This window comes from Gymnogyps californianus, chromosome 3 (genome assembly GCF_018139145.2).
Source record: "Gymnogyps californianus isolate 813 chromosome 3, ASM1813914v2, whole genome shotgun sequence".
Classification (NCBI taxonomy): domain Eukaryota; kingdom Metazoa; phylum Chordata; class Aves; order Accipitriformes; family Cathartidae; genus Gymnogyps; species Gymnogyps californianus.
In genome coordinates, this window is record NC_059473.1 from 48,435,025 (window position 1) to 48,507,113 (window position 72,089).

A 72,089-nucleotide genomic window follows, 5' to 3' on the forward strand; every position below is an offset into this window, starting at 1 on the left:
CACAGCAGGGTACAAAACTCCCAGGAAGGAGAACATCAGCTTCTCTGGGGACAGATTATCAGGGGCAGTTATAACCTTGTCCAGCATGTCAATGAACTTCTTGTTGGCCGCTTTTTTTTTCCTATGGCTGTGTAAATCTGTGCAAGCAGTGATATAAAGGGGCAGTTAGGTTATTTGTTTCTCAGCAATTAAGTAAAAAACGTGTCTTGCATGTTTATAAAGATAACACTAATAAACTGTGGATAGTTTTGAGGACTTGCAACAAATTCATATGATTTTGACCCCTGTACAAGGAGTGCTGGCAATGACACAACTCCTATCCTTGTACTGTTTGCATGCGGCCGTGCAAACAGTCGTCAGCAAATGCTGAGCAAGACATCTATCTCACTTAAATGGAGCGGGATGCAGTGACTCCCTGACCAGCTGTGTCAGCAGGAGAACCAAAGAGTGGATTTATCACCTCAGATATGATTCTGTACTAACGATTTTGGCCACAGTCTGTTGTCTCTGCACAGGATCACACTATCAGGTGGATGCACCAGCTTGGGTTAGCACTAGTTACAGTGTCTTTCCACAGACCTCCATTACTCAGTGTAAATGAGGCTGGAATCAAGCAATGGCGTATTGTGGATATGATAAGAAGAAGACTAAAAGCTCTGGAAACATCTGGATAGCAGGGCTGTCCAACAGCCATAAATTCCAGAAGCTTGAGTTCGCCTCCAGGTAGGCTAGAAAGAAACTACCTGCATTTTACCAGAAGTTTGTTGAAGCCAACACATTATTAGAAAATGTTTCCATTGGAAAAGTTGTTGGTTTTCAAATAAAATTTGTTTCATCAAACAATCTGTGATTGTTTCCAGCAGTTATCCAGCTCCTCTGTCAATGTATCGGGCAGGCACCTGCTTGTTCAAGCCCCTCTCCTTCCCATGCCTGTCTGCAGCCCAGCGTATTCAAGATCCTTGAAGCTCGTTTTCTCACTCCTAGCTAGCTCCTGATGCACAGACACACTAATACTCTTTACAATGCTTGGCCTCTCCTTGGTCCTCTCCTTTTAAGGTGCCACCACCTTAAAAGGCACCCACTGTTCAGTGTGCAAGCAACATCCCTAGCATGCCTAGTCATCCTTCCACAACTACTATTTACTGCCAAGATCCCACCTTCCTCTGTAGGAAACCTGTTTTTCCAGCTCTTTCCAGCTATACTCACATCTGCTCCTACCTTGGCTCAATTTTGAGAACTCCACAGTCTTTGCAGGTGCCTTTTCTGGAAGCACTTCTATCTATCCCTGAGGCACTGCCTACTCTTGGCTTTCTAAAGTAGGCAACTTCCCAAACTTTTTCTCTCCTCCTCATCCCACCAAGCTGGCCTTACATATAGGTACAGCTTTGTCCCTGATTTCCACCACTCACCACCACCATATCCACCCTTTCCTACCTCCCCTCCTGCACCCCAGAAAAGCCCTTCACATAGTACAACTGCTACTCCCCTGCGCTTCACTGAGAGTCTCCTACCTCAGAGCAGTAGCATAAAGAGCTGTGGCCAACCCCTCAGAGTAGAGGATGCTAAGTGATTGCAGAGCATGAAGAAGAAGGTGCTAGGATCAATTTGGGGAGAGTGTTTTGACCTAGAGCAGAAAATTTCTATTACTCTTCATTTGAGCTGTTTTCCTCTCCCAGCCATGCAGTGGTGGGAGACCATTTGGGGAGTCTGGTGATCCCTTCAGACTGACATACGTGTAAGGCTGTGAAGATGGCAGCAGCTGTGGGAGAGCTATAGAGTTGTCAGGGTAAATAATAAGTGGCAAACTCACCGGCTTGATGTACTTGAGCCATGAGGAGACCCCGTGTGACTTCTGCTTACCCACAACTCCATGATCATAGAGCCAGGGGCTGGAGCAGGGCTGGAGTGCTGACTCTCGTGTCCCACAAAAGCAGGGGAACACCACACTGCTCTGAAAGCTGTCAGGGGAGGTTTTGTCAGGAAATTCTAGGTCATCATCACTTTTCATAAGGATTCACTTGCTCCGCCAAAGCATTCACACCTAATTTTTGTTAGGGAAAGTTTCTCAGCTCCAGAATGAAATTTTAATGGGGAGAGATGGAAAGGGACTAGCCCACCTCAAACAGGCTAATAACTAGGGCATCCAAGGTACAGAGCCTGGAATAAGGAGATAGGGGAGATCAGAAACAAAGGAGTTAAAAATGCCTGTCCTGTAACCTGGGTGTGGGGGAGCACTGCATGGTAATGTATTGATTACTTTGGAAAGCTCTGAAGGCTTTGTTTCATCTCAAGGCAGAGTGGGAAAAGTCCAAACTTGAAGGACACAACAGCTAAAAATAATCACACTGGAAAAAGCTACAAAGGTGTAGGTGGGGGTGTAATGTTTGTAAAACACTGTAATCAAAATATTTTAGCAGATAGCATTTGCAGACAATTCACTTTAAAGCTGCTATGTGGGGCATCCATATAGATTGCATTTCTTTCATTTTCTCCCACACACGATCCTTGTTGGATTTTGAGCAATAAAACTGATACACACCTATTAGGATCTTCTTCCTCTTGCCATGCTCACCCTAAAACCTTCTGGAGTCTGATCCCTAACCTGAACGAAAATCCGGGAGGTTGTCTGGCCTCTTTGCGCCATCTGCTGTCTTCCACAGACCTTAGCATTCAACTCACACATTTTTTTGATTGCACAGAGCACTGATTAGATGTTTTCATAGATATATCGATTAGAATTGTATGGTCTTGTTCCTGAGAGGTAATAGTCGCTCAGAACCCCAACTCACTTTTTTTTTTTGCCTTTTTTTTTTCCCCCTACTATTATCACAGTCATATTGACCTCCAACAGGTCACAGCCTATTCAGGATTTCTCCAAATTATTTCCAACCTTTTAATAAGTCGCCTCCCTTTGGTTTTAAAATGTTCCAATGCTCAATTACCCCGGCTTCAAAAAAGTATGCCTTGTTTCTAATTACTTTTATGCCCAAATAATGTACTGTTTTTCCTCTGAGATGGAAAGGGGTCTTCAAGAAGCCAACATAATGAAAAGATAACATTCTTTCTTTGTCTTTCCACAAAGACAGCCTACAGCTTAGTCCGTGCATTCCCAGGCTACTTCCTGGATGTGAAATGATATATAATTAAACAAACACCTTCCTCAGAGCTGAAGAAAGGACCAGTGTCTAAAAATGTCACCTCCAGCTGCTGGATACCAAATGCTTTGTGAGAGAAAGGCTCTGTGCCTGAAGGCTGGAGATGTTCAGCTGAAAGCCCCATCTGAGCACAATCAATATACAGCAAAAGGAACCTTGAGGCTACCAAAAACATTACATTTCCAGATCTGCCAGCTTAATAATTGTCTAAGATATGGGATATTGGGTTAAGCTGACATGGCCATAACAGTAACTAATTTACTTTTAAAACTAAAGCCCACTTATACTTTGATTAAGATAAGCGAACGCTTTTCCAGTCTGAATTAATATACTTGATACTTCAACAAAAAAAAATTAGCTTATGTTCAGCTCGTTGTTTCTGGCGGGAGCAAAAAAAAAAAAGGAAAGCTGTTACTGGGGTTTCATGTAACAAAAAATCAGCCATTAGAACAGCCATAGGGGAGAGAGCAAAAGTGCAGCTAGCTGAAATGCATTTCTGACAGTAACTAATACTGGATGCTACAGGAAATAATATATGTAATGACGCAGTGAGAGAGCAATCCTTTCCCCTGTTTATACACTCTTTCTTCAGCAATCAGCAGCTGTGAGTTCCTGAGGTGATGGATGCACTCCAACTACATTTAACAGCCACCAGTGGACCAATCCTTCATGATTTTTCCTGATCTTTTGTCTAGCTATGTGAACTTCAGTCTCCACAGCATCCTGTAGCAATGAGTTCCTCAACTGAATTTAGTGTTGTGCAGGAAGGATTTTTTTTGTACTGCTTCTCCACCATCACAAGCATGATAATATTTCATTCACCCTATAAAGACTTCTAGGCAAAAAGGTAGCTAGAAACTCAACTTCCTAAAGTAAAAACCCATAAAGAAAATAATCCTTTGAAAATAATATATATGCCTTTTGGAAATCTCTTTTTAAAAGGCAAAAACTCATTCTTTTTTCCTTGATAAATTATCTTTATCATGAATTTGCAAGTCTAAAGGATCACAGGATGAACATGCTACCAGCACGTCATGACTAAAGAGACGCAAAATGCAACAAAGCCACCTTCTCCCTGGGTTCACCACATGCTGCTCAGCCTTCTTAAGGACAGAACCAATAGTTATTCACATGTCTTAAGTGCTAGTAGGTGTGGTTTTGCTTTATGGATTCATATCAGAGATGAAAAATTTACCTTAAAACTGTGTGTGCTCTAATGCTTTTCAGGCATTGATACATGTATATACATATCATACAGTTAGATTTTTCCCTTTAACTTGGCAATTCTGAAACTATTCTAAATGCAGTATCATTCAATGCCCATTGCTGCAAATAAAACTCAATCAATTTAAGGTAAACAGAGAAACTGCTATTTCCCTAAACATTTAGCTCGAATAATTCCAAAGCTTCTCTTGCTATTGTTATCCCTTATTTGGGATTACATATTTTAAATGTCAGCCTCCTACACTTGAACACAACACATAAAGTACTTTTCTTGCAACATTAATTAATGGTGCAAAATTGCCTTTACTGGTGCCTAAAAGGGACTTCATACAGCATATATAAATGTATTTCCATGTTGGTAAGATTGGCCAGATCTCTGATCTACAATTTGCACAGTTCAAAACAATGATGCCACAACACAGCACTGGTTGAAATTATTTGATGGAGCATATTTTATTAGAATATGCTGTTTCTGGCAAAACAATTTTGTAGGATCTTGTCATTTCTTATAAAAGCAGTTATATATGAAATATGTACATCAGATCAAACCCAAAATAGAATATTTGGGATTGACTCCTTTCTGGAATATTGTCCTGACTTCCTCCTTTCATATTATTTAAACTCACTGATATTTCATTAACCTAACATATTACGTGAAATATTTTACATTTTTACAGGCAGCTAAACTTTGCCACTTTCTACCTTTAGACTACTCAACTTCCCAGCTTTTTCAGGTATATATATTCAGGTAATATATACCGAAGTATGGCTACAAATAGTGTTACAGTTTAGTTTAATACAGTCTATTTGCTTTTTCACCCCTGATAGAATTTACCTTGCCCTTGTCACTTGATAAATGGTTGGCAACTACAGCTTTTTGTCCACTTAGCTCTCCCCAGATGTGGTGCAGTCTAGTACTGTGCCATTAGATGTCACTCTGGACCATGCAAAAGAAGATCAAAGCATGAACCAGCATCTTCCCATCAGCAAACAACCATCTCAGTTTCAAAACGGGAGATACGTCTTCCAAGACTGCACCTTACCCATGTGCCCTCTCCAGTATGTACACCTTGGCCTCCACCTCCACGTTCCTCTGCGGCTACTGGCTGTGCTGACACAACAGCACACACCGGAAAGCAGGTCAGGCGCCATACAGCAAAACTCGGTCCTGCCTTCCTTTCATTTCACGAAGGAACAATTTCTAAGGTCCATAGTTTTCAATCACATGGAGATACCATGAAAAAACACAGCTGTGGGGTGCCTCTGGGAGGGCCGAAGGGCAATGCTGAGCATGGTCTCTGAGCTTAGAGCAAATAGTCCAGCAAATGAGATGTTTGGTGGATTGGATCTGAAGCCAACTGACTAACCGCTCTATTCCTGCATTGCTTCTTATGGGTTCTGCTTCCTTTAGTCTTTTTGGTTGGTTGGTTTGTTTGTAGTTTTCACCTGACTGAGTTGTTCCCAGTGAAGCATTTCATCAGTTTGTTGTGACTCCCCCAGGGGAAGGGGGGAGTGATGGTAGCTTTGATCTCAGGGGAAGACATAGCAGTGGCAAGGTGAGGTGCTCCCACGTCTGTCAGGTGGATTCTGCTGATGCTGAAATCCTGGGGGAAAAAAACCCACATATTGACTTCTCGTGGCAGCAGGATCAGAGTCTAACTGCACTTATGGTGTTTATTATATTTCCAACCTTCCAGTCTAGGGCATCATGGCATTTTATGCATAAACTGCAGGGAGCAGAGCTGCCATGTCAAAACAGGACAAATTTTAAAAGTCCCCAGATTTCCTGCTGACATGACTGTATTGCATACAACAGCAGTGGAGTTTTGGGCGCATCCTGGAATTTCAGCCAAAGGGAAAAGTCCTGTTTGGGATAAGACTTTTGCCCATTGCCACATAGTTCCACTAATTCTAAGCAGCTCAAGAACAGCTGAAGGTGGGGCATCTTTGAAGTACCTTGTAATCTAATCACATTTATGTCTTTTTAGGCAGAGCACCTCATATGTCGCAGCAAGACAGGGTTGGATTAATTTAAAAGGAAATGAAAGAAAGGATTATAAAACCCCAGAGGTTATTAAAGGTTCTGCTTTCTGATAGCAGAGGCATTATACCCTCTCAGAAACCACACTGCATATACACACACAGGTGGAGAGCCAAAAGAACAGCGGTTGTGGGTATAAGCCCTGACAGCCATGTAAGTAAAATTCACTTTGAATCAAGTGAGAAGCATAGCACTGTCAGGCTGAGAGCTCACATACCAAAAATGACAGCCTTCATTGGAGAACTTAGCCCAGGAACCAGTTACATAGGGAAGCAACTCTTATCCCTCCTCCAGAGATGGGTACCCAGAGCACATGTTCCTGGGGGTCACATCACATGGCTGTGCTGTTTTAGGGGGCTCCCAGTGTGCCTAAGACAGACAAAGTGACAAGTCTGAACACAAACACCAAGGATGCAGGACTGCTGCAAAAAACACTGAAGTGTTCCAAGTCCAGCCTGGTGTGTAAATATTGACTTGATATCAGCATCAGGTGGGGAGTGTTCTTTGGGGTAGGAGTAAAGCATTTCACACTGAGGCATTTCAAACTGAGGTGGCCCATTTTCCAGCAGGAAACCAATACCTTTCAACTTCTGACTGTCACCATCAGTTCACCATTACAAGGTGCAAGCTGCTGCTCTGCATGCTGGAAAAAGGATGGCTGAAGTTGCACCGCAACTGTTCTCCAGAAAACCTGTTGTATGATTCAGCCGGTGTCCTTGAAGGCTCTAAGGTTTGTCTGAGACAGTTGTCTTCTCAGCCTCCAAGACAGCAAAGCGTGTCTTTTTATCCCACCTTCATTCTCTTCAGCAATGTTAGAAAGGGAAGTGAGCATCTCCTCCTCCATTACACCCTCTTGAGTCTCATCTTCTTTCCTCATTTTCCCACATTCATCCAGGGGACAACGAGAACCTCATCCCAAATCTCTGTGTTAGGATAGTAAAGTAATGCCTGCCATCTCCTCTGCATTTCACCTTATGTGGTGGAGAGAAGAGACAACGCCATTCATTTCAACACTGCTTCCAGAGATCTATAAAGACAAAGACTTCCTGTTGCTACCTTAATTTGATGTCCTGGGAGGAGTGGATTACTGTCTCCTAGCCAGGATGGATCTGCAATGGAATATGCTGATTAGCAAATAGAAAATGTACACAAAGCAAATCTAGCCTTCCAAATTTTCTCTAGGAAGAGCTTTACAGGATTTACACAAGAATTTGTTTGCAGGGAAGGAGATTTGAGCATCTAATTGAAAACATCCTGTTCTGTGAAGATGAAATATTTCTTTGGCTGCCCACACATGCAGAGATGCTTTGTTTTTTGCAAGTGTTTCTGTGTTTGTCCTTAATCTGTACTGCAGCTGGTACATCAGTGTTATTTTACAGGTATTAAAAACATTCAGCAGGGTAGCTGCTAGCTAAGGTTTCAGACTCTTGATAACAGATGGCAGATGTTCTTCATGGTAGCAACGAGGATAGCAGCTGCCTCTGTTTTGGAAGAGAGAATGGAGAAAACTTGATCCACACTGATGTTTGGAGAGGGCTGGTCTTAGGGCTTCTGGCATACCTAGCAAGGTTTAAAAAAGCACTAATGTCTCACTTAAGGTCAGAAGAATAGGGCAAAAAAGATCTACCTTGCTGCTAATGTGGGTCTGAGCACTAACTTCTCCACCTTTGCAAGGCAAATTCTGGGTAAGGATTCTGCCATGTACCTACTCTGTTCAGACAGAGCTTTTGAAGAACTATATCTATACAAAACAGAGGAAATTTATCAGTGCTGCAGGGAAGAGGAATCTGGGAAGCAGGAATGGAAAAGACCTGATAGATAATTTCAGCTCAGTAAAAGGGAAGAAAAGAGTCTGTGCTAGTTGATCCTACTTCACTCAAGCTGCTGCAGAAGGCATACATGTGAGAGAGCTATGGTGTCTCTCAGGCAGGCTTGCACAATGCTCTCAGGGGACGCCTAAGCTATGGCATGGGGCCATGAGCTAGCACCACAATTAAAAACACCATGGCTGTGCCAGAGTAGTGCTGAGGCACAAAAGAGCTCAGGGACACCGACACAATAACACTCACACAGTCCTGCTAGGACCTGAAGGAGTATCTCTGGACACATACTGCACTGATGTAGCAGCTCGCTCCAGATCTCCAAAATGGCACAGTGCTCCCATGGTCAGTGAGAATAGAAATAGCAGCAGTCTCTCCTGAGAGTGAAGAATGTCAGATCTGAGAGGTGAAGAGCAAACACGTGCAGATAGGAGAAGGACAAGCCACCAAATCCAAACACGACCTGAATAATTTTTGGAGGTTCGGTTAATCCCTTAAAGGACTTCTGATTTCCTCTATTTCTCTCCATGTCATTCAGGATTCCTGATGATGCTATTGATTTTTTTTTCTATAATCACTCTTAAATACATAGCTGTGAAAACACTTTCAAATAGACATTGTATCTTCAAACCCCTTCTCCAACCTCCAGGTTAAATTAATGTAGTGGGGCAGGCAGTCAGGCAAAGCTTTGACTGAGATCTAGAAATGCCTGCCCCTCGCTGACCTAAAAGTCATGCTTACCTTGTGGCAGTGCTATACTTTTCTGGTTCTTACACCAATACATTTGGCAGTAACTGTGCACCAGTGCATCATGGTCTACAGTGTTGTATAAACATAATAATTACAAAAGCCCCCACATGAGGGGTAAATGCTCCTCTGAAATTCCTTTGCCAACTCTTGGCATTGGTATTTCAGAGAACACATGCGCCCACAACACCAAAGCACAATTATCTCAGTCAGTGGGACAAGGGCGCTAGCAATTCCTGCAGTTGTGCTGCACCCACTCCCAATGGCAGCATGTCTGTTGTCCAGAAAACCTCTTATCAATCACAGGAAACGTAGGTCAAGCTCAGACCAAGCTTAATTGCCCGGACATTTTTCAAGCTGGATTCAGGTATGTTCAAAGTGGACCTGGCTCAATAGCTTTAATAGACAGATAATTTATATGTAGGGAGTACTGAGTCATTACCATGCGAAATTTTCTAGCAGTGCCATAACTGAAATACACTCTAGTGTTACTTGTGCTTCTCTAGGAATTAGAGAGTGGCATCCTTTGGGAGAATTTCTCTGCTGTCTCAATCTTGATGCAGATTTAACACAGCACCCTCTTAACATAGGCGTCTGTCAATTCTGTAAGCTCCTCTACTCCTGTTCATTCAAGCAAGCCCTCCGCAACACATCTGAAGCTGAGTATAAGAACATTCAGCAGGAGGTGAGACTCAGGATGCTTATTTTCTGGCCTGGCACAGGTGGGAAGAGTACCTGCTATCACTGCAGCCAAAAGGACAGCAAGACAAGTAAGGGATGCCTTGTATGCTCACATTCGTACATCAGAAAGACATGTGGAAAGAGAATGAGGCCATGTGGGTCTCCCATGGTGAGGGATGAGATGTTACGTACGGTGGTACGTACAGAACATAGTACTATGTATTTCACACAATACCAAATCATCTCATGTCCAATTAACTGTGTTATATGTCTTTTTGCAATCAAATTATGATTAAGGATTATTTGGGCATGGGTTGCTGATATTCATTTATAATACTTTAAGTGATTTTAAGAACCCAGTATTTTATAAAAAACTCTAGTTATAATTTCCTGTCCCCTGCCTTTCCTAGGTGTTCACATGGCAACATACTTTGCAATCAAACTAGTCTAATAAAAAATCCAGTTAAGAATGTAACTAAGGAATCTTCATAGGCACCTGACAATAAACACAAATTTGCTGAAGAGGAATAAGTTGTAGAGAGGATGACAGGGCAAAGTCGGGGCATAGATAATGTATATGTGTGTGTGTTCTTGTGTGTTTGTTCACAGCCTATTCACACAAAAAAAATTGTGAACAGAAATGTTAAACAAAGCACAAACTCCACAGCCTCAGTAGCAGAGGAATTAGAGATCAGCTATGCATCTCCCATTCATCTTCCCCATCCTGGAATGTGCAATATGTGCTTTAGCCCATCCCATTGCTGAGCACACAGTCAGTGTCTCAGCATGCTTGTAAGTTTTCTATTTGTTTTTCCACTGCTCGCTAATGGCTTATAACTGCCCCTGATCACCACCCTGCTGCAAAGACATAATGAACTGAGCAGACCCTACATGCAAATGGCAAAGCATGCAAAACACTAACTATTGGTACTGATACGCAACTGGAGTTTTGCAAACCTGCTGGTGTTGCATAACATGCTGAAAATACAGTCTCACAGAATAAGCACCACCTTTCTGCCAGCACAGCTCTTCTTCTGCAATATGCCTAAGAGCAAAGAACTATTGTCTGTAAAGTAATTCAATTTTATTCAGTAGCTAGTTCAGTTAACCTTTACAGGAAAGAAAGAAGTGAAAAAGAAACAAATATCACTATTTTAGTTTGCCACTGCTCTTTTTAGACATGAAAAAATGAAGCAAAGGCTTTGTTGATGAGAAAGTTTGCAATAATATTGCTTCACTGATGCATTTAGCAATACTGCAGTGGTGTGATGTACACCAGCAAATTTTGCCAATTTATAATGCTGAAGCAATCTCTGCTATGGTTTTGTCACTGACCTAGCTATGGGGCCCAGACAGGCCCCAGCTTTGGGAAATGGCGACACAACTGAAGCTCTGCGATTAATTCTTTCAGGGTGGACTCAGCATGAAAGCACACTCCCCAAGGCATGTTTTATGTATGTCTGCTCCTTCTTACAGAGGCAAAGCAATGGTTAAAACACAAGATTCAGTACATGGGTTTTCATGCACTTCCATCCTAGCGAAAGGAAAGGATTTAACATTATTGGAATGAAACAAGCAATTTGATAAGCCGCCTTCTCCCATCTCAGGTGTTGCTGACATTGACGTGCTTCTGTGGGGAAACATACATCTGCACTTTCTAAAAGAAGTCATTTAAGTGAAAACATTTCCCAGTCGCCACAGCACTCAGTGTGATTCATATACACCATCATATAAATCTTATTAGCTCACAAAACTCACAAAAGTATTCCCACTAACCATTCAGGTCAGTGGAGCAAACTGCATCTGCCCCATTTTATCTTTCCTAGAAAAGAGAGTGCATTTTAAAGCATGCCCAATAAAATCACAGTCCTCACAAGTCAGCAGGTTGTCAGCTTGTTTTTTCTGCTTTTTAGCGAAAGAATCCAAAAGGAGCAGGCCTATGACCATCCAGCAAGCTAAGGGTGCATTATCTGGATGCGTTCAATGCCTGTTAGTCAATAAAAGTACATTACCATGCCATCCTCCGCATTGCAGTCTAACCCCCACTACCTGCACAGATCTCCAATGCAAATAAATATGAACACCAGCTAAATCAGCATGCTGTAAAACTGTAAGAGGAATTCCTCTTTCTTTCCATGTTCCTCCTGGATATCCTTAAGCTAACTATTTTAACAAAAGATGTTTTGTTCTGAATGCCCTGACCCAGAATTTGCAGAAGTATTTGGCAAGATTAAAATTAGTGGGTCTTTAGGCTTCAGTTTAGCAAGATATTAATGCGTGTGCCTAACTTTAAGCATAGAAGTAGTGCTTTTGACTTCAGTGGGACCACTCACCTATTTAGAGTTAGGTGAGTGTTTACATATCTTGCTGAATAGGTGCCTTGGGGCTTTCTAACCATATGTCCTGAAAACTTTTGCCATCCTTAACTAAGCTTGTTGATACATCACCATGAAAGGACCCTTTTTTCTCCCTCTTTTTTTCTGGCATTGTGTTTTATTCTCATTGGAAAAACTATTTGAAGTTGTTTTGCACTAATTAAACTTTAAGCTACATCTGTCCAGAAAAAAGGTAGTGCCCTTCCCTTATAAGACCTCAGAGTTAATCAGCAGAATCCTACAGTATGGCAGGAGGAATACTTTATACTCTGGAACTGCATACTGGCATGTAGCTTTTCCTGTTGGAAATACATTCCTTTTTCAAAGAAGTAGGCTCAGACCTTACACACACCAGGTTTTGCTTTGTTTTTCAGAGAAGTATGGAACTTTGAAAATAGAAAGATCACAGAGAGTTACACACACACACACACACACACACAAAGAATGGTGAAAAGACAAATCCACATGCAAATGCTAGTTAAGACTCTGATGTGAAGCGTACAATGTGAAATATACAGCAATGGAACAACAATTCTCTGATTGGTGCAACTTTAAAGGCTTTGATGGATGCACTTCTTATTAACGCTGGATAAGTGAAAGAAGAAAATTGGGATCCCTTGGACTAGAGGAAAATAAAAACGATAAATGATTAAATCAACAAAACAGCAGAGACTGTGATTCCAAATATTTTTAGAAGACAGCTGTGCAATCCAAAGATATTTCCAATATTAGCAGAAAAGCCTGTAAGTAAAAATAAGCTGTGCATGTAAGAATGAGAGCAGACCCTGGAATGAGGGATTACAAGTCACTTGGAGTAATCTGGCATACAAACAGAAAAGGTGGCATCTTGGATATGCAAACATGATCACCTATATTGAAAAGCTGTTGAAGGGAATGAAGTAAAGGGAAAGCAGTAATGAAGGACCGAACTGGGAGGAGTGTCTGGAACTGTACTGCAATGTTGCTGGAATTCATGTTTAACATTAACCATCAGGAAGCGGGTTTTAAACAATATTGTAAGGAAATCTCCAGGTGATGTGAACTTGCTAAGCATTATGAATGATAATGAGGGCAGAAAAATATTGCTGCAGAGCCAACAGAAATCAGGAGGACAGAAAGAAAGTGAGGTTCTGCTGGGAAAAAAATACAAGCTATAATTGGTGGGAGGAAATATGGAAAGGAGGGAGGCTGCAAGAGAGAATTAAGGACTAATATCAGGATTAACTAGTAGTCAGTTCTGAATTTTCATCAAGATGCCAATGAGCGAGACCAATAGGTGTAAAAGAAGGTATCTCCACTCAGTGTGGAGAAATAATCATTATTGTCCTTGACTTCTGATGTAACAGCACAATGCAGACTGTGTCCTGGTTTTGTGCGCCTGATTTCAGGCAAGCACTGACTTGCAAACTGTTCTTAGCAGGAGCTGAGGTGAAAAAGGGCACCAAGTGAGCACAATCTAGTGCAAGGCTACAAGCCACCTCAGAGGAGGGCTAGTGCCGGCCTGGACAAAACAGGCCTAGCCTGCAAGGGCAGCAGAATGACCGTGCTTCCATTTCCTCTTTGCCTGTGCCCCAGCCCAAGCAGCCAGCCTGGCTCCTTCCATCAGAACAGAGATGAGGTTTTGAAGTGATGGGGAAACACTGCTGCCCCTCTCGGCAGCAAGTTACTCATAGCTCCTCTTCAAAAACTGCCCTACTCCTATCTCTGTGGGACAGCCTTCTGGTCCAGCTCCTCCCTTTAGGTCTGTCCATCCCATGGCAGAAGCACCCCACATCCACATTTGGCATCTCATTCTTAGAGAAGCCAAATTAGAAGTTTCCTTTATTTCCAAAGAGTCTTACACCAACTTTGTGTCCATGAACATGTGGCGGTGCAACGACTCTGAGCACTCGCCCCAGGCCAACCGTACTCACCACATGTGCCCCCCAGACACCTCTGGTTACGATCTGTTGTAAACTTAGACCTCTTGCAGTTCAAATGATTTCTTTGTGCTTTGACTTCTTCCCTGTTAATTTAGGATGGCAACGCTTTCAAGATCCTTGGCAAGAAGCCATTATAGCCACACCAAACTGTATAACTTTTTTTCCATTAGGTTCCCACATCTCCCATTCTTTCTGAATACTGATGCCCTCAACTCTGTTTTCTGGCTTAACTCTCAGGCTTCTGTCCCCAGACTCATCCTGGCTACTGTGTGCCACTCTTTCTGCCTACCTGGATTTCTGATCCCCACCACTTTCTCTATTCTCCTGCATATTCTGTGCTTCTTGAGTACCCATCTGTGCAACAGTTGCTTATGTGTCCCCCCCCCAGTTTGCCTATCTATCCACAGATTTATGGATATGCACACATTTTTATGTGGTCCAAAATATGGGCTTTTAGTTACGAAGACTTCAGTTGGAGGGCATAAACTGGAAAGAGACAAGAATAAGCACTTTCACACTAAGCTTGTAACAGTCCTCAGCAAAGCCTCCTCCCTCCTCCCTTCCCTGCAACCCCCACCATTGTGCTGGGAGTGTCAAAGGAGAATCAATTTGCAACCCTCCAAAAAATAAACAGAAATAATCACAAAACCAGATGGACATATCCTAATCCCCGGTAGCTGAAGGCAGGATTTTACTCGTGTTTTTAGAAGATTCCTCTTTCTAAAGACCTCCATCAACTCAAATCTGTTTTTGTAGCAGAAGCTGTATCTGTCAGCTGCACTCTCGCTTCCTTTTCCCTATCCATTACCATGTAAGCTGTAGTTCAAAAAGTCATTTTTTTCAATTCAAATTCTCTAAACTCTAGAAAGAGACCTTCCCACTAGTGATTTGTTTCTTTCTAATTAAATAAAGTAATCCTTGAGACACCAGCCCTTAAGAAGAATGTTTTCAAAGGCAGCTGCTCTGCTAATTAGACAAAATGCCTGGATGATGGCAATTTACTTACCGTCACCTCACAGAGGGACATACAATACTATGCATTCTCTGGCAAACAGTGCTAGCACAGAACTAACATTACCCAGTGGTGGGCAACATAAGGGTTTAGTCCACTTTCAGGATATTCTTAATGGTCGAACTTAACATTTCCAAAAAATGGCAGAAGGCTCCATCCCATGTCGTAGCAGAACCCTGTACCGCTAAGCAGTGCCTCAGTCTTTTTACATAGAAGGATATGCTCAGTACACATCTTCTTCGGCATACGACAAACAAGAGTGACAGGTACAAGAATTGCACTTTGCCTTATCTCGAGTAAGATAATGGCTTGTGTTAGGCTTGGCTCAATCCACATGTGACTGCTCTGCATCCTCCAACTAACCTTCTAAACATCTGTCAGATGTCAACAGCTCAGAAGATTGCCTTATGCAGTATCTCTGCATGAGACCCCCAGCGGGATCGATGGCAAGAGGCTTGTGGAGCTCCCAGGAACAACAGGACAACATAGAGGACAGAGAGGCTGGCTGGCAAAGGGAGGATGCTGGTGCACGCATTGAGTTTCTGTCATGTCAAGAGATAGTCCTAAACAAACAGATTCTTCCTCAACTATTGCTAGACATGCCAATGTCAGTACAGGCTAAAGACACAACTAAAACACACACAGGCTGAAGCCTATGTGGGGAGACTTTATATCCCTCCAAAAGGTAATGTTAACAAAAACCCCTCTGAATTGTTTTTCACAACAAAACATAAGCAAACACAGGAAGCAAACTGCAATTTAGCTCTTGAAGTTGTCTGATATACCAAAGCATTTTGTGTACTCTGGACTTCATCCAAAGCAAACATTCAACTACTTTTCTTTTAAACACATCTGGAGGTCAATACAAATTGTCCTACCCTTAACATTAGTCCCACACAAACTGGCTAACATGCACCCACAAAACAGGGAGTAAAGTCATTTCTGTGGTCACATGAATGATTCGGCTTCACTTTCAAGTCCTACCACAGATTTCCTGTTCGATCCTGCATAAAAGGGTTAACCTCTTTGTACATCTCCATCTGCCAAACAGGGTAAATAACACCTGCCTCCTTTCTGGTGGTTTATGAGGCTCTGAGGGCATGTCTCTACCACAGGTGCAGGCACACCCAAGCTGGCTCCATATGAGGAGTACTAATTGTGTTCCTCATTTTTCGAGGGATTCAAATTAAAATGCCCAGTATTCAATTTACTAAAGTGCTGAGTGCTCAGAACTGCAACTGAAGTCAAAGGGAACTCTGCTTGGAACAATCAAATAGATATATATTAACTGTATAATACTAAGTACACTGAAAAATCAGGCCAAAGGCATCTCCAATGGGCACCTAAAATGAGCGAGCATCTCTGAAATGAAACTCTGTGCCTCAGGTCCCCTCCGAGAAAACAAAAACAGCTTTATACCTTTTGGGATGTTGTAAAGACATTATTCATTCATACCATAAGGCACTTAAAAGCTAGAATGCTAAGTATATTTTTAAAAAGCAAAAGGAAATTCTATTGGCAGTCACAGCTTAAATGATCTGCAGTAAATAAGGCATGGGCTGGAGCATGAGGACAGAGGACGTTGAGTAGTTGCCCACTGATCACCTGTCTTTCATTCTATACACTTATTGAGGAATAGACCTGTGGAACAACACTGTGCGATCACATCATACAAATGAGGACCTAAAATAAGGTTATGTAGACAAATTGTTTTACTTCCTACTGTTTTGGTGTCTGATTTTGCAAACATATCATTCCTTCACTACAGCTTTTTCGTAAAATTTAATTTACCTCAGGATCCATAGGTGGAAAACAGAAATCTTATGCCGACTCTTGCATAAATCAAGAATAATGTCTTTGAAATTAATGGAATTAAAGTAACATAAGTGAAAAGTCAAACCTTTTGGCTTCTGAAAAGTGCAAGCCACATTTCAATATTTGGATTCAGTGCACTAAAGCTAGGCAGCAAAATGGGGTGTTACCTATAGACTGCTCCCTTTTTTTAAGTCATTCTTGAAGTCTAGTGAAACTTTACAGAGCATCAATATCGAACATTCTTCTCTATCAGTCATTAAGAATAGCAGAAGTTTTATAAGTCCCTACTATGAAGCTTTCACCTTTACCTCTACCAGTCCCCCACATAATCGCACAGTTTTAAATCTGGGGCGATTCACACGTTTTACTCTCTCCTTCAGAAACCAGATAACACAAGCTATTTGTTGAGTTATCTGAAAAGATTAAGTGACATCACAAGGGTTCTGGGGAAGAAAGTAATCAGTACAACAGAGGGGATAATCAGGAAGCTGATTAGAATAAAGATACTGCTGTGATATAGCCCATTTGGGATTTAATGTATGAAAAGATAAAAAGATGAAAGAAGAGGAAGAACAAAGAGCAAGGGATAACAGTTGCTTGTAAAGGAAGGAGGAAAAGAAAGAAAGATATATGACCTTATATTATCTAATTCTCCTAGCACGTATATACTAACTGGTATTTGTGTCAGTGACTCGTATTTGGTCATGTTAGAACATGGATTGAATAAAATAAGGAACCGTGCTGTATGTCTGTTTTAACAAGTGCCAAGCTGAAACCCGAACGTTTCAGCTCCTCATACCTGCAGTGGCATTTTGCAAGATTCTTGCCACACGCTACACACTGATGGTTGTTTGCCACGCTCCATCTGAGAGGTGACAGCATTTCATGCTGTCTTCTGTCAGCACCTTCAAGAGCATCTCAGTTTTGAACTCAGTTTTTCTTTCCACCTTGTAGACGAAGAGTTCAGTCATCCTGGCACTGAGGCATTGCTCTGCACAGGGAAGTTCAGCGAGATGAATGGGGAAGGAAGAAGAGCAGACGCATATTCATTAAAAAGAAAGATAAAAAACCCAAAACATGCCTTAGATGATGTCATACATATCATACCTCATACACAGTTTAACTAAGCACTGTAGTGCTGTGACCATCAGTCATTCCTGTTCCTGCAGTTCCATCTGCAGCTGGAGACATTTGTGAATATTTGTGCATGACTTGTCAGAATAGGACCTCTCTGGACCCCTTCTGACATAGTTCAACTTTGCAGGGTAAATATTGTTCTCAAATCTTCAAGCTACATGAAAACTGTTCAAAGTGACATGGTGAAAGCCAGGCTTGGTCCTACTGGGACTATCAAATAATGTGTTGCACAGGACTCAGTGAACAAACACGTGAATAATTTGCCTGCCTCCACCCCCCCCCGGAGCTGGATTTGACATCACTCTAGAGCTTCTGTCTTTGCTACAGCTAGGGACTGCTACAGGGAAAGCTAGGCTGGCTGCAGTCTCAGCGGCGGAAATGGCCACCCACACATGGTGTTGCAAGAAGGCTACTTGAAGAACAGATGACAGAGCAACTGGTTCCCATTCACCCAACTCATGTATCCCAGCACAAAGTCAAGTGGCATTCAAATTAAAGTATGCTAGCTTTTAAAGATAAGCCACAGGATGAACAGAAGATAACCATGGACTTAGGGGTTGTGTTCACTGCTTCATGGAGAATCATACACTCTTCCTGAAATCATTTCAATCTCTTGAGTGTGGCACACAGTGATCTCAGGATATGTGGGACCCAAATGCTTCCTGTTTCAGTGTAGGCAGCAGAAAATTAGTCTCCTGTAGCATGGTCTCCACTGTGTTCACCAGACTCTTAGTATCAGGGCTTCTTCTCCCCCTCTGCATCACTACAGACTACACATACTGGCTTTGCTGCCTGCTAACCAACTACCTCCTAAGAAGCTGCAGCTCCCTGTCTTGGCAGCTTTTAACACAGGCATTTCTTGGTAGCAACAGCACCGTAGTCTTGGATTTCCATGACCAACTGTGTTTTCAGGTCCCATTTAAAGCAAATCCTGAGCCCTTCAAATGACTTTTTGGGGGGCTGAGCCACACCTTGACCTCAAAAAACAGGTCTCTGCCTTGCTTCCAAAGTGACAATCAACAATCCAGTAGAAGAAAGCGAACTTCTGAGATTAGATCCCAGTCGGGTTGGTTTCTGGAGAGCAAGGTGAGGAGAGCCAGTGCTATGCCTGACAGGAAACACCAGCACAGAGGGGAAGGGATGGAGTTACGAGCGCCACGTTTTTGTGAGGGAAGTGTTATACCTGCGAGCGCTCACCGCCACCACATCCTCGCATCATGTTCATCCGCACGCGGCTGCAGCACGACGACGAGCTCGGGTCCTATCTCCGCAGCATCCCCGGAGCTCGCTCCCGGCCGGGACGGGCACTCTCGCCCCGGCGCTGCGTGCTGGCTCGTCGGCCGCTGTCTCTGCCGGGGAAGGGCGGGCGCCCCGTCCTTCCTCGCCGCCGGGGCGGTGGACGAGGCAAGGGCTGCCCCCAGGGCAGGGGCAGGGGCAGGCAGGAGCCACCCCCGCGCGGGGCGGAGAGAGCGCACGGGCACTGGCTCCTCGCCGCGCTCCTCTCCACCTCCCCGAGAGGTGGCCCCGGCGCTGCCCGGAGCCGCAGCCCTCTTCCCTTCCCTCCCTCCCTCTCTCCCTCCCCCGTCCCCACCTCTCCTCCAAAACCGCAGGAGCCGCCGCGGCCCCGCTTCACTCGCTCCGGTGCCAGCCGCGGAGCGGAGCGGGCGGCGCTCGCCGCAAGCACGGCCCGGGGCGGGAGCAGCCCCGCCGCCACCCCGCCGCCCCACTGCCATGGCCGGTGTCGCGACCCAGCGTTGACGATGCTGCTGGGCGCCCCGCGGGCGGGCGGCTGGGATCGCGGCCGGGTGGGCGAGAGGCTGCAGGCGGCCCTGGCCGGCCTCCAGGAGCTCCAGGTGCTGCGGGAGAAGCAGCGGGAGCTGGTGCGGGCCGCCCTGGCCATGCCGCAGCGGCCGGCGGCGGGCGGAGGAGAGCAGCCCCTGTCCGCCCACAGCAAGGAGCACCGGCTGGAGGCCACCCTCACCGCCCTGAAGGAGCAGCTGGTAAGGGACGGGACGGGACGGGACGCCCCGCTGCCCCCGGGGCCCGTTTCCCGCCCTGTGGGGCCGCGGTGCTGAGGGCAGGCGGGCGGAGGGGAGCGCCGCCGGGCCGCCCCGCACCGGGCTGCCTGACACCCGGCTCCCCTTCGGGAGCCGCCGGCGCCGTTTCGGGGCCGAGCGCAAGCAGGGCGCTGCAGCCGCGGCCCCCTGCCGCTCCTCCCGCCCCGCCGGCGGCGGTTCACCCCCGCGGGCAGGTGCGAGCGGCGGGGCCCGGCGGGCGGTCGCTGGGGCGAGCTGCGGCGACCGCGCCTGTCCCCGTCGCAGCCGTTATAACGGTCGCTTCTTTTCCTCAGGCGGGGCTCACCTGAGCGCGTATGCATCGACCCGAAATGCGTAGTGTTGATAGAGGGCTCTGTGCCAGGAGGAGCGCTGCGGAGAAGTTGTTACCCGGCATTGCTCATTCATCGGAGCCGAGGAGTAGGAGATGATTAACTTCAGTAATACATGTGTCACGCTTGTGAGCGCTCAGCTCGTAACTGCAGTAGCCTTTCGAATAGCAGATCGAAAGACACGCAGAGTGAGATACGCACAAATAGACTGAGCGCTCAGGGGTTTGGTGTGGGCATGTGTGCGTACACCTATGTGCATACACCTATGCGCATACACCTATGTGCATACACCTATGCGTGCACACCTATGTGTGCCTGCGCAGTTGCGTGCCGGTGGGAGTCAGTCCGCCAGGAAGGGTTTCGTAGGCCAGGAGTACTTTGTTCTTGCAATGGACTGCGTGATCAAAAGGGAAGACTAACTGGATGCCAGGCCTTGTATTAAGTGTTACACTGGCCGCTTGCACAGGGTTTTTGTGAAAGAAAAAAAAATTCTGAATTGCGACTGAAATGAGTTTCATAGGTGAGACAACAATCAAAGGGTAAAGGGCTTTAATCTCTAGTATGGGCAATTACACACTTCAGTAAACTCAGATTTAATTCAGAGCCCTTTCCCTCCCTGTACTGGTGCAAGGCTTGGCCATCAGTTATCAATCAGGTGTGAAAACAGCACGGTTATTCACTCCCCGTAGGCAGCTTTATCAGGCAGCATCTCGGAATAAAATTGGCTTTAACCTTCAGGGAAACCTAGCCACCACATGTGAAAACACAGCAGCGGGCATATCTTGATTAAAGTAAAAAATGCAGAACAAGTGGACTGCCAACCACTTGATTACCTGTCATTGATAGTTTTAACTAATGGCTCTACTTTATTTCTTTTTTTTTAACTGAAGAATTGAAGGCATTTATTGCCTCTCTGGGGCCACTGGGTTAACAGAAGCACGCAATGACCTCCGACCATAGTGACTGTTCTTTTTTCACGTCAGCTGTTGTGCTTTAATTACTCATTTGTGTATATATTTTTCAAATAAAATACGAAAATAGAAGATTAGCTTGTCAGGACTTTACTGGCACCTTACAAGGCTTTCCAAGGACGTGGGAGAATCTAGGCATTAAAATGGAAGAAAAAAATGGCCTTTAATTGCTGCCCTTAGAAATGCAGGAGTCGGTAGGATGAGAGTAACTTGGCACATCGCCGGAGAGGGACGGATTTCGCCAGTAGGTGCCAGTGCAATTATGGGAAATGTGTCTTCTGGGGGTGCCTGGGAGGGAAGTGTTCATAAAGCTTGAGAGGGATGACTCAGAACTACATAAATCCAGGGGCAGGTTCTTCAGCAAAAATGCAGTTGTGCAAATGCTTAAAGTAGTGATACAAAGCTCTTCCGATTGACCCGTGGCTGCTGGAAGCTTTTCAGACTGGCATACCTGGTACCTTTATTCGTTTTTTCCCCTGCAAATTGCAGACATATATTTGAGTAGAGGTGCATACCTCAAAGCTGCTTAATAGCAAAGTAAACCCCACTGAAAACAGGCTTTTCACAGTCCTGTTAGAGGGAGTCCACAGATCCTAGGAACTTGGCGACCACAGGCTGAAAACTGTTTCTCAGTGACTGATGAGCAGCGTATTGCACTCAAAACCCTTCAAAAGTCTGTTCGTGATCACAGGAAATTAAGTTAAAACTAAAACCAACAGGAAATGCAAAGCACAGCATTGCTCAGGGAGTGTTAGGTCTTCATCGTTGTTGTTCTTGGCCCATGGACGATGTGATCGCTGCTCTATAAGCTTTCAGATTGAGAAACTCATTAACAATGTAAATGTAGCTTTGCCTTGCAGTGTATCTTGATCCAAGTTTCAAGTAGAGCTGTAGCCCTGGGCTTTAGCGTGGTCATGGTTTAATTCATAAAAAGTTTGGTCCTTGCAACATAAAATGGGGAAGCTGTATCAGCTGGAGCTGGCTCAAGACATCTCAGCAATGGAAACAAGGCAGATAAAGGGTCAAGCCAGGCTTCTCTTATAATGGCAAGGTGAGAAGCAGAAGAGCAGAGGCAGTACCCTTAAGGAGTCAGGTGCCACTAGCGGGAATGGCTGGAGCAGGGCCATCAAATGCCATAGGGACCACGTGTGGATGCCACTCCAGCATCCCAATCTCTTCCCCAACAACAGGTACCAGCGACAGCCAGCAGCTGACCTTTCCAGCAGTCTGCTGTAGGCAGCAAGACTGCAGGCTTCCTGCTGCCCCTAGCAGTCATGTCCTTTTTTGCCCCAGCCAGTGGCTCTTTTTGGTGGCCAGGGGCTCTTCTGGCAGCTGCAAGTTACTGCAGTGCAGGCACAATCAACTCAGTAGCAGAAGAGAAGCAGAGTTAAGTGATACCATCTACTGTCAGTGATCCCAAAGGTGCTAAACTAGTCTCTTGGCCAAACTATGTCATGGTGACATAGAGGAAAAAGAAGAGATGCAAATTCAGGCTAATACAAAGAAAGAGATCTATGACATTTTCACTGTCAAAGTAGATGGATATCTAAGGCTGCAGCATCCAGTATTTTCTCAGCTGTTTCCTCAGAGTACATATTGATAAAAATTGGTTGATTTTATTTGAATCCAATGATTTTGCTTTGCAAGCTTTCAGGTGGCTTAAGATGTTATAAAAATGTGAGAAGGGACACATTATACTGAAGAGAAGAAAAAAAAAACACTTGGTACCCTGCATTTTGCACAGGGGTTTTTTTTCCCCTTTAGATAATTTTAAATAGAAGAAAACATCCTTTAAACCAGAGGTTTTATATTTTTTTTAATATTAAACTAACTTAAAGTTTTTGTCAACTGAGAGAAAGAGGTGCTTCCAGAAGGAATTCACCTCACTCTAGAATAAGGGTCTGGGATAGGTGAGATTAATTTTCCTCTGAAACTGGCTGTTTTGCAGCATTGGTTACAAAAAGACCCAAGGGTGAATAGATTTTAGATATGCAAAACTAGATAAGATTAATGCTATCTTTTGTCCATTCCAAAATACAGTTGGATTAATAAAATTATAAGGTGCTAATCTACAACCAATAAATGTCAAACCCCCTTTAACTGAAGAGATTAATAGTTGAGAAGAATAGTCAAGTATGACCTGTGGGTTTTGGTGCCTTGATTTGGGGTGCCAATTTGCGCCGACTTAAAGGAACCTGCTTTTCAGAGAGTGTTCATCCTTCTGAAAAATGAGTGGTATGACAATATCCCAGATTTGGCTCCCCAAAACTGTAGGCCGTCGATAGTACAAGTTGATTTGGAAAGTCTAGTCCTGCGTTGTGTGGTGTACAGAAGTCTTCACAGCTGCATTGCCCAAAGCAAACAGATGGTTTCACCTGCAAGGTTTTGTCTCATCTAAAATTCATGCTGTGAATTGAGAAAGAGTGTGTTTAGGGTTTATTGTTCTGGGTGCTGCTTAGTGTGGTTGTTAGAGCAATAACAACCTCAAGCAAACACACCGGAAAAGTCATCCTTATCCAGATGGTTTGAGGACAGCGTTTCGTCTTTGAGTGCAAAAGGAGTTAAATGAAATATCAAAGCTACAAAGTCTGCCGAAAACTTGAAAACCCAATGGTGTGAGACACCATGAAAGGGTTAAAAACAATGATGTAAATCATGTGTGTTGGTTAAAATGCTGTGAAAGCGCAGACAGAACCTGGAGGTATAATAAATAATCTTTGAATACCTGAGAGCCTTGTGGCCTCTCTGTCATTAATCAGAAACCACAGACTGAGGGATTGGCTGGCAAAACATTAATCATTAAGCAATTAATTCCACCCATGAAAACAAAACTTTGTGATTTCCTGAGTAGGTGGGATTGAAGGAGGCATGGCATGTTTTTGCTTTTTCACCATAAAGGAAATAAGTACTGAGGAGGTAATACATTCATCATTCAGATGGGATAGAAAATCTCCTTTATTATCCAGTTCTTCCCTTCCTTTTTGTTTATATGAAGCAGGAAGAGGGAAAATCACCGCGGGTTTTCCTAGGAAGCAGTAATGAGCCTTTTGAGCATAAACCTTTCTAGATGTGTGACACTAACAAAAAGGGGCTTTATTTCTTGTGTCTTATATGTTCCTCCAGTTCTCCATAAAAGCATGCTAGAAATACGTTTTTATTCTTCTCAGCAGCATCACCAGCCATAACAGTTGTCTTGTGACACTCATGACATCTATCTTTTTTCTCTTTTCCTTGAATCCCAGTTTCTAATCATTTACCAATTACCTTAGGATCTTAGCTTTCCTTGCTTTTAGTATTTATAGCTATGGAGAAACCTAAAAATGCAAATATTGAAAGCTGAGTAATCCAAACACAAGGAAAGTGGAGTTGAAAATGTGTACATACTGATTTTGATTTTCTGCATGTCATTTAATTTTGCAGATACTTTAATTAGTTCAAGGGACCTAGATTATATTTTTTTCATATTTGAGGTTGGAAATGGTGCTAGAACTGCCACTTGTATTTTTAAATCTGAAACATACACATCAAGAAGAATCTTAGTCATGTTTTTCTCACCATTACCAAGTGGAAACCTGGCCCCTCAAGGACTGTGAGCACAACTTTACAACCAACTTCAAGAGACCACCTTTCTGTAAAGTACTGTTGGATGGATGGTGAGGTGTGATATAATTAGAAGCTTCCTAAATAGCGACTGGGCCTAGATAATTTGCCAAGTGCCATGTGAGAAGTTTGTGACAGAAACCAACTGTGGTTCTTTGGCTGGTACCTAACGCCTGGCCATCTGCCTCGCCAAGCTGACAGCATAAATACCAGGGGAGCAACTGCGGGAGCCGTTACCTCAGATCAGCCTGGTCAGTGACTGCAGTAGGCAAAGGACCTTGTTGCTGGCTTCTGAAGGGTTATTCACAAGCTTGAGACACCATTTGTTTTAAATACAGTCGGTTTCACAGCAGTATTCAAATGCCACCTTCTCCTTGCATAAAATATGTGGAAATACAGCCACGAGACATGCAAGGAAAACTTTCAGCAAAATAGATGTCACAATTCGTGGAGTGTACCCTTTCAACTATAAAGACATGTCATCAAAGCCAAGGGTTTTGCAGAAATGAGTACGCTGCCTTTACTTTGTATGGCAATAAGATACCTTTACATACAGCAGTTTCCTTTCATCAGGCAGCATCTTAGAGTTCATGCAGACAATCCATAACTTTTATCTCATCCTCTGCTCAGAGGCAGTGTATGGCAAAATGCAGTGCATATAATAATATGTTAATTAGTTAAAAGATTGCCATCCTCTTTAGAGATACAGTTCCTGCCAAAGGTGTAACAAAAACCCCAAAGGTTAAAATAAGTATATTCAGTATGAAAAGTTTTGAGAACATGTTCAGCTGGGCAGAAGACAATATATACTGAAAAACAGAATATTTTGTACTTGTCCATTATGTTGGTCTCGTTACAGAGAGCCAATTGCAGCAGTCCCTAGCTAAGCAAAACACTTCATGAGAGCAGAATTTGTCCAGCACAGATGGCCTGAATTCATGCATTGCCACTGAGATTCTAACTGTGATTATTCTTCATTTCCTCCTCCTTCCCTCGACTTGTGAATTAGTCTCGTTTGAGGAGACAGGATGTCGGCTTGAAAAGCCACCTGGATCAGCTAGACCAGCGAATAAGTGAGCTGAAATTGGATGTCAGTAAGACCTCCAGTGAATACTTGGATAGCGACAGCCGGCCCAGCTCAGGTAATGTGCACTTGGTCATTTATTCCCAGGGGTGTGGTGCTAGGAGAACTGGAGGGTGTCAGCTGCTAAGCAAAACTCTTCTGTGTTGTTTGGTCAGAAACAGTGCCCCATGGCTGAGGTGGAGAGTAGTCATTTGGCACAGAGCACACTGACAGAGCTGGTGGGAATCTTCCTGCAAAGCTGATTTAGTTGGAAAATACTTATTCACTCAAACAGTACTTTTTCTGGATTTTTTTTTATTTTAAAATGGGCATTTTAGCCACAAATGGAAGGAGGAGGAGACGTATTTATTAATTAATTACCTTGTCCAGTGCAGAATGACCATCGGCGAAGTGGCTAGAGGACTTGCTAGAAGTGAAGGAGACCAACATCCATGTCAATGCTCTGCTTGAATCCAAGAAGGGTCCTGAACCTCACTAAGGCTTTGAAGATCACTACCACTGCAGTGCTCTGGCCAAATGAATGTTTGATCATTTATATAAAAATGACACAGCTCTATTAAAAGACACTGAGAAAAACCACCCCAACAGTTTGCTGACTAAAGCTTTCATGGACAGAAAAAGAGATTGAGTTTCAGGTTTCTGGTCTGATTCACAGAGAGCTGTACTGCAGACTTTTATAGCTAGGAATGTCTATTATTAAACAGAATTTTGAAAAGCCTTAAGTCTTCAGTGAGACAAGGAAATAATTTTTTTATTTACAGCATATGGATTTGCAGCCTGGTACTTAGAGTGGGTATAAAAAGTGCAAGTTTCTGTTGAGTGTTTAAGTTCAGGAGTTATGCACTCAGGCACATACACACAGTTCAAAAGAAAACAGCTTCCTTTTCTGTTTGCTTTATATAGAAAGGAATAATAAAAATTCCTATCTTGAATTTATACAGAGCTTTTTTTAATACTTCCATAATTAATTGGCAATGATCGCAAGACACAGAGAGAGAAGATAGCCTCCATTCTCTGCCCTTAGACCTTCCAGCTATCATAGACTTGGCAGCTCTGATCACCGGCTAGTTTTACTCTACTTTCCCATCCAAGCTGTGCTTGTATGCATCTAGCACAAGTTACAACAGCGTTAAGACAGCCCTGTTTTACACCAGTTGCATAATAGTCCCCGAAGACGTTCTCCAGTGAAGAACTGGGCGTGATGGTGCTTCACTTCACCCCATCCCACTCTCAGAACTAAGCATGCATGTGTGTGCCAAGCTGGCTCAGGGCCCAAGTAAATATGCAGAAGCCCAGTAAAAGGTGGTTGAATTAGAGTATACCTCTGCTAAAGTTACCCAAATAAATGATCGTAAATTTAGGCCTGTGGCACGTAGCAAATGAAGATTTATTTTATTCTCTGCATTTTTCTTCTACAGAGCATGTTTAGTTGCTGTAACTAAGAATTATCTACCTATTTATTTTAACTCTGCAGGCTTCTATGACCTGAGCGATGGTGGTTCTTGCTCACTCTCCAATTCTTGTACCTCTGTGTACAGTGAGTCCATCTCCTCCTCCCACACCAGTCTCTTGCCCAGCTCTCAACACCCTAAAGCAAGGCTCAGTGTGTTTGATTACCGACCCAAGTCTGCAGATGAAACTACTGTGCACACCACCAGCTTCCAACAGCAGGGAACCTATGTCAGTGATGGATGTCGAATTACAGCTGGCACAGACATTTCTGGGACTCCTGCCAGGTCCCGACCGAGGCCAGTTTCCACAGGTAATCGACTACAGAACTGGATACTCATCAAGAGAAGGGCAGAATCCTGGTTATTACTTTTAGGACCTAATATACCAATGTGTAATCAATATATAGCACTCATTTTCAATACACAAAGTGAGAATTAATCAAAACCATAGAGCCAAACTGTTTGCTGTCCAACTTTCACTTGTCTCCATACTCAGATACTTTTAAACAATAACAAATACAAGGACGTATGCATTTAGAATTGGAAAAATATTTAAGTGCATGAGATAAAATTGTAATGAATGTTGAGATACTTTTTTTGATTTACCTGCTTGTGAAATGAAAAAAATTGCAGTATTTGAAATACCTTGTGTGAAGGTGCAGGGATGTATGAAAAATATAAGATGAATTCAAAATTAGAGGTGATGCATTTTACTGAGAAAGATTTTACAGAAATCTAAGGAGAAAGAGACATTTCCAGACTTAGTGCCTGTTTTCTCAATCTGTTGTAAAATGAGTATGATAATACTTACATATACCTTGCTCTATTTATTCAAATTAATGTGGACTCAAACGATACTCTTTTTCATAATTTATTATCTACTGTTAGGGATAACAGACACCAAAGGTTAATTGACTATCTAGGAACCAGTCATGAGCCTAATAGTGGATCAACGATGAATATGCATCATACCTTTAGACAAAATGGACAAGTCCATTAATATTCCAAATCTCTTGTTTACCCATCTGTGAAGTGACATCGTATCACTTCTTATTTTGGGTCTTTCCATGGCCTCAGAGCAACCTTGTGTTAATGCAGTTCATATGGTGACCCAGCCAGATGTGTGACAGTTCCATTATAGAAACAGGGAAGCCATAGGGAACATCATTTGAAGTACCGTGTCACTCTGGAGTCATTCCTGCAGTTTCTTGACCTGAGCTAGCTCACCTCTGGCTTGCTTGGAGCAGACGCAAAGACCACCTGTTCTGTACCTATCTGTGCAGACGCATCTGAAGTGATGGTGGGAAATCATAGCATAAAAGCAAAGTCTTCTCAAGGCTTCTCAGAGGCTGGCAGTGGAGCTGAGCTTAGTGATCCGTGGCTTCCATGTTCAGATTACAGACTTCTTGCTCTATCAGAAACTTTCCTGCCTTGCAGCATTTTGCCAAGACCCCCGGAGCTTTATGGTTTTTTGGATATGGAGATAGACTAGCAGAAAAAGGGATAGCTGATGTTAAGTAGGAGTGCAGGAGTGAGGCTACAGACCTCCTTCAGCCCTCCTTCCTTTTTCCACCACCACCTCCCTTCTTCCTGGCTACAACCTCGTACTTCCTTCAGTGTGAGAAACAGAAGTAGTGGGGTAGTAGTGGGTGTAGTCTTGAAAAAACAATTCTCACAAAGTTGACCACATTGCAGGAAGTGAGGCAAGATGTTATTTCAGAAAAGCATCATTTGGAGAGGGGAAGAAATGTCTCTTTTCCTCTCCTTAGCTTGTCCCCACAGGTAACTGCAGGTACAAACCAATTGCCTTTTCTTTCAGTGGCAAGCAGAAAGCTTGCTGAGACACCACAAGCACAGCATTCTTTTGACACCTTCCTGGTTTGTTTGCACGAGAGAGCACCACTACACACTGACAACAATTTCCTAAAGAATTTTCACTATGAAAATATGTTGTTTGAGAAATCATCATCCTAACCTTTGCTATAGCAGGTCTGTAAGTGCCTTAGGTAGGACACTGCAGACAATGCCAAATTTTGAAGTCTTTCAAAAGCTTCCTGTCACAGGACAGAAATAGTCACTGTAAGTGAAATACGTGGTTGGATTTGATGGTTGGGTTTCCTGGTAGCATGAAGCAGCCAGGAAATCAGTTAGCTGAGGATTTGTTTGGCACTGAAGTCTGCACTGTTGTACAGAGAAATCCAAGCTAACTGCAGATGGTTCCAGTACTCTTCGTACCAGAGGTAACACAGCACCGCAGCACTCTATCGGATGACTTGTCTGGATGGAACAGCCTTGCTTCACACAAGAACACAGCCTGTCCTCTCAGCGCACAGGAGATGCTCCTGAGAGGAAGGTGCAGCCGTCAAGCGTAACTTACAGCAACCTTGACAGTACTCCGAAATTTAAGAGATCTGAATTGGCGGCCATAAATGCCATCTTCAGGGACTGAGCCTCCCATCTGCCTGAATAGTTACCCTTAGATTTTTTTCTCTGTCAAAGTAAAGGTTCTTTAGTCCATTCTTCTGTGTCCTTAAGGCTGACTTTTAAAAAACCCATACATAGAATTATGGCATTCCTGATTTTCTGCCTTTTAATAAAACCTCTGAATATTTCTCTCTGGAATTAAATACTCTAAGAAGTTACTTACTTGAGAAAGGCATGAGACTGGTAACATTATCAAATTAAATGAGACGTTAGGACGTTTCATTGGATTTGGGGTTAAGGAAAAGTAGAATCACATCACTCTCTGGCCTATGGGACACGTGAGTCTTAATGGCTCTCCCGTGTGCATTGAGTGCTTCTGTTTACTAATGCCTTACTAAAGCAAAATGCAAAAGCATAAACAACTACAGCTTCCAGCATTTAAGAGGTTAAGAAACACTATAACCTAGTGTCTGCTTAAGTCCTCTTAAAGCAGATGGTTGAATACTATAGATTTTTCCAAGACACATGATATAAAAGGGTTGGAGGAAAAGCTGGAATTCAAATTTAACCACTTCAAAAAAATATACCATTGACTCTGCATGCTGGAAATTTCAGGAATTTCTGAGTTATATATCCAGAGGAAGTCTTTATCCTATCCTGGGGGGAAAGTGTTCAAAAACTATATCTGTTGTATTGGATAATTTTACATGACATTCAGCTTCAGGCTTTCTGGTTGTTGGATTCGCTTTTTGTCTCTCCTAAGAAATAAAAATAATCCCTTATTTTTGTTTAGTTGGTTGGGTTCCTGTTAGTCTGTGACATTCTAGAACATTTTTATATATGCACAGTTTTACTTTCATCCAAGTAGCACAGTTTAAATTTCCTGCAAAGGCATGAGTTTTGTTATTGGTGTTAAAAGGCATTCTAATCTCCATTATGCTCAGGTGAATAAAAGCTTTGAAGTAATTCAGTGATCTTGGAGGACTGAAACTATTTTCTTCATTCATGCTGCTGGTTTTAGTAAAAGCTAGCACATCTCTCTGAAATAGCACTTTTAGCATAAGCCAGTTTGAATGTAATTGTCTGTGATTTAATTAGGTTATTTATTTTCATCCACTGTGTAGGTGACTTGGAAAGACTCGTTCCAGCAGACACTAGATTTCAGAAAGAGACAGATCCCAAATGCATGTTGCCTGTGTCCCATGCCGGAGACATGCACTTGTTCAGCGTGGACCCCAAATTCCAGAATGACTTGGTCTCCAAGAATGGCATTGATGTGTATCTTTACCCAAGCCCCCTTCATGCAGTGGCTTTACAAAGTCCCCTTTTCTCCCTGGTGGGGACATCCCCAGAAGCAGACCTCCAGGCTCCTCCCAGCAAACCCATGCCTAGTGCAACAGGTCCCAGCTTGATTAGGACTAGGCCAACTACTGAGGCCAAGCCAGGGGGTTACATCAATAAATTACTGCAGCTGACAAGATGCAAAGGGAACAATCGGGCTGATGCCAGTGAGTGGGTTTCAACAAAGACCCAGCCAGCTACAATGCACCAGAGACTCATTATAACCCCCAGTGCTGGTGGAGTGAAAATTAACAGCAGCAGTAGCCAGCTGGAAAAACAAGCGAGTTCTCTGGAAAGTGACAAAGCTGAAGGGAAGCTGCAGAGAGAGGTGCTGGAGGGGGAATGTGCCAAGCAGCAGGAGACCATGCGCTGTGTGAATGAAGAACAGCCATCCACTCGGTCTGACACAGAGCCATCAGCTGTGAATAGTTGTTATCCTGCCAAGTCAGCAGCAAGGGGCTCTCCTCTGGCAGAAGCAATGGAGAGCAGTGTGGAGCACAGTTCATCCTGCTCGCAGCTGTGCCAAGAGGACTCCAGCCCGGGCACCTGGAATGCTAAAGCCATCCCACCCAGAAAGCTGCCCCTCAAAAGGTGTGGCAATGCCAAATTGGCTAACGCCAGCGGTCATGAGCGAGTGGCACGGAGTGAGTTCGTTCATGCTCAGTTCGTCCCTGCAGAATCCCACCAAGTCCGGGTCAAGTTTGCCAGCTCCAAAACGAAGGCAGTGAAGATAAAGAGGAGGAACAGTGAAAAGGTACTGCGGCCTGGGAAGCAAGCCTTTTGCATGGAGAAGGCGAGAGGGTCCCATGGGGCTGCCAGGCTGCCTGCTGAGTGGAATCAGCCCCAAAGACCACAAGGAGCGAAGAGCCTCCTGCGGAGACCTTCGTATTCTGGTGACGTGACCGGCAGGTCGTGCTCGGAGTCTAGCCTGTTCCCTGTGCAGGTCAAGCTCCCCACTGTGCCATCCAGGCCAGAGCTCTACAGAGCCTCTGCCAATGCACTGTGTTCCCTCGAAGCAGCTTGCGTAGACACAGCCAACAAGAAGAAGCAGCGCAAGTGGCAGTCCACGGTGGAGATCTCTGCCAAGGCCCACCTGGCCAGCCTCTCTAGTAGCTTTGGCCTGGGAGCGCCAAGGCAGCCAGCAAGGAGAGCTGGTGTCCTGCGCACTGTCAGTATGAGGGCTCGCTCCAAGAGTCAGCGCCACGGAGCTTATGCCAAAAGCGAGTCAGACCACTCTGAGTACTCTGCAGAGTGCGCTTCCCTCTTTCACTCCACTATCGCAGAGACCAGCGAAGGGGAGGTCAGCGATTTCACGACTAACCGTTTTGGGGACAGTGAGTCCAGTGAAAGCGATTCGGATGGCAGCAGTAACAGTAGCAGCCTTGCCCTTGACTATGATGAGGGGGATGAAAGTGAGCTGATTTGGCCTGAAGGTTCGGTCAGACAATCGGGAACTGTCCAGGCCTCTTCCAAGCCTCTTCCCCCAATACCCAAAATCTGTCGCATTAAAGCTTCAAAGGCACTAAAGAAGAAGATTAGGAGATTCCAACCTGCCTCTCTGAAGGTCATGACCATGGTTTAAGGGAGAGCAAGTATCTGTTTCTTACAGTGAGACATCCTGCTGGCTCTCATTTGCGAAACAAGAGAACCCATGTGCAGAGAAAAGGACTTGCTTAAACGAACTGTGAATAACCCCCGAATCAACACAAGGGATCTTGTTTGTTAATGCCTGGACATAAATGTCACTGTATCTAATTTCCTCTTTTGCCATTTATTCTGTAAATATGGATCTGTGTATATTGTGTGATGCCTTTTTTTACTACGCAGAAGGGTTACCATGGTGAAAATGAAAACAACCTCTGCCATAAGATTTTACAGGCAGGCTCTTGATGGTTTGTTGACCATATGCACCCACAGAATCAGTCCCAGACACAAAGGCTTCCCAAGAAGAAGGACTCGTCCCAACTGGATATTTGGTAGCATCCTTCCCTCTTGTGAGGAACTCTTTGCAGTCTGAAGTCTGCATTAACCATCCAGCTGTCACTGTGCTCGTATGGAAAAGCTCTCAGTGCTCTCCATAGTTTTACTTTCTGTCAGATCAGCCATCCCATACCTTCTCCCAAACGTCAGGAGGACAAGTCTGTTCTTCCGTAAAAACATACTATGTTTAATCAAGAAGGCAAATGTATTTGTGAATGAGAACAAGACTTCAGTTTGTTTCCTGTTTTCAAAACTGAGAGTATAGGGGGGTTTTTTCAAACTCCCTCTTTATGATGTTCCATGTTATTGTTCATTTGTTGAATGGGTGAAAGAACATAAGGGCTCAGTGCCACAGTGTGTGAATAGCTGGGGCTGAGATTATAGCTTTGCCCCTGAAATTGCAAACTCAATAAATACTATTTAATGTACTTCTGAAAATTGTACTTGTCTGACTTTGATGTCTAAAGAAAATTATTCTGAACCCTGACGTCGCGTCAGGAATGCAGAAGAGCTTTCCTTGGTGAAACAGATCTGCGTTTTCATGATCGCTGTGCAGATCTTGCAGAGGGTTGCTATAGCTCAGTCAGAACCAGGGTCCTTTCAGCCTCTACCTCAGGAAACCTGCTTCAGCACCTGCTTCTAAATGAGTGAATTTAAAACCAGTATTTGTATTGAGGACAGAGTAGTGTTTTAACTGACTCACTTAAATTGATGCAATTTGGTCACAAGACACTTTAATACATATATTTATGTATACATAATGTGTTTTGAATGCATTTGAGGGCACCTATGTGAAGCTTTGAATCGGTTGCTAAACTGATGAAGTGGTTTTTTTGTGTTCAGGCAAGCAGTCCTAATTCTTTCTTCTGAGCACAGCAATCTGGAAGCTGAGCTGAAGTTCACCCTGTGTTTACCAAAGAGCAGATATTATCCTCCTACCCTGTTTCAGTGACCAATCTGAATACATTCCTGGCCTAGGAGACGTAGGCATTACCTCATTCAGCCGAGTGTACTGGGTCTGAAACAAAAGGCAAGTGCTCTGCAGAAACTGTGGGTAAAAGAGTGCTTGTTTACTCCAAGCATTCATTAGCAAACAGAAGTATTGAAAGACTAAACTTTTAGCCAATGCCTTCTATTCTTTGGAAGCTGCGTTGTTTTTAAACCACTCTATTTGCAAATCATTTTTGGAAAAAGAGAAAAGTAAAAGTTACGTAAAGTCATTTAATTCAAGTATTTGAGCTAGTGCATAACACCATCCTTACTGCAACTAGGAAAATATTACGTTTTAGCCAGTGGAATATGTTTAAACATTTTTTCATGGTCCCACAAGTATTGGATGTAATCACTCTGGTAGGATTAATGGGAGAATTTCACAGGTCTGGTGGTGGTTTCTTGTTCAGCATGTCTAGCAACAGAACAAACAAAATAGTGATTTATGCTTTGTTGACTTTCTACACCACAAAAGGATTCTTTTTCCCATTTACACAAAAGGTTTCGTTTTGGGGAGTGTGTCAAAAGTTACATATGAACCTTTAATCCATGGATTTTCTGTATTGGGGTGGGGTTTATTGGTTAGATAGGAATTTTGAGGGTGGTTTTTTCGTGGGGGAGGAAATTGTTCCTAAGTAGAAAACTGCTCTGGGTAGGAGCATTCTGAAACTTGGTAAAAACCACCACCCAGTAGCTCCCTGCCTTTTTATCAGAGTAAGCTGAAACAATAAGTTTGTGGTCCCACAACTCAGTAAATCCCGCTTTAGGGCTGTTAATACTCCGTCAGAAATGTTGCCAGACACATGATGAAAGTGCTGATCCAGAATGAACTCACACTGCCAATTCAAATAAAGAAAAATGATGACTTAATTTTGTACTGACAGGTTTTATGCCAGATGAGGTATTACTGCCTCTACAGCTCACGCTTTCTGCCAGGTCAGATAACGTCTCTCCTCCCAGAGCCAATGTAAAGCCAACATAAAAGCATAAGGCTGGCACAAACATCATCATCCTATGCCTTGCCTAATTTGACAGAAATAGGATTATGTGCCCACACTTGATGCAGAGGGAACCTGTGTGCTGGAGAACCCCAGCAATGCAGAGAACCTGCTGTTAAGTGTTGAGGTATTGCCATGTGCAGTGATGCTACTGAGCTGTGACTTTCTGGGGAGGGCGGAACAGGTGGTGCCACCCCTCCTTAGTCCAGGACATTGGACCTTCTCCCTTTGGAAACACTGCTTTCCTCTGCTGGAGCAGAAACTGCATTGGGACCGGAGCTCTGGAGGGAAGAAGTAGGACAGTGCAAAGCAGGGCGGGTGACTCGGGTGGCTGATAGTCCGGCTATACTGACACCAAAAATATGATTGTAGTTCCGTACGCTGGTAAAACTTAGCATGTTTTGTTGGCATGTACACTGAGAATTTTGATAACAACTGGGTACGAGTGTGACGCCTGTCGGTGCTCTGTCCATCAGAGACTATGGGCTAGCTCTGCTGACAGCACCCAGGAATACCTGCCTCCTAAGAAAACAGATCTGAAACATATTTAAAATCAGCAAATATCAGTAAATACTCTGATGCACTATTCTTTTATATGTATATACTAAACATCATAAAAACAGCTTTCAGCTCCATATGAAGCCTCATAGTGAGAATAAGGGATGCCCAGCTTTACTCGTGGTCATGGCAATACAAAATAGAAATATTTTGTATTGTCTGTCTATTTTCCCCTCCAGAAGGGATCCACAAAGTTTTTTTACCTTGCAGCGTTTCATACTATAAAGGCCTAAAAGAATGCAAAAAATGTCAGTCGGTAATTCAATTAGAAGTCTAGCACCAAACCTGATACACTTTAGGAGTGAGAAGTTTAGCACTTTCACTGTGACTTGATTAGCATGTGTATAGATCTGACGGCTGTTTCAGAACAGCTTTATGCTGTGTCTCTGTTGCAGGAGCTAACATCTGTCATCATCGCTCCAAGCTCTAGTGAATCAAAATCATCCACTGCTGAAATCTATGCACCAGATCAGCAGTTTCCTTCTGTCAAAGGCAGACATTTACGCTTTGGTGTTTGAGCAAATTGCTCCTAAACCACAAAGGAAAGAAAAGAAAGGGAAAAAAGAGAGAGCAGAAAGGGAATTAAGGAAGCTTTAAGAGCAATTTGTGGAATAGATCAGAATTATTATTTTAAAAACTTCATTAATCCTTTTATTGCTCTAATAATTTTGGAACTGGATAATTACCAGCCTTCCTGGCCTTGACACAGGCTTAGATTTTCAAGTCCACATCCAGTACCCAAACCATGGGATAGAGTCAGAGAACTGATGTTTTGTTGGAGGCACCATCCTTCAGACCAGACCTTTGTTTGAAGTGACTTCTGGCCAGGCAGGGCACTGGTCGAAAGAAAGGCAGTTACCATGTGGTAAATTTCAAAACCAGTTACGGATGATTCTCATGCTGGTGAACTTGAGTCCAGTGGACATTTTAAGGCTGTGCTGGAGTCCATTTTGCGTTTGCTTACCCATCCTGGTCCGAAGCTCTGAAGGGGTGAGAGCTGAAGGCGAGAGGTGCTCCAGGAGCAGCTGAAAGGCAGGCGGCAGGGGCTGCTCTTTGGGAAGCGAGTCGCTGCCTGCGGGAGAAGGCAGGCTGAGCGTGCCACCGGAGGGTTCTGGCAGTTCCAGCCCCAGCAGCCTTTGCTAGCTTCTTTATCGCTGCTAGGACTCTAAGCCAGCCCTACCGCTGCTCATGTGGCAGTGCTGGGATTTGGATGCTGCACTTGAAATAGTCACAGGCCACCTGCACCCAAAGCCACAGGCCGATCGCTCTTGAGCTACAACGTCAGGGAGCTCCCCAGCCCAGAGTCCTTCCAGATTACCAAGTGCAAAATCTCCGGTTAGGCAAAGATTGCTCAAAGGAAGCGTGCAGCAAAACCAGGCATCGGCGACCACTGTCTCTGACAGGGAACAAGATAACAGCATGCCGGGGAAGGACTGCCCAATGGCTACTCTGAAGCAATAGCAGCAGCTTTAATTTTCAAGCCCTTTTTGAGCCCTCCTCAACCATCCTGAGGCTGAAGGGATCACCCCAGCTGTGCTCAGTGGAAGAGAGTAGCTCGGCTTTTAACCACAGCAGCCTCTCTGCCCTCCACACCACAGCAAACCCTTTGGCTCCTGTAGAGAGCTGTAATACCTATTGCTCACTAACCATGAACTCAGCCCTCCTTGCTGCACATGCTCCCCAGGAAGCTGCCCTGAGATGAGCAGCTTGAATGATCATGTAAAGGAAAGAACATATGTTAATCTGGAAAACAAGGAGTCCTATGTCTGAAACTTGCCTGTGAGGAATACAAACATACAATGACACCAATACAGCATTTAGGTAGAGTCTCCCATATCTTATATGGATGTGAAGGAGACCTGGGATTCCACCATTAGCTGCTGCTCTGTACAGACAGCTACTGTGATACTTTAGCTACAGGTGAAGAGTGAGCAACAGGAAAATGCTCAGCTAAGGGCTGTTTTTTGATGTTTGTACTTCTCAGGTTTAAAACCATCGCAGTATGTCTAATTATACTGCAATGCAGAATGTCAGCAGAATAACAGCTGAAATGAGCAGAAGTCCAGCCACCATCAATTCTATTAATTCCATGTGTTATCATTACAGTGAAGCCTGGAGACTATTGTTAACTAATACTGATTTTTTTTCAAGCATACCAGTGTTTTTCCTTTCTTTTCCTGGCTCAGCATTTGTAACTAGGGATGCAGTGCATCAAATTGACCTGTGACATAATTCCTGGGAAGTCACTGGAGCTACCCCACAGATTCATTTATCCCCCTCATGCTGTTCTATAGATGTCAGCAAGTGGGATGATTGGCATGACAGATGGAAAATAAGGAGGACTTCAGGCCTCGCTTTCATTCTTGATTGGGCTGCAGGCTGTGGAAATAACTGTGTTTATGGCTGGTTTGCCTGGGGAGAATCCTGCTGCCCTGTCACATCTGTGTTAGTGGCAGGGCAGAGGAGATCGTTAGGCCTGTGCACAGTGATGGCATTTCATGCTTATTCTGGTTTTCAAAACACAAATTGAAAGAGTATCAGCCGTTTGGTGATCCTGTAAAGCTACAAACCAAGAGAGGAGAAAGCTCACAGATCAACTTGACCAGGCAGTGCTGACCAGGCAATGTTGAACCCAAATTGCAGACTTACAAGACCCAAACGAAGAATCTCAGTTTCAGCAGGAGACTTGACCAGCTGGATGTGCTCAAAAGCTCTGTCAAATCACTCTGGCTGCCTAGTCTTCAGCATCCAGGATAGACACGTCAGGCTAACAAGTTGCTCTGAGAAATACGCATAACTGCAAACCTTCACTCCTACATTTACATGCAATATTTTCTCTCCATTCCTAGTGCCCCAAAAGTGAGTCTAAAAAGCTAAAGGTTCTAATTCACTCAATTCGTTATTATGTTTAAGACTCTACCAAACTCTTCTGCAATTTCCAAGATGGAATGATATGGATACATTGACTCTTGAGACAAAGGAAGTATCCTTCAGCAGGAATCCAGAAATGAAACTTTCACCCGCACAACAAGTTGTAGCATCAACAAGAGCTTTACTATTTAACATACAAAAGTTCAAGACTTTGTCTGGATAACTGCAATGCTAAAACACAAATAAAATCTTAAATCTTCTAAGATTATTAGCTCATTCACTAATGAAAGCCAAGAAGTTCAGTTATGAAAACAGTCTTTGAGTTTGACCACTGTCTGGGTATACAGAATTTGGCAGAAAATGCCAGTAGTATGGCTTTTTATGCATTTTTTTTTCCATTTTCTACCTAACATTCCCTAAGGAATAAAATCAAAAGAAGAGAAGCAGAAGTTCATTTTCATGCTCTTCATTAGGAGGGTCATCTGGCTTGAACCTTCCGTGATGCACTTGGACATGCAAAAGAGCAAGAGCAGAGATAGTTGCAGTCAGGATGAAAATTGATTGTATCTTAAACTTGCAATGAAGAAACCATTTTTTAACCTATTCAATGGCAAGGAAGTGGAAGAAGTTACATCTAGGGCATACCCAAAGTCTCCTATGCTGAGATCATTGGAATTAAACAGATTCCTTATCTCAGATGCAATTTATGGCAAAGGGCTACATGAACAGAAATTATTTGCAAAGGGAAGGAGATTTTCCTGATTACATACTAAGCGGGCTCACTAACTGTGTTGCTCGCCATCCTTCTGTGCGTAACCAAATCAATATCTCATCTCCCCACTACTGCTATTTCACTGTGGCATTAGTGGAAGAACAGGGTGCTTATCAGCTACACTGTGGCCTCTGATTGCTGAGAATTTCACCTTGGCATAGAACTCTCTATATTCCGTGAGGACTGAGGCTTATGAAGTTCTTTCTTGGAATGGAAATTTGCCATACATCTTCATAGCATTAGATGTATATACAGATATTTGGGAAGAGGCAGTTCAGTGGATGGGTGGATGTCATTATGTCCACAGACATTGCTTTGGAAGCAAAGCAGAAAGGGTTTTGGACTACAGTGTATCTTGTCACTGACTCTGACTTTATTTTCCAAAGAAAATAGGTCTCAATACTGGAGAGGTACTGAGAATGAGATGCTGCGGATTAAAATTAGTACTGTGAACATTTCTCTTTTTTGTTTTAATCACACCTACTGAAGCTAACAAGTTTGAGGAGGGTTCTATCAAATCTGACTTTGGAGTGGGCTGAATTTCTTGAAAATAATTCCATGATGTATTTTGTTAAACCAAGATGTTCAGGGAAGCTTCATATGTGCTTACCTGATTTGCACCTGAATTCTGAATCATCTGAAGTGTACTCATAACTATCTGTTAGAAAATTCTGCCCCTTTTCCTCCCTCTCCCCAAAAAAGTAGGCATATGTTGCACACATACAACATACCTCTAATAAAATGAGTATGATTGTAGAATGGCTTTTCTAGCTCTTCATGCTACATTTAGATTCTATGGTTTTGATTATGCTTGTATCCTGGGTCTCCTTTGTTGTCACTGGGGCACTGGAATTGATATAATACCTGTATGCCTACAACCACAGCTTTATAACCAGTATTTATAGAGCACAGGCTGCTTCTAGGAGGTCAGAGAAAGGTAACAATGAATAGTAAGCCTAATGCCAGCAGGCTTAACTACACTGTACCACAGTATGAACTTTCATTCCAAATTTTTAGGAGCTCACAAATCAAAAAAGGCTGAAAAAACACATATTGTCTCCTAGGTGCCCGAGATGAAGAGGGCTTCAGAACAAGGAATCTATAAAGCCAGAAATAGGAAGAATTCCAGGAGAGCTGAGATGAGAAAAAAACAATTTCACAGTCTGATTATAAGTTTCTGCAAATCAAGGGGAAAAGCTCTCCACAGATGGTGTTAAATAAGTACAGAGGACTGAAACAGGCTGCAAGATAGGCAGGGAGAGTGATAAAAAGGGACACTTTAAAGCTCTGTTATTATAGGAGGATTAATAATTTTCTAGCACCGTGGTTAGTATATAATCACAGCAGCCTCCCACTTTAAGTAACATCAGTGTGGTAGTCAGGGAGGCGTGTGTGCCATGGAAATGCGCCAGGGTTAGAAACCAAGTATCCCAAATGTGTTTGCATCATCCGCAGCCGAAGGCGCCCTCCCAAGCCCAGCCTGCGGTGCCAGCTGCCTGTAGGTCACCTTCCCGCCGGGCTGCTCCTGCATCCCGTCCTCTCCACCCAGCCTCCGTCACTTCCCCGGGTACCGTGTCCTGTGTGTGCAGCCAGGAACCTTCCTCCAGAGGAATTCCTCTTTTTCTCAGAAGCCTCGTCAAGTTATAAAGATCAACCTCAGAGCATGCAGAGAACTTTTATCAGGAAAATTCTTGGCCATCTCTCCATCAGCAGCCTGCGGAAATGTACTCTCATGGCTCATGTTCATTCGTACGTCTCTGGGGTATGTAATTCGGGGACACTGGGGGTTAACTGCCCTAGATAGCAAGGGAAGATACTGCAGAGAAGGATGCAGCCTGGGCTAGAAATCAAAACCAAAAAGGTAACAAACAAACCCTCCACTGTCTTTTTTTCAGGTGCAACCAGGCACTTCGTGCAAAGCAGACACTATGCATGTTGGGTCGCACGTTGGGCCCACGTTATCCAGGGGTGAATGACCCCACTCAACACACCGCCCCTCAGTGTCCTCGCTCACCACATCAGTTCAGCTCCTTGGCGCAAGTATACATGATTTTCACCTTTACAAATCAGAGGAATATCAAGCCCTGTGCAGTTGGTATGTGCTGAAAGCTCCACAGGCAGCCATGAGAATGAATAGAAACAAAATATGGCTATTTTCATACAAACTTTTCTCTATACTGTCACCTATAATTAGATGCTATGATTACAGAGCTAATTCCTCCCACTTTCCCTTTTACACGATGCTCTCCCTGACTTCTCCGAGATGGCCACCCCAGCCTGCTGAGGTAAGAGCGTGCCCTGTGGAAGCCAGGCTCCATGCCCTTTGGTGTCTGTCTGTCCTAACACGTGCTGGGAAGCAGAGACATGACCTGCAGTTTCCTTTATCAGAGCAGACTTTGCTTCCTGAGCTGCCTCTCTCTAAATCTGAAGTTACACTGCCTGATTCTCTGATGGAGACTGCTATTTTTTGCATATTTCAAGACCAATTTGAGCACAAATTGCCCTTAATAAAATTACGTTTTATAACAAAACTCAATGTGATAATGTGGTTCGCAACAAAGGGCCACTGTTTGCATTTCCCTGTGGATTCAGTTCACATCACCTTTCCAGGTATAAGAAGGCCAAGTCTGTATCCAGACTATAAAGACTATACTATATATATAAGTATATACTGTGTATACAATAAGTATACAGACTTACACAAGACTATAAGGAATGCAGCTAGGATAATTACTGTCTTCACTAGACACATACTGCTAAGAGAAATCCACAGCATGAATACAACAAATAAAGTATCTCTTGTAATATATAATACAGTCATTGTATGTTGGGCCTGCGTGGCTGCACAATGCTACATCAGTTTTAATTGCTCTCATTTACTCAAACATCCGTAGGAAAAACATCTTGTTCCTGTAAAGCTAAAGGTCTTTCTTTGAGATACAGAGTCTCCTATGTATGGTTTACCTGGCTTCCTGAATTAGCAGACATTCTGTTCTTCCTTTTATAAAAAACTCCGGATAATAAGTGCGGTTTGCTTTGAGTATTCATATGAGAAGTTTTAAAACTATGTTTAAAGAAGCAAACAGATAATTAACTCCTCCCCGAAACAAACCTGATTTTTAAAGAGACTCAGAGCCAAAACTATCTCTGTGTTTTAAATTCACCTCTAGCATTTCAATAAGCGTTTGTGAGTTCAAGCCACATCAAACCAAATCTCTAGAAGAATATGATGCTTTTTCTAGTTAAACATTAGGAAGAAGATTGTAAAGTGAAGTTGTATCTTGCCAGGAGTTTGTCTTCAATGGAAATTATTCCATTATTTCATTAAAAGCCCTTTTTTGCTATAAAAATAACTCTTTCCATGTTGTCATTCTGAAAAAAACCAAATATCTTTCTCTATCATCTCATCTGTAGTCTGTGGCTTGTAATGTGCAGGAGGTCAGACTAAATCCTCCTGTAATCCTTTTGAGCTTTAGAGTCTATTAACTTTTATTCTGTTTTCTATACTGTATTTCTGTTTTAAGGGGAGAGTGATCCTTAGATCACAAAGCAATTTTAAAATTTCCCAGCAAGCTAGGGAAAAAGTCTCTTCCAATGCCTTAAAGGCAAATATCAATGGATTTAGGATGGAATTTGTTACGTCTATCTTAAGGCATCTAAAATTTAGGAATCTGGGCTAAACCAGTCTGCTAGGCACCTTGTATTGCCAGTAGAGAGCAAGTAGCATGGCTGCCAGCAGGGAAATTACCTCATTCCAAACAAGGTCTCCCAGATAGGTGGGCTGAATCGTTTTCGGGAAGTACTGACTGTTAGGAGCCAAAATGACTCAGTTCAGTGATACCTGACTTTTGAATAAGTAACATCAGATTAGACACATTTGATTTCTGAGGGTGTGGGTAGCTGCTTTTGATTCTATACAGCTGTCATTGAGATATCTAAGGAATTGTTAGAAGAAATGGAAGGGGATTAATACATTTTGTTTTTTTATAAAGGAGTTATTTTAGACAGTACTGGCAATGCTGGTAATAAGTTTCAGGGTAGGCACGGCACATAAACGTATAGATGGTACAAGTAAAGGCAAGCCATAGCACGCACACAGCATAGAGCTGTGACATTGTTGTAAATTATATCCAAACCCTGGATTAATCTAAGAATAAAGAAATAAAACAGGAATCTATCAATCAAAAATTGTTACATTAAAAATCCCTTAGACCTATGCTTTTCTTTCTTCTTCTTCTGCAGAGATGATGAATTATTTTTTACTCCGGAGGACACCAAAGCTTGAACAGACTTGCAAAAACTCAGTAATGTCTGATAATGTCTGGAAAGTTGCAGCATCTACCTTTTTAGACATTAGCACATAATGCTGTGTCCCTCTTTCTTTGGGGCTTTAGTTACTGTTCTGTTCAATAATCTGTTTAAGAATTGGTTTACTGTTCTGTTTAAGAATCAGAGAGGCCAGATTACCATTCCTGTGCACCTTATGTAGTCACTTAAATCAAATCAAAGGGAATTTGCACATAACTGGTTTTCAGAGGCTTTGAAAAGCTCAGCTGATTTTTAAAATGGCTATTTTTCATATGACTTTACACTGTTCCAAAGGCAAAGGAATGAAAACTTCCATTCCTTCCGTAGAAAAAAAAGAGGTAAAAGAGACGAGACCTTCTCTCTGAATGACAGTTAAATGACCAAACAATCTTTAATTCAGAGTAAAAAACCAAACCAAAACAAAAAAAAACAATAAAAAATAAATTCTCCAGCTCTGTCAAGGTTGTCCAAAACCAAAATCCAAGGCATGACCAAAGCTTCATTCTCCACTTGTATAAAACTGTTCAGTGGAAACAGAGAGTATGTCTTCGGTAGCCTGGATGCCTGCTAGTCCTAGCTATACTCTATCAACAGAAAAAGCGCGTGTTTCACAGGGACCTCTCCACAACTATGACTATTCTAATTCTTTCATATTTCTGACGTGTTTTCATACTGTTTGCAGTAGTCCGAATTACCAGATGCAGGATAAGAAGGAACCAAGCCATCAAACCTCTGTAGATTTACCTAAACACACAATTTCATGTAATGAACCCAGAACTCCTATCAATCACAAACATCCGTGTGAAAAAGGGACTATAAACATGAAGTACTGCATTTCATTTCATTTGCTGATACTAGATGTGTAAGTAAATAAACTATATCGACTCAGGCATGCACACATACTCAGTTTTTGAAGCCCTGTGGCTTTTCTAGGTAATTTACAGTAAAAACAAAAAAGCAAACTTTGAAGAAAAGAAGTTTAAAGGGGAAAAGCATATGGCCCCAGATACAGGGATCTTCCCAGCAGGATACTCCATTGGGTGGGCTGAATAAAGGTAACATGCGTTCTTTTTCCTTTAGTAGGAGGTACACTTTCGTCACTCATATGGGAAATTGCTGAATAGTTTTGACAGTTGCACTGCTGTGTTTGTTTCAGCTCTGGAATGTAATTCAGATATTGTTTGAGAGTTTAAAAAAAAAAATAACAACAAACTTCAGAGCAAGTTCCTGCAAGCTCCATGAACTCTTAGTGTACATATGAATGGGAAGGGACAATTTTCCTGCATGCCAGAGGAGAAGGGTAGCTTTTGATGGCAGGTCATTCAGCTATAGGGTGCCACAGGACTTAACTGTATCTTATGCAAGAGATAGCTTCCTCTGGTCTTAACTGAAAGCTCCCCACCCAGGGGGTCTGGCAGGAATCTCAGTAGCATTTCCATTTTGTTCAGCAGTCTGTATTGGGTTGACCAGTTCAAATGCACCTGTTTTCATAGAAGCTGCTCCCTTTGTTCAGTGTACATTCCAGCACAGTGTTAAAAACCACCAAACATGGTCAAAAGGTCACTGCTTGTGTCTCAGGTCTGCTCTAAGGACTGTCTAAAAACTGCCATTTCTCTCAAGTATCCTGCAGAGCATCTAAATCTCAGTAAAGAAGCTGCACGTGCCTGTGTGGGACTATTGGGGAGGAGCAGTTTGTCAGTCAGCTTTGCCATCACACCAGAGGCAGAGTGCCTGGGATAACCAAACCTCAGCTCAGTCAGTAATTTATCATCACATTATTATTCCTCATATGGCTTTTTGGCTATCTGTTGGTCAAGCCCCTGTTCTTCGCCTCCAGAGATTTCCCAGCTGGTGTGATTTCATGCTGAGGGTCTGCCAGGTTTGTTTCCCCACACACGCCCTTTCCCATGTCTGGAAAAACCTACCTTTGGTTTCGTTACAAGCTGTTGGATATGCCAGCCTCCATCGTAGTGGTCCATGCAGCACTGGCAGACTATGTGTGGCTTTAATCGCATAGTCAGCAGGTGTGGGAGCAAGTCTTTCCTGTAACCAACCAGGTTTTACATGCATTTTATCCATCTCTTCCTCTTCCCATCCTCTGTAGCTACAGAGAACTCCACAAGGCAAAGGTCTCTACGCCCAACCTCAGCACTCACTCAGACAACAGTGTTTGGAGAGGCTGGAGTGACATTAAAAGCAAAAGACCTAACAAAACAAATGACAGCAGCTAAACTGCTGTGCACAGAGACCCTGCATTTTCAGGGCTGCTCTGATAGCTCTGCCCTACCCAATGTTTCTCATGCACTATGAATGAGCCAGCTCCTGCTCTGAAAGACGTATAGATCCCAGCCTCCCTCAGCTGTTTGCTATGTTTTTGGCATCCTCAACTTTCCTCATACATTTCCCTGGCATCTGCCCGAGCCCTTCTGTCACACGTGGTAGGTGCTGTGGGGCAGAGACCCCCTCTGCCTCTTTGCCTGCATCTGCCTCTGCGGGGTCTTGCCTGTGGCTAGCATGTTCATGCCATCCCAGCGAGCATCCATGTAATAATAACAACAACAACAACAGGGATTTGATGAAGGGTGAAAAGGGGCTGTTAATGGGGTAAGCAAACATAACGAACTTAGATCCGCGTCGCTGCTTCAGGAAAATTTGCCGTTTGCTGGTGACACAATTCTGTATTTCATACTCACACTCCTGCAGTGCATTTGCTGTGAGATTTAAATTCAAAGGAAAAAGAGTCTCAGCTGCAGCCTGTCTGTAATAAGCTACTGGGAAGCTTCAGAAACCCCATTAATCATTGGACCTTTGTTCTGTGTCCCCAGTGTCCCGATGGCTCATGTCTGACTTATGAATTCCTCTGGTAGCTTTACTTGCTGCCACCCTCCCATTCCAGTGTGGTAGAGGACTGAAATCCCTGTCAGTTCCGTTTTGACAAGAAGAGGGGTAGAAAATCCCTTAAAATAAGTCTGAATCTCCAAGTGGACACAGTTCACCCCTGTGCTGTCGCCGAGACCTGCTGTGCAAACACTAGACAGCCCCACCCAAGCTGGGAAAGAAAGGTTAGGGGCTTTTAATGAGTGTCATGGCCATTCCTTCGTTATTTGCCCACTCACGGACAAACCCAACTCTTTCCCTACTTTGTAGCAAGCTCATTGTGTATCTGCATGGCACGGAGTCTTTTCCAGTGCATAATGGTATCGCTAAGTGGATGCCTGGTTGTTGTTCGTCAATTAAGCGTCTTTTGTTTTTCCACCGGGAATCTTGGAGTGTCGCACTGATTGTCTGTTATCTGTCAAGGCATCAGTCAGCAACCCAGCAACTCTCTGCTGGAGACTGCTCTGCTTTTACAATTAGCAATAAAAAGCTTTTGTTGCTGCACAATGGTGCTTCTGAGGTCTGGTTCAGGGTTTTAGGAGGGTTTTCTTAATCAACAATAAGATCAAAACCATACATATTCTGTTTGCTTTAACAGTGAATTGGAAAAGAAAATATTTAGCTCAAAGAGAAAGAAACACTTCTACATGCTGGAGTAATTATTCTGATGCATATAAATAAGGTTTCAGAAGCTCATTTCCTACTTTTTCATGCATTGCCTCCTTGTCTCTATTAGTTTTAATGTGAAATGTTTTGAAGTACAGTCCTACAAAAGACATGAATAACTGAAATTGTAATTTACACCATGTTTAAAAGAAACTTAACCAGACCAAGACCAGCTTCCCTTCATTGAGATGTGTTATTTATACAAACAACTCCTTTAGAAAAAATCAAGCACTTAAATGGACAAGCTGGATACAATTAGCGTCACTTGATCCTTCTCCTAAGCGATATTAAAGCCCACACATACTAATCATGAAACAGTCAGGGGATAGCAATGGTAATCCTAATTATATATAGCTTGTTTGAGTACATTAAAAATACAATTTAAGGCTACATCTGTGAGAACAGTTCTAGGTACATTACTAGTTCATGTGCAGCATTATGGCTTCTCATTTCTATCAGCTATGGCGACAGGATCTATTGGATCTTGTGTATGGCAAAATATAGATTATACAAACTGTAATTCTATCTTTAAAGAGCTTCTTATTTTGTGACAGCTTACATGTGTATCAGGTGTCTGGGCCTGAGAGGGACTGGGGAGGGATTTGTCAGAGAGTAGTAGGCTTCATTTTCTTTTCCTCTCACTGCATTACACTTGTGCCGTGAAAAAAGTGTGAGTAGAGTGTGTGTACTGGGCATGTAAATAAAGGGAAAAGGCATAAACAACAAGACTGAGGAGAAGAAGTAATAGGAAAATTTCATTAAGATATCAGTTAGTAAATTACACCTGTAATTTAGGTAAAAAAGATATATGGTAGGGAGGTGGGAAAGAAAAGAGTAGAAGAGGAAAGACATCTTTTAATTTAGAAAATGTTATATACTAGAACTTGTCAAAATCAAAAAACAGTCACACCATTTTTTTTCTTTCATAATGATCTGCAAAAGGAGTAGCTACCAAAAAAATTAATGTACATAAAACAACCTTTGCAAATCTGGTTCAGGGTTTACACATCATCTAGGAGACTGGTATAACTAATCTAAAGCTCTACCGACTGAGACCATTAAAAAATCTGGCTTTCATGGGAGTATTGCACAGAAATACAGTTTATTAAGGAAATTAAAAAATGTTCTGCATACAACCTGCAAAGTTCTTTGAGACATCTGTCCCTTTTTATGGGTTCCAAATTCTATGAAAAATCTGTTGTATTCTGTGTAATTGTCATAGAAAATCATGTGAGCAAAAAAATTTTAGAATGCACTGCTGTTGTTCAAATATAAAACACCCTATTGGGATTATAATGAGTTTCCAAGAAATACAGCAGCTTCAAACAGCAGCTGCAGTTTTTAAATCAACTTGACAAAGAAAAGCTTTTATTAAACACAGCAACTCTCCTCTACATATACTGCCCGTCCTGGGCCAGAGCCATTGCTCATTTTTTAGCTTGGAACAGTTACATGTACATGTATATACATATATGAGTTCTGCATTTTAATATTTACTATTCAATGACCTACAAAAAATTTGTATAAAATTATTCATAGTTTTCAAAGTATTTGTATATGTAAGGCAAGTTTATAGATGCAAACTAAATTTTATTTACACAGTTTGTTCTCCCCATGTAGTGGACACAGGGGAGGAAGTGTTTGATGTAATTATGAAGAAAAATAGAATGTTTAGAGCATTCAAACTGTATATTTCATACCAAAATCTTTGTCTCAGTAAAGGTACATGTGAATTTGGCTTCATTTGTTATGTTTTGCCTCTACTGTTTGAATACACAAATCAAGTAAATAAGATTTTTCCTACATAATCTCCAGTAACTGGCCTTTCAGTGATGCATAGTATGTGATATTAATAGTCAGGCTTCCTACAAAAAGTACTCCGTGAAGAACATCCTTTGTGATTATGTTTCAGTAAAACTTACACAAGCCAATAATTCTATCATTAAATGAAATTTCAGCTTGAAAAGTAAACACTTTATCTGCCTCAGGAAAAGACATGCAAATAAACAACTAAATCAGTATCAGTGCCAATTTTAGGGAGCAGAGGACTTGGCCTTCAGAAGAATTAATGCTTTTTTCAGCAAATCCTCAGCTCTCACATGAAAATAGGCCTGACATCTCCAATCCTTACCTACAACCTTCTTCACCCATTTCCTTACCAGTCCTTGCCTATCCTTACCTATCCTTACCTATTTCTTTTCAGCTGTCCAACAGATTCACGTTCCCCCTCCTTGGCCCATCACTGACTCGCATTTTTATATGGGAAACAATTTTTGTGCGTTCCCAGTAGGATTTAAGCACCTTGGGGTACACCGGCACTGCCAGGTAGGTGTGGCTGGAAACCTGCTCTGCAAACTGGCCTCTTTTACTCCCCACACTGAAGACCCTCAAGACCTCACTCAGCAGGATGCCTCACCTGGGCTTCAGCCCTCCCTTTTCATGGGTATATGATACAACAGTACAGCCCCACCTCTCATCTGCATGGCCTGGCAAGGGCACATCCACTTGTATTCCCACGTGCTTTGACAGTAAATACACCAAGGTCTACTCTGCCTACAAACAGTGTTGTGGTGGGTTGACCCTGGCTGGACACCAGGTGCCCACCAAAGCTGCTCTATCACTCCCCCTCCTCAACTGGACAGGGGAGAGAAAATATAACAAAAGGCTCATGGCTTCAGATAAGGACAGGCAGATCACTCACCAATTACCATCACAGGCAAAACAGACTCGACTTAGGGAAAAAAATAATTTAATTTATTACTAGTCAAATCAGAGCAGGATAATGAGAAATAAAACCAAATCTTAAAAACACCTTCCCTCCACCCCTCCCTTCTTCCTGGGCTTAACTTTACTCCCAATTTTCTCTACCTCCTCCCCCCTCAGCGACGCAGGGGGATGGGAAATGGGGATTTGGGTCAGTTCATCACACATTGTTTCTGCCGCTCCTTCCTCCTCAGGGGGAGGACTCCTCACACTCTTCCCCTGCTCCAGCGTGGGGTCCCTCCCACAGGAGACAGTCCTCCACAAACTTCTCCAATGTGAGTCCTTCCCACGGGCTGCAGTTCTTCACAAACTGCTCCAGCATGGGTCCCTTCCACGGGGTGCAGTCCTTCAGGAACAGACTGCTCCAGCGTGGCTCCCCCATGGGGTCACAAGTCCTGCCAGCAAACCTGCTCCAGCGTGGGCTTCTCTCTCCACAGGGCCACAGGTCCTGCCAGGAGCCTGCTCCGGCACGGGCTTCCCACAGGGTCACAGCCTCCTTCAGGCATCCACCTGCTCCAGCGTGGGGTCCTCCACGGGCTGCAGGTGGATATCTGCTCCACCGTGGACCTCCATGGGCTGCAGGGGGACAGCCTGCCTCACCATGGTCTTCCCCACGGGCTGCAGGGGAATCTTTGCTCTGGCACCTGGAGCACCTCCTCCCCCTCCTTCTTCACTGACCTTGGTTTCTGCAGGGTTGTTTCTCTCACATATTCTCACTCCTCCCTCTCTCTGCAACTGCAACTCCCCTGTAACTTCTTTTCCCTTTCTTAGATATGTTATCCCAGAGGCGCTACCACCGTCACTGATGGGCTCGGCCTTGGCCAGCAGCGGGTCCGTCTTGCAACCCACTGGCATTGACTTTATCAGACATAGGGGAAGCATCTAGCAGGTTCTCACAGAAGCCACCCCTGTAGCCCCCCTGCTACCAAAACCTTGCCATGCAAACCCAACACAAGTGTGGATCCTCTGAGCAGAAGCTGCAAAAGCAGAGAGGCTCCAAGCAATTTTAGACCTGCTTTCTGTGTCCTCGTGCAAAAGTAACATGAGTGTTTCAGGCCCTTTAGGATGCCTCCAAATGGAGGCAGATATTTTAATAACAAGTGCTGATGAAGCAGGGATGCAGTGACCAGGCTCTTTACCTTGTGTTGAACAACAATAAGGTAATTTAATGATGACGTGGAGGTGTAACAATGCCAGGGCTGACTTTGCAGCTGGGATTGCCCATGCATTTTTTACAAAGGAGAACTACCTGAGGCTCCTAGTAAATTGTTAACTAATAAACAAAAAACAGTTTTTGAAGTAGGAAGGGAAGATGTTGTCACACCTTTCGAGAGGAAGCCATTAGGCAGTTGAAAGGAAATAGGTAAGAACCAGAAAGGCAGAATATGGATTTTAACCAAGCCTATTAAGAGATCTTTATGATTGTTGTGCTAGATAGGGCTCCTGAATTTAGAATAAACTATTCAGTTGATTAATGTAATATTAAATTCACACTCCTCTCTTTTTCTTCTCTCTTTTTTTTTTAATCTACTGTAGCAAGACATCTGTGCTAGGCTGTCCTGAGAGTCACAAGAGACTTGTGCCTAAATGTCCTCTTTCTGAAATTCCTCTCCCAGATCAATCAGATGCTTTTGTTCTGTAAACAAATAACCTCACTTATTTTGCATTCCCTGGCTGCAGTCCTCCTCCTGAAACTCAATGGTCTAAGGTTACTCCTGGAGCCAAATGTTTTGGAGAAGGCTACACAAGGCTGCTCTCATTTGCTAGTGAAATACTGCCTGTGCAGAAGAAGTGGTATCTGAGAAAGGCATAGAGCAGGTGTGATGCTGCTGGGTCTCTGCCCTTCCCTGCAACCTGGAACCTACCCATGGCATGGGCTGCCCCTTTTTCAATTTATTTTGTCTTTGTCCTTCCTGAAATAGATTAAGCAATGAGGTTTGCGTGATCAAACATGTAAACATGTGCTCTGGTGTTCGTGTGTTGCCTCTCCTCCTGGCTCCTCCTGTCCAGCCACATCCTCCTCCAGAGGGTACTCAAGCCTAGGGCAAAGACCAATAATTGTTGGTTTTGGCTAATTTAATCCACTGAATCATTCTGCTGTCAGCCAAGGAGAGCACTGTCACTCCCAGGCACTCGGCTCCCCTGGAGTGTTTCTCCTCCCTTCTCCGTTTGAGCTGGAAGTGCTTTTCTGTAACTGATGTCCTGAAGAAATTTAGCATTTAGTGTGTTACAACAGAAATTCAGTTTGATAAACTGGCATTTTCCAGTGAAAAAAAAAGTGCCACCATCATTTATGGTGAGGAGAGAACTTGTTAAACGCAAGTATGGGCCAGACAAAGTACTGTTGTAATGCACAAGGTAAACTCACTTCTCTGCTCTTTCTTGGCATTTGTACGGTCCCTTGATCCTGACTGCAGACTTGAGGCTCTGCTGGGATCCATATAAACTCTTTTTCTCTGGCTTGAACATAGTTTTCTTGCCTAAGATGGTAATTGTCTTTGGGCAGATGATTGTTTTGACTGTACTTAAATGGGGCTAGACTCAGTTGCTTTTCAGATGGGTTGGTCACTCAGAGGGAGCATGCAGTACATTTTACAGCAGTACTGTGCTTCCTTTGCGTCCTATCTCATTAATGGAGTTGTTTGTGGGTTTTGAAAGGCTCTTACCCTCAGGAACACCTTCAATTAAAATGCCAGATCTTATGCTTGTTTTTAATAATGCTTTCTAAGCTGACCCACATAGATGCAAATACTTTTGCCCTCACTGACTATGGATGGCTCTCATCTTCCTCCTTGGGACTATTTAGGTGCTCAGGGCACAGGAAAACAACCATGCAATTCCTGCAATTTATAGCAGAAGTTAATGTCCCTGGCATACCCTATGAGAGTGTAGCCTGTTATTAAGAGATTATAAAAATGAGAAATGTTCCTGATATATTCAGGCTACCTTTAGTAATGGCCTCAGACCTTGAAAAGTCTATGATGATCTGCACCCAGAGAGCTTGCTGGGAGAGAGCACAGCAGCTATATCCTGTGGTGACACTTCTTTCATTCTCCTTCTTGGGAATTTACGTGTTTTGTACTTACTTAGTTTCCTTTTTTTTTTCCTTCTGCTACAAATGTTTAGTGAGCAGAAATTTCAATTTCTGCCTTCTACCCCTCATTTAAACAACTGTGATATTAGTTCTCTGTATCTCAAATCAACCTACCAGACCACTGTGAGACTGAATATATACACTGAATAACTTATCTTTCCTATGATAACACTAAAGCTTTTAAAGAAAGAGCGTTCTTTCTTATTTCTTTCCCTCTCTGTACAGAGAAGATGCAGAGGAGCAAAGACTGGGCGGTTTAAGGTCTCATGCCAGTAAAAATTTGTGCGTGGAATTTGAAGTTGCTTACAGAGTGATCTCACAGGAACACAGGAGCCAGGCAGTCTTCCCTGAATTCAAAGTCCAGTCCCTGGCTATTGCAGCCAACAGCACCATATCATCCCCTAGTGCAGTGCAGTGTTTCACCCTGCTACTTCCACACAAAGCTGTTCCACCCTGGGTACCCCCTTATCGTTACTTACCTGGTTTGTACATACATGTCCTTGTGTCAATATTGCCCTTTTGTTTAAAGGCTTAAGGGGATTATTTTTAAGATTTGGTCAGTCTCTCAGCATTCTTTGAAAAAAACCAACTGTGAAAGTCTTATAAAAAACAGCCTGGATAAATACTATTATAATCTTTTAAAGCACACAAGGAAGGAGACTTTCCTGCATCAATAATAAACTCTCACATAGCTCCTAAAGTGTTTCTAAGATCACATTTGTCAGACTACACCCTAGTATACTAAGTTAAGATTGTGTGTAAACCTATGCAAGGTCAGTATTTCAGTTGTTATGTGATGTAGTGCCTTTTCTGCCTCTTCCTCCCTTTCAAAGCAAGTCAAGTGGCAAGGAAAGGAGGAAGGGCATTAAGATATTTCCCTTATATACCCCATGCTGCTCTATAACAGACAGTTTTATAGGACAGGCTCAGGTTTCCTGACACCACTGCACTGACAACTCATGTTGCTGGAGCCGTGTGATGCAGCCGCGATTTGTTATTGCATCATCCCATGTCACCGGTGTCTGCATTTACACCAGTGAGCCCAACAGGACCAGGGCACTGACTCAGGCAGTGGCACATGTGCATATCAGGCTTCCTAGTTAGGCTTGGTCTCATGGTGACCAGCCTCTCCCAGAAAAGGGATGGACACATTTTGGGGAGAGAGCATGGGCCAGGGGCTGTTCCAAATAGGTAATTTAGACCCGGACAACCTGTTTAAGGATAGAAGAGTTTAGCCATATGGCCCCAAGCCATGTGCCCCTTTCCTGGTCTGTTTAATTCACCTTTGAACTATAGCTACTACATTCAACTAAGTCAACATTTGTTGCATCAGCTAAGAAAGCCATTCTTTTCTCATTTATGACCAAATTTTTGAAAACAGCTGCCTGGCTCAACAGCTGCAACTGCCTATGAATGCCAGAAATGTGTTTATTGCTTGGACACATCACTTTTGCAACCATCTGAGTTTTGCAAAGTATGAAACTGCCCTGAAAGGTTAATTTGTGGTTACCAATGTCTAATTGCGGGCAGAGATGTGGAACATGAATTTGCAAAGCTATTTGCAGAGGTCGATCTGCAATGTGCTGCCTTCTCGTGCCTTCTTGTGTAAACCTGCAAAAAACCAAAGTAGGCCAAGTTACAGTGCTGAGGTTGCAACGATGAACAGATAGGTCAGAGGCAAATTTAAAACAACAGTGAGTAGTTAACATCCTCAACCAGAATTATTCTTCACATCACTGCAGACAGCATAAAATCACTCTCCATTCTTCCCTTTCTACATAATAACGCTCATGCTTTTTTAAAGTGTATATATATTAAGAGAAACTCATCTGAAATACCATTGCAAATTGTTGGCTCTGTTCTGCTATTCCACTTTATTGAGAACCACTCAAGGCTTATCAAATTATGGCTGAAATTCTCACCTGGCTGTTCATTGCATCACATATTTCATGTGCGTGAATTTGCAGTACATAGCCTTAGTGCTCTAGATTTTATCATCTGCTTTATATTCACATCGTCTCCCATTGATCCCTTCACACTGCTGAATTTCACTGCCAGTTGCACACAGCAATAGCTCGTGCTTGTTGTAGTGAAATCAGTCATTCTACAGTTTCAACTGCTTTCCCTTAGCTGTAACAAGATAGATCTTTATTTGAGAAGAATGTTTTTGCTAACTTTCAGCAGGAAAGCTCTTTAATTCTTCTCATTTAGATAATAGTCAAAGTAAGCTAGAAGCTCACAAAGTCAATCATCACCTTATAATCTACCTATCTGAAATATTATTGCTGATATCTATGTGGCCCCCAATCACAACTGCATCTGAGGGCCTTGCAAACTTTGTTGTGCAACATCCCAACTTTGGGGGAGGTATAATCCTTCTTGTTTTAGAAAGGAAATGCCCTGAGGCATGTTCACAGTGTTCGGCCAGCAGGAGAAGATTCATTGTGTCCACACTACAAACCGGACCAATGCTGCACAGTTGCATTAATGTAGCTCCAGGCCCAGGTTTAATAAGCTGTCATTCAACAGGGATGTGAATGATTCAGGGTGCCCTCAGCAGCATCCTGTCTGCATCTTTGCAGCTTCAGGTTTAGGGAGGCTTCCACCTCCCAGAAAAGACCCCTTGTAAATATACCTTTTGTGTTCCTTTAAGCTCAGGGCGTTGTTATGGACTGAGAGCGTAGCACAGACAAGCAGAGGGAAGCTAGGGTCAGCTCAGGCTGTGGCAGGAGGCAGCTACTCCATTTGTGCGTAACTAGGGATAACGTTGGCTGCAGATGATCAGAATATCCAAGCAGAGCTTGGTATATTCAGTCATCCAGAAATGGATGTTTTCTGTACATCAACAAAGTAGAAAGAATGTGAGTATCGCGGGAGCAGACCCATGAGTTAAAATGACAACAGAGCCTGTCGGCTGGAAAAAGCATCCAGGAGTGAAGTTGTGCCATTGCTTAGCTCAGAAACCCGCAGCAACCTCTCCGCTTGCTGGGAGCAGAGCACAGCTCGGAGGCTGGGAAACACCTGAAGGTCCTGTTCCTCACTGTCCCTCCCCTCAGCTCCCTGTCCTTGCTGCAGTGAAGCCCACCCTGGCCTGGGCGAAGGCTTGAGCCAGTGCCCTGCAGAGTGCAGAGCTAAGCAGACCTGCACACAGAGCTGGTGCAGAAAAGCCAGGCTCTCTGCGCTGCTTTCTTTGTCAGTAAGATGCTGAGGAGCCCAAGCACTTAATGACCATCTAAAAGTCAGACTGTAAAATGAGTATTGTTTGTTTAATTGTAATTTTCAGGCAGACATATTTTAATATTTATTTTATACCCAAGACTACTCATTGTTGAATTTCCATATGGAGAAATTCTCACTGTGAATTGCCTGCAGTGGCAGCGTTGCTCACTTAATTTCTACCAGCTCAGCCACACTGCACCCTTCAGAGCCGACAGCTCAGCTCCAGGAACGACTGCCACTGACTGCTGGGAAAGCTTCTACAGATGCACTCTGTTCACAGACTACCAGTGAGAAAACCAGAGCGAAAAGCTTATAATTTCTGGTGAGGCAGAAAGCGGTTTACTGCAGTTTAAAAGAAGAGCCCTAGTTAGTGCTGCTGCTGGAGAAGGCAGCAAGATCATTGGCTCTGCATTGGCTTAACATGGCATGGGCTCGGGATCCTGTGCATGCTCTTCCCACCTTAATTTAAAAAAAAAATCTGAGAGGTGGTGAGTATTCCAGCGAATCCCATTCTGCACAGAGGTTTATGGGCTGCAGTCAGTTGCGCAGATAAGAGCCGGGGCTAGAATTTCAAAGGGCAATGAAAGGTGAGATGGCAGCTCCTAGACATCTCTTCCTCAGCCCAGGAATCAGCCCTTGAGCTATGGGTGATACACTCTTTGGAGAAGAAGTACCAATCTTCTTCGTATGTTGATTCCCTGGTTATCAGAATAGCCAAAATATGTTTCACTTTCCAGTTCTTTTAAGAGAGATGAAAAAGCTGAGACCAAGGGAAAACTATAATAGGATCAATTTTAAAACTGAACAAGAAGGTTTTTTACCAATAAAATAAAATAGTCTCAGGTTATAAACATAACTTTGCTTTTTGTCTTCTCCAGGAGGTACATTCCCCCAGCAAGAGAATCTGAACCAATGCATTCAAAATCTCATTCATGAGAAAACAGAGGGGTGCTGGGTGGCACTGCTACTACACAGTACTAACAGTAACTATAAACAAGGTCTTAGGAAAAAGACAGTAAACATTTGAAAGATCTCCATTTCAGAAAAGACTCAGATATTTCAATAGGAGGTATGTCTCCCTCCTACTTTCGATCAAGTGGTGTTTACTTCAGCTAATGGAAATAGTCTAGCTATGCAGCCTTTTCGTATGCTGGGTGGTGAGTGTGCAGAGCAACTGGGTCAGGGTGTGCCTCATGCCTTTTCCATGAAGTGTCTTTTGTTTATATTGTATTGCCAAATTATGTCAGGGAAGTTGTGTGTATGTGTCTGACATTGATCGGGACAGCCCCCTCCCAGCGTGGTCCTCTGTGATTAAAAAGAATTCTCTTAAAGGTCAGGGGTACAACCACAGGGCAGCCTGGCGGCACAGGGACAGCCTCAGAGATGAATGCTCTCCTCATTCAACATCACCTGAACCATACTGATTTAAGAATATGTGTATAAATATGTTAGTGTCACTGCTAGCAAATGGAGTGCAGGGAGTTGCCTCACCTCTTGGGAGACTGGGAGAGTTGTTTCGCAGAGGGTTCATGATGAGGTTTGGGGTGGGAGTGGGGAAGAAGGAATTTCTTATCTGCACCTAAAGAGATAACTTAGATGAAGAAACCTCTTTGCACATCTTTAGTGTGTTAGTTCCAAGGTAGTTTGTAATTTACTTTTACAACTTCTTCATCCAACAGATACAGCGGCAGCCTCAATATTTGAATGAGTAATGCAACCTCCATTCAGATTGAAACTGTAGTCTTTTCTATAAAAATCTTCAGAATAATTACTCTCTCTACTACTGTCCTGTAGAGCTCCAGGATGCTCTTCCTGCTGTGTAGTTCTTCAGCAGCTTCCTCCCTGAACCCCCTGCAAGGTTATGAGAGGATGCCCCAGCCTCATCCAGGCTCCTTGCTGAAAAGGGCTTAGGCATGCACAATTTTGCCAAATGTCTAGGCAGGAAACCCAGGCATGCAGGCTGCAAGGAGTTATAGCACACTCCAGCCAGACCAAGATGGAGATAAAGGACTAAAGACAGACCCACAGTCTAGATATATTCAAAGACAAGTTTATGCATATCTCTATCTCACCTGCACTGAAAATGAGAACTGTGGGGGCTCATTATCAGCAAGCAGGAGAGAACTTTCCCCATCTAGTTCCAGGAGCTATGTTAATCCGAGATAAAATGCTGGATCGTTTAAGGAAAAAAATAATTGAAGCATCAGCAAAGATAGTCGATAAGCATAGGCATGTGTACATTCAGCTCTGTGAAGAAATGTTCCCTATAAAATGGCTATGCAGCCTGCTGGCACATGAAGTTGAACACTTTTGACATACATTTGCCAGTTTGTATGGCCGTATGCACCAGATCTGACATCTTGTGCATGAAAGAAACTGACAAATAAGCTTATAAAGATACTCAGTTAAGCCACACCAAGCCCTCACTTTTGATCATGCTCGTACTTCAAGAGTCTTGTTCAGCCTAGCTGGCATTGATTCTTGCATTTAAGATCAGCTAAAATCCTGTTTGGTATCAGATTGGTTATATCACATCTAGACCTCTGATACAGTTGTACCTAGAGCACAGCTGGGAGACAACCCCTCATTTTACAGATGGAGGAGAAATGAGGCACCGGAGCACATCCTGAAGGAGTCTGATAAATATGGGTTCAATCTCTAGCTCTAAATCCTATGATAAGACATTACTCACTGAACTATCTCCTAATTATTCCTTGATTAAACAAATGAGCATCTAAACAGTATTTTTTCTGAAGATTGAATCCATTTCAAGTAACACATGCATTTAAACTCCCCCAGTGTCAGCAATGTTGTATAAGACTACCCCTTCATCTACAAATGTGATTTTTAATGTAAGAGTCTTTTGCTAATCCAGGACTGACAAACAGCATTACTTCAAAATGAGGGAAAACAGAAATGAGCATATGTTTCTATCAGAAAAACACACCTGCTCACTGCTATGAAACAGCAGGTCCACAAAAAAGTCACTTTGGTGCCTTAAATCAACATCTCTGTTGGATCTGGCTTTAGATATCTGCTCAGATGCTGTATGACCAATTGACACCTGAATGCCCCTAAACACCCAAGACTTTGTCCATGGACATGGACAAGTTACGTTCTGACACTGCCAAGCTGTACAGAGACCACACAAATGCCTAAGGCCTGGAGGGATGCTCAGACTCTGCTTTCCCCTGTCTGTTGCTTGAAGGACACACTCTACTTCATCTTCTCAGAGGGCTCCTAACAACAAAGCAGCTGTTTTCACTGTTTTCCCTCCCTAGCTTAGGGCACTTTCTTCCAATCTAGGAGACCTAGCGTTAAAACCTTGCTCAGAAAGGGGCCAGCAGCCAGATCTGGTGGGAGATGTAACATTTAGGCTGTGGGAATCAGAGGTGAGCTCTTCCTTTGAAGTATGTCCACTCTTCAAGAATAAATAAACATTAATGAGATCAGAAAACTGTGACTTCATAGCACAGTGGTTAAAGCGCTTAGCAGAGATGCAACAGAACAAGCCAAGTACATTCACTGAATCTTGAGTTACACAAACTGGAAACAGGTTCAACCAGGAGGACGGGGTATCCAGCAATGCAGAAGTGAGGGTACTCTCTGTCAACATGCGAAATCTGGACTCAAGGTCCTAATTCAAAGTGGGTGGAATGGGGAATTCCTGCACAGCTCAGGTTCTTGTGAAGGAGAGCCCTCACCCTGCAACAGGGATGTCTCTTTTCCTTTTGAATCCTTTACTGGAGCTGTGGGTTGAGGAATCGCTGGTGGAAGCAGGTGCCTCCCATACCTAGGCACAGACTACCTTCTTGACAAATCTTCCTGTCTAGCTTTGCAGGTCCTTGCCGGCTTGCTGGGGTCTCAGGGCAGGACTTCCTGCTCCAGTACAGAAATCTCTGGAATACCATGGGGAGCAATAGAAGTCAAGCTACAGTGCTCAGCAGACAATGAAAATCAGTAAAATACGCTTCATTTAGACGAGATACCTGTTGAGTCTGCATAAAGCTGCTCAGCAGGCAGGTTGAAGCCAGCTCAGGTAAGTGTGTGTGTCGCAATGGCAGGTGCAGTATAGACAGCCTGTCTCCTTCTGTACAGCATACGGGGAGGTACAGGGCTAGGAATTTCCCAGGGTGTCAGGCATAAAGCACCACAGTGTCACACAGGGCTGCGTGAGCTGGCTGCAAATGCAGACCTCTCCAGCGACAGTGGTGCTGTGTCCAGCCGATTTACCAGCCCACTTCTCCATGTGGCTATTTGTGCGTGGCACCGCTGTGTCTTGTTGCCTCCGGAACTCTTGCTTGTCTGCATACAGGGATGTGGGGATGCTCCTGCTGCCTCTGCGCTGCTCTGGACAGCGGGTGCTACCTGCCACATGCTGCAGCCCTGCAGGCACGCTTCTGTTTGTGCATTGAGGATGGGAGGAGCAGGCTGACATCTAACTCGTCAGACAGAGGCATTAGGCAGCAGAGCTTTTGAAAAGTAAGTGCTTTAGGAGAACTAATCTTCTTCTGAGCTTCTCGGCAAATAAGAGTGAAAAGAAAGGCTGGAACCATTGTTGCCCGGACTCGGACAATAACTCCTCCCGGTCCTGTCTGTTAGCAAGCATCGGGCCCTCTGTCCTGGGGCGTGAGTGGCTGTGCAATGCCTGGCCCTCACACAAGCTCTGACACTGCCTAACAATTACACGAGGGCTTGGGAGTGCCTTCAAGCCCGGAACACAAATTATGAATAAAGTGACTTCAGAGAGACTTCAATCAGCTTTCATGTACTGACACCCTGGAGACAAACTGGGAGAGTTTGCCTGCCTTCGCCAGCGATTACAGCCTGGAGTCAATCACTTTTGTCAGCCTTTTTCTGTCAGAGGAGACAACAGCCACAGGCCATAGTTTTGAAATGTCTTGTCTCAGTGATGACTTTGCCTCAGGCCACATTTCCCTCCCTGTGCTCCCCCTCTGCCTGTGGGACACAAGGCATTCCAGCTGCCTTTCAGTTCAAAGATTAGCTTGAAAACTTAGCTTTGGTGAGTCAGTGTTTGGTGGTTATTTTTTGTGGTCCATTTTTTTGAATACAAAGTGCTGTGACGACATGTGTGAACGGCAGCTTCCTTCCCCTCTGGCCCCAGCTTCAGACACCCATGTGGGATGCTCAGGTGGGCATCTGGTGTGTTTCTGTCCTTCTGACCCAGGTTAGCTTTCTTTGAGCCAGTTCTTAAGTTAGTCCTCGGAGACAACTGTGGGGAATAAAAGAAGAAAAGAAAAAAAAGCCTCTCAAGATTTAATCATCCCCAAGGGTAAAGCAATGTGCAATTGGTAAGAAAGGTCGCTGAGGGTCAAGAGGATTCAGGGAGGAAAGTGCCTTTCATGAGGAATTGCAAATGTTTACTTTAAACAAGTATTTAAAAAGTCAAGATCCTGAAAGAAGCCATATGTTTCGATTTTGAGACCAATTAGTCTGCCTCATCTGCAGTTTATTCTGTGGACTTTTGGCCTTTCACTTATTCTGAAGGCAAGGAGGCTAATGTGCCAGCACAACCCCTGATAGGCAAGGGAAAGCTGGGGCAGCTGCCTGAAATGATTTTTAGAGATGCACTTGAGAATGCTTTTCAGAAATGATACAAAGATTGACTGCACAAAGAAAAGAGGAATTTGACTATGCCTCTTTGGTGGAGGAGACCTCTGGCAGTCGGCACACCACAGCGCTGATCTCTTCGTGTTTTGTAATGCTCTTTGATAACGAGAGTCCTTAAGGATTCGTTAGGGCTTTGTTTGTATATCTAATCATTCTGCTTTCCCTCTTGCCCACAAGGATTATCTGAATTTTTTTAACTTCATGGAGGTGTTTTTCAGCATGCAGAATATCATGAGAAAATGAAAACATGTCATGAATAACTGATGTCACTCCATGAATCCCACTAGCAGCATTTTATTTGATACTTGGCCCCTATCAGAGCATGTAGCCTCTAAAAACAACTAAACACAAGACAAAGCCAATATGAAACAGTTGCCCTCTTCATGTATAGGTGTTCCTATTGCTCTCTTCACCTGGGTCATTGTTTATGTGTACCACAATCAATGCTAAATGCCCTGGGAGGAGGGACCAGGGCCAAAGTCTTCCTATTGCTCTTCATCAGTCCGACAATATAGATATGCTGTATAAATCAGATGATTTGCACAGCAGGAGTGGAAAAGGCCACAGCACCAGGCGCCTAAGCACACAGCACCATCTCCAGTTCTGCAGCCAAAGTATTCTAGGATTGAGTGGCAGTTTTGGCTACAAGTCGCTTCATTCCAGGCGCCTGAATTCAACCTCAGCCATGTTAGTTCATCAGAACTCTTTCCACGAATTCAGATGAAACTTAGGGTTGAGAGCAGAGGTAAAGTCCTGGACCCACTCAAATCAACAACAAAACAAGGTGGAGCATGACCGGAGTTTCATTCAGCGTCCCGCTTTCCTGACTGCCAATCCTGTATCATAAATCAGGTTGCACTTTACCACTCAGAGCAATCATCAGAGCAGGGACAAAATTCATAACAGAGTCTGAAAGCTCAGCTTTCGACAGGTTTGCTGATGTTAGAGGAAGTAAATATGAATCACTCATTTAGGGGAGAAAACATGTGAAATGTCTAGCTTTCCTATTGTTTGAAACTGAATATATGAAACCTTAACAAAATTCGTACTAAAAATTGGAATGTGTTTTATAGGGAAATAAAGGGTGGTGCTTTGTCTGAAATATTACAATTTTCATGAAGCAGGAATCCACATAACCTGCAAAAAAACTTGTTTCTTTTCGTCATACTAAAAATGAAAAAAATCCTTGATTTTTCAGTGCCCAGCAAATGTATCAGACCTACTAGCTTCCCCATTGAGAATTATTCTACTATTTTTTCATCTGAGGAATCCTAAACTCACCAAAGTTTAAAATCCCATATGTCTATAAATTGCTAGATAAAAGGAGTGTTCCTGTAAAACTGATATTTATTACCTGTATAGAGACAGGAAAATGGAACTGAATTAAGGGAACAGTTCAGTCTAACATTAAAGAATACAGGATTTCTAAGTGAAGTTCAACTTAATACTTTACAGAGTCTGACAGTATGGAGGACTGAAATGAAATGGAACAAAGTATGTATTTATCAAAATTCCAGAGGCATGGATGGAATAGTATAGTATCACCTAGCCATAAGAATTCTGTGAAAATAGGGATAGACAGTCTGGAAAGGGAAGGAATCCTCCAAGATCTTCTAGCAATGACATATACTTTTAATTACAGTATCTATTTCATCCTAGATTCTCCATCTTATACCTCTGATAGCAATGGCATGTCTGAAAGTGGAAAAAAGCCACCATCTCTTTTGGCAAAAATAACTCACTCTGAAATCTTCTAAAACAGATGCTGACTTGAGGTGTTCATTCATTAAGGTAAAATTGGATGAATGATTTTCAGCTTAATTGAAAAATTAAAACAACTTATTGCAGAAAGATAGTAAGTTAGTTTGTAATTCACTCATTTAATCAGTCAAGAATGACAGATTATTTTTCTCCCCAAGTCACTTTAAAATATGTTCTGAAGCTTGCCCAGTTCATGAAATTGTGTCATAAATCCAGCAACTGTGACTTCCAGTTCAAGGAAATGCTATTGTATAAGCACTAAACATGACAGCACTGGGTAGTGCACGGCAGCTTCTAAAAGCAAAATACCTTAAGGGCTCATCTGTTTGCCACGGACTCTGAGGAGACCTGATGAAGTTCCTGAACAGAATATTGTATTTTGGACCACTTTTGTTAACACAGATGTTTCCTATCTTGGTTTGCACCATTTGGCAGATGTTTCCAAATGCATGGCCTTAGTTTTGCAATATTTGCGTTTGTCTGCACAGGTGGGCACCACAGGTCCAATCCTGCAAGTTGTCCAGGGTGGATCTCAGTAGCCCTTCCACAGTCAGAGGAGGTTTTCCCAAGCTAAGGTCTAGCTCTGTAATGCTTCCAAAAGGACTAACAACCCTCACACAAGGATGTTAAATGGGCAATTACAACTGTGAACTCTCATTATATAAAAAAGTACAGAAGAAGAAAATGGGAAACATTGGCTGAGTTTTTAAAAAATTATATATAAATGAATATAAAATAATATGAATTGCAATAAGTACAAATACCTTGGGGCTTGAACTGTGATCACAATTCATGGCTACATTCCTGTTAAGGACTGAAGTTGCAGACCAGACTGGTTTCTTTCCTTTCCTGAGCCTTTCTGCTCAGTGGCAAGAGAACACTCCAGAAGAGATCAGCCAAGCGGTCTTTCTCCCTGCAGCAGCTCCTATCTCTCCATTTCATACCCATCAGCATCAGCAAGTCCAGGAGTGATAGATCTGCATCCTGTGGCAGCTGAGCAGCACATACCCAAACTGGCACAGCCTGGACCACGCATACAGAGCAACACCACATCACGCAGGCTGTGTTCATCAGGCCAGGACTATTGGATGTCCATCATCCATGATAGCCAGATGTCAGGGAATCTGGCAGATCATCAAAATGGAAGGGCAGTGGGTTTTCACTAAGAGCAAGTGGTAGCTGGCAGACCTGGGCAGATAGTTCAGTTAGTAGCGATGCCAAGCTCCCTCAGTGGCCAAAGCCAGTTGCCTAAGGTGAACAGCAATGATCCCAAGTGTCAAGTGCTTGCTGCTTCCCATCCAGTCTGGCTTTGCTGTAGCCATCTGCAGCCAGAAAGGAGTCCAGGTCAGCAAGATCTTTCTGATTGCTGTGAAGGCATGTGCTGGAGCATGCCAGGTGCCATAGCCCAGTGGGTGCTTTTGCAGCTCATCTGCTCTGGAGTACTGATGCATGTGCAGTGATTTGCGCTTTACATAGATGCCTGAAGCTAATAATACTGTCAGTTCTTACAGATTACTCTTCTGACCCATAGCTCAAACTGCTTTACAGATAAAGCAATGTTGTCCCATTTTACAGAAAGAGGCATGTAAGGTATGAGGAGGTGAAACGACCTATTCCCATCACTGGCAGGGAGGAAATCAGCCCTTCTCCTGAGCTGTAAGCCCTTTGCTTTCTCTGCTCTCTCCCCACGACTCCAGCTGTACTTCTCACAGCACCACAGTGCTCAGGTACCAGCTACAAAGCAGTAAAGCACGTTATAAATGGATGAAAGCTAATGTGACCACTTCATTAATGACTGTTGAAGCCACTGATGAATTATAGACACTATCCATAAGGTCTAGAGGAAGAGACAAGCTTTCGGCACACACTCATGTTGTCATGGCATATGTGTGACTTGCTGCAGTGAGTTGAATTCTTTGCCCATTGCTTTGCTTTGAATTCTAGTAGCATCTTGTCCACAAACTGTAGAGAAACTATACATAGATAATCTTTGGAGAACATAAATATATTGCTCTTTGTTTTGAATCTGTCCCAAAGTTTAGATGTATTACTATGCTGGCTCCCCTCTTCCTTATTTCCCTTACTTCCCTACTTGCCACTACAACCCTTATCACAGACCTCATCTGCCACTTCTCTTGCGTAGCTCTGGGCAAATCCAGCAGCAGTTTACACCAGCTTCTCTTCCTCTAGTGAGTATGAGAAGGTGCAGGGGTCACTCTTGCTTCTCCACCCCACAGTGCATGGACTTGCCCATCATGGTCATATTTCTACCCTCCAGCCTCTATTTGCTTCCCCAATCACTTCTGAATGATGGACCTACTTTCCTTGCTTTCCCCAGCTGAAGAAAGGTCAACTACTTGAAGTGGTAAATCTGTTTCACTGCTTCTGCTTCCAACCCTCCCCCAGGCACAGAGACATGCCAGGCACTTCTTAATTTTTCCCCACTCTTCTGTTAGCCACATCTTCCCCACCCCGGTGTTATTTATACAATAAACTTGCAGCCAAGGGTTTCCTTGGCAACACACATGCCTTCCTGCTATCTATTTTACAACAGGCTTGAATTGTCCTGCAATAGCTTAGAGGCAGCAATTTAACACAGCTGGTGGCACAATACTTCTATTCTGAGTGCGTGTTTCCTTCACCAGAGGTAACTCCTGTGCTGATAACTGAGCTTTCATTCATCTGTAATGGCAAGTAAAAGGAACATATTATAGTGAAAATAATAGAAGTAAAGTGAAAGCATGATGGGAGCAGTCAGAACAAAGCATCCCAGGAGCTGCACTTATTTTATATTGCAAACTAATCAGTTACTGAACAGCAATAACTGAGGCACCTAAGTTTATTTCTTTTCATGAATGAAAGAAGACATTGTGCTAACTCAGCTCGCACAAGGGTGTGACAGCTCTCTGTTGGGTACTAATGCTACGGCATCCTCAATAGTTATACTTGCTGTAGTTCTCACAATTTATTTTTCCCTCTGTACTTTTGTTTATAAACAAGGCAAGGTTTGCAAGGGCAAATTATATTTTTCTTAAGCTGGTTAGCATACTAGATACAATAGAGAACTCTCAAGTGCACACTCAAACACATCAGGGCAAGCAGATAAGATAAGTATGTTGCCACAGACTTTCTTTGGTCTCTAGTCAGTCAGCCCCTAGAACAGACACTACTGAAGTCTGAATATGAGTATCCATTTTATCTATCTTCTAATCACTGAAGCAGAGAAGAAATGGAGGGTTTGGGGGTTCATGTGTGCATGTACAAGCTATATACTGCATATTCCTGTACCTCAGAGTAATCCTTCCCTAAAGTGGAGGGAGATTTTGACTATAAGAAAGCCATACATCTTCACCAATACCCCTAAATTAGCTCTTTTTCCTATTTTTGTCTCAATTTCTCTTGACTTCACCAGTTCTGAAAGAACTAAGGAAGCTTTATTGTACTGCTAATGCTGTATTTGCAATAACTGCTTTAACAATTGTAGCTTCTTCCTTTAACAAATTGTCTGAAAACAGCCTCTATTGCTCGTGTATGGAAATCCACAAAACATTACTTGAGTACCTTTTCATGCAGAACAAGTTCAGTCAATAATTTGCAAGCAAGCTCTTCAGTGATTTTTGCTGTTGTCCAGCATCCGGTGTTGCCCAGTTGTTGAAGCTGAGTAAATTTTGCTGCCAAATTTTTTTGAGGCTATCGTCTACAGCGTTTCCTGCAGCCAGGAGTGAGTAAGGGCTGCCAGTGCTCCCAGCTGAGCAGAAGCTTTGGAATGCCAGTAGCACAATGAGCCAGGACTGGAAAGCCTTGCTGTGAGACTGGGCATCTCTAGCCAGGCTCAGCTAATGTGCCAAGTTGAAGCCTCTGTGGAGCAAGCTGACATTTGGCCACAAAATACCAAGCACTTTGATAAAAAAAAGACTTCAGCTAGTCAACTTCTGTCAAGTGTGCCTACACAAGTGCTTGCAACACTTCTAAAAGTCTTGGAAGGACTGGGAGGATGTGGTCACATTTTTCATGAGCAGGTATATCCTTGTCTATCAGTTATCAAGACTGCCAGGACTGTGAAACCAGGGCTTCTGCTTGCTTTCTTGAATAAAGTCTTGGCACTAGTCACCTGGAGAAGTACTTGGCACTGTATTTTTTTGGTGATCATCTGCTGTTGTAACAAACATAACCTATTCCTGTAAGTGGAAAGGGAACAAAAATTGTTGCAAGTACCTTCAATGCAGATTCACTTACTTCTAAAAATATTCCCTGATGGGCAGATTCTGACCTATGAACGCCAAGTATTCTCACCAAAACCAATTCTCCAACAAAGAATTGGTATAATGCCACATAAGGCAGAAGAACATACCTAAATATATTGCCCAGAAATATCGCCTCTGTATTCTTAAGTATGAAATGAACTCTAAAACAAACTGTAATATGCTTTAATATTGAATCAAATTGCAGGAGAGATCCAAATAATGACTGAAAAGATGAAAGAAAAAGTGTTTTGTTTCCAGTATACCCCTTTCGGAAGCATTGAATTTATAATAACTGCCCACCTTGACAACAACAGTGCATGGAGATTTATTGGTAGCAATTAAAGCCCATGATTTTTATTTCATTTGTCTCTGGACCGATAGGAAAATCAAACAGAGGTCTATTTACTTAAGGGACATGTACACTTTCTAGCAGCATATTCAGCTGGGCAGGTTTTCTCCCCCTTAAAATGATAAATCTGGTGGATGATGGAGTCATCTCTCACTGGTATCAAACCCTACTTATAAGCAACAGATGTGCTGATCTGAGCTCCGAATGTGGAACACTAATAGTTTGCAGATGAGCTTTTGTGCTGGAGAGGAGATTGATAAAAGTGAGAGCTGAATATTAATAAAAAACTAGCGTAGTGCTTTCAGAACTTGGATCTTCATGAAAGCCGGGAAAAACGTTCTCTTCAGCCAAGTTGGTTCAAAAAGTCATTCCTTACAGATTTTTGCTTTTAAATCAGAAAAAGGATTGTTTGTTAGGAAATGGAGAACATGCAAGTATTTGAGGATGTTCTTGCCTCGGGGCAGTTGGGATTAAGAATGTACAGTAAATCTACAGCAGTAGAAGTTCGTTCACATCAGTGGGAATTTTGCCATTGTCAGGAACCAGAAAAAAGGATTCTCAGGCACATTTCTCTTCAGCCATCCTTATGAGTCTTTCAGGATGGAGCTATCAGCTTCAAGAAAGGCTTCCGTTCGCAAAGGGTGAAAATGAAAGGAGAAGAGACGCCACAAGACATGGCATCTTGTGTGTGTGTTGAAAGCTTTAGCCATCCCTTTTCTGCAGTGGAGACAACCAGCGATCACTGACAATGCCCGGGAGGTCAGCCCAGGAGTGGCACAGGACACCCCCTCCACCCACATATACTGTAGCACTCCATCCTGCTCAGAGCTTACCACTTACAGCTATGCTATCTTTCAAGGTCTGTCCTCAAAGAGAGACTTGGGCTATGCCTATGCTAGTAAATTAAACAGTGCCAGGGAACATTCCTGAGTAATGTAATTCAGCTGTTCATAGTGTTAAATTGTTAGAGCAGTCCCCGGGCTCTATGTGATCTGAGAAGAGCAGTGGGGCTCTATTTTCAGCATTTCTTAGAACAAAACAGAGAGGCTACCAGTGCCAAGCAAAGAGAAGGCACACAACATCTAGGCAAAATCACCTGGCCACTTGGGTTGTTCATTCATTGCTAGAGGTGTTTTGGTTTCACCAGGCAAGGGCTGCTAATGCACATGAAGAGGATACCTTTCTCTGTCAGCAATGACCCTATGCAAGACTGGCATCTTTCTGATGTTTGGAAGAGTTAGTGCTGAACACTAGTGCACTTCATGTGCGCTCTCAACAGGCTGAGTACTTAGGTAGTGTAAAGATAAATGACTTACTTGTCTTCTAAGCACATTGAAGCTCTCAGGATTAAAAGTGTGATATGTAAGTACTGATTTTAGCACTTCATTCAAAAATGATCTTGTGAAGAATCCTCATTAGAGGCATAAGATGAAACTGGGTCACTGTGAACCGTGTGTGGGCTTAATTCTCCCTCATTACGGTTAGTGCCCTGGAAGGTACTCTAGGAAGGAGCAACGTAAGCAGCGTTTCATGCCAGCACTTTACCATAGTATCTTCATTTCTGAAAGTGAAACTCCAGTGACAAAGAGCTGTTTGCCTCTTTCTTCTCTAAGTGTTGCTATTTAAATTGTTCAATCCCAGTCACAAAAGGCCACAGAGGTTACTTTCTCCTGTAACCCTGAGTGCAGAACAGATCCATGTCTGTGCACTCAGGAAGCATAGTCCCTCCACATACACTCCTGGTTGTTCTTTGTGTGGTTTTGGTGCATCTCTGTAGCACAAGCAAGGCTACAACAGCATCCCTCAACCTCTAAATTTACAACATTGTGTGATATAAAGAGCCAAGGAGAAGGCAATGAAGGAATAAAAACTCCCCTTTTCATCACAGTAAGTCTCTGGTAAGGTTGGCTTATCTGAGCCACAGCAGGGATCTCCTTGGGGAAGGTGCTTGTCTAGGAATGGAGGAGATCCCTGGCTTCAATTTCTGCATGCCAAGAAGCTGGAAAGGGAAAAGTCTGGCTGGATGGTCAATGTGGACGAAGATCAAGAGGTGCAGGTTTGATTCCTGTCTGTATTGTAAACTTTGCTGACAGCATGAAATGGTAGTGCAGGTATTGACCTACTCCAGTACAAGAGCTAGGCCGCATTCTTATTGCCATATATATTCAGAGGCACGTATCCTGAGGCTCCAGTCTCAGTTTGGAGCTTAAATGTTCCTTCATGTAAGAATAAAATCTAGCATATAAATAGGGGGAGAAAACTACGTATTTGCACAGGTAATAACTGACTAATAGCAATTCAGTCTTGCAAGAGACCAAGTATCAAACTGACATGGTTTGCCCTTTTGTTTTCTTATTCTGACTATGTTTTAATTAGTTTTCTCACCTCAACATCTGACTCACCTTGTTTTTCAGAATGAAAAGTCTTGATTTTTGAAAATCCCTAACTGAATCATGGACATGTTTATGTGGTAGACTCTAAAAATAAATATCAGTCCAGCAGTCAGTAGTTGATTCTTCACGCACCATCTACATAAAGCTCTGGGCAGAAAATGTCAGCTATCAAAGAAGTTGTTTAGAAATCAATACACCTTTGACCAAAAAGAAACAGGTATACTGTTTTCTAGCATCTTGTCAGCAGATGGTGAAGGTAAATAGATCTAAAACACAAAAAATGTGTGACAATCATCCAGAAAATAAACATTGTGGTAGCAGAAGGAACAATTAAACACCATCAACCGATGCCCAGTGCACATGGAAAAGTGTTCAATGCATGTCTCAATAACCTCCTTCCATCAGGCCAGGTGCAGGTTTAAAGTCTGCATTGTGGTCTTTTTTGTTTTTTTCCATAACATTTTTCTTGCAGTGAAGTCTGTCTGAGTTCTGAGAAATGTTTCCTGGTTTGTGAACATCAAATTCATTCAAGCTTTCCCAGAGAGCAATTACATTACATTACATTACATTACATTAGAGCGATACAGTAAACTATGCCTCACATTTTTGCTTGTGGAAAATATGAAAGAGAATTCTCATAGGGAACAGTGAATGAAGTGTAGCCAAATACACCTGGCTGGAATTTACAGAACACGGTGCTGTATTTTTAAAGTCAAATCTCATATATTAGATTTTTCAGCGACAGGCTGTATCCCTCAGGATTAAACAAACATATTAAACAGAGGGCAAAGGCTCATAATGAGTAATGTGCTTTCCTACAAGCCTCCTCACTAACTGTACAAGTCCTGCCTAGTACTACTGACAATAAGTAAAACCCAGCCTGTGGGACAGGTTTACCCAGCCCAGTCCTGACCTGGTAGAGACACAAGCTTGCAGTCAGGAAGCAAATAACTAGTCGCTGCCGTAGTCACCTCACCCAGATGGCATGACTCTACTGCTTCAGACCACAGCTTCATTCCTAGTTGTCACTGGGCAGATGTGCTTCTTCAACAGAGGAAAAGAAGAACAAAAACTTTCTGTAAAATCCAACAGCTTAAGGGAGTTTTTTCATCTGAAATTGTGGTTCTACTGATCACCTGTTTTTGACTCAAATATCAGAGGATCAGTCCACTTTTGTTGTGCTAGTCAACAGCTATATCTTTGGAAAAAATGAGGTTTTGCCTGTTTTATACACTACTCCACAGTTGTTCTCGATGCAGAGTACTGAAATATTAACCTGTCTTCTGTGAGTTACAAGTACAGAGGGTTTCTAAGTTGCGCAGTATTCTCAGTTGTGATTAATTTTAAAATGATTCAGTAAAAAAAAGGCTTGGTCTCAAGATTTGGCGGGGGGTGTAGAGAGTTTTTCTTATGAGAGATTCCAGACTGA

General features: G+C 43.1%; 1 protein-coding gene across 1 annotated transcript; it reads left to right on the forward strand.

The window, feature by feature from the left end:
- The first annotated feature begins 616 nt into the window (after positions 1-616).
- Positions 617-33,563, forward strand: DACT2 (dishevelled binding antagonist of beta catenin 2). The gene is given in 7 exon segments (XM_050893229.1): positions 617-723; positions 18,919-19,015; positions 19,203-19,403; positions 19,405-19,929; positions 25,896-26,028; positions 27,445-27,732; positions 30,970-33,563. Coding segments are annotated over 7 exon segments (3,150 nt in total). The 3' UTR covers positions 32,769-33,563.
- Positions 33,564-72,089: the final 38,526 nt, after the last annotated feature.